We start from the raw sequence: 72,089 nt of genomic DNA on the forward strand, positions 1-72,089 counted from the left end.
CCACAAGAAAGACCAGAAACTTTTAAAATGCAATCAAAATAAAGAAAATGGTGAATGAACTAATTAACTTAAACACATAGCAGGAAATTAACTAAGATATAAACCTAATTAAATTAACTATGTGACTAACTCAAACAATAATCATGCTATTTAATCAGAAGAAACTAAACAAATCAATCAGGACCAGAGATCACACCTGGAAAAACAAAAAAAACTAGTGAAGACCAGATGGACGAACCTCAAACTCGGCCAAAACTTTGGCCAAACTTCAAATAAGGAAAGGAAGAAAAGAAAGAAAGAAGAGAGGGACACCAAGTGAAAAATGAAAATAGAAACGGACCCAAAAATGAGAGAAAACTCACCGGCTAAACTCGAAATGACACTTGATAACTTGATTCACACGAAACTGATGCCAATCGCTTTTCTCTATCAAGAAAGAACGAATGGCATCAATTTTGTAGTGAGTCAGCCTTCCAAATGTGAGAAGAGCCAATCCAGGTCGAGGCATGCCATCAGATTCGACCGAAAATGATTTTAGACTTTTTGGGTTCAAACTCAGATGTAAGATTCGCGAAGTTCTGGACATATTAAAGGGCAAAGGGTTATGGATTTGGTATGAGGGGGGTGAGAGGATTCTGGGGTGTTAATTTGGGGTGATTTAGGGGTGGCACCGCCGGGCGGATGCGGTGGAAAATAGGGCAGCGCTAGGGTTCGGAATTGTGGTCTCTGAGGTTGGGGTGAAGTGAGAGATGAGTTTGAGAGGGGGTAGGCTTTAGGACAGTTAAATATGGGGGAGGGGTTAGTTCTGATCCGTTGGATCTTGTTGATCCAACGGTTGAGATGGGAGGTAATGAAACAGCGTCGTTTGGTTAAGTGTAGAGGCGGACCGGGTTGGGGTATGTATTTGGGCTGAGTTCGAATGGATTTCAGAGAGGGGGGGGGGGAAGGGTTTGGGCTGGGGTAATTCAAATCAAACATGGCCCAAAAACCTTTGATCCATTCAATTCTTTCTCTTTCTTTTCAAGTTTCTTTTATTTTCAAGCCCTTTTTAATTAATTTCCTTTTCTTCTTTTCATTTCTTATTTCTTCAAAATTAAATTAAAAATTCTAAGTTAAATCCTAAAACCAAATTAACTTATCAAAAACACTAATTAAACCCAAATAATAATTATCACAATTAATTAAGATCCAAATTGAAGGGAAAACTACCAAAATTTAAAGATTAAAATTAAAGAGTGCAAATTAAACTATTTTTGTAATTTTTCCATTTTTATAAACAACTAATTTGCTAATTAATCTTAAAAATGCAAAGTCAAATCCTAAATGCAAATGCAACCTATATTTTGTATTTTCATAAATATGCACCAGCAAATGCAAGCAATTAACAAGAAAGTGCTACAAAAATCTACAAAATTGCAAACCAATGAAAAAGAATTATTTTGTTTTGAATTTATGGGAGTAGTTCATTTAGGGCAAAAATTACGTGCTCACACCTAGCAGACTCATCACCACGGTCTTTTTCTTTGGCGGTGGTAACTCATGGATAGCTTTGACTTTTGACGAATCCAACTCAATGCCCCGCCGGCTGACTATGAACCCCAACAGTTTCCTAGATGGAACACCAAATGCACACTTTGCAGGGTTGAGCTTGAGATTGTACCTGCGGAGCCTCTGGAAAAATTTTCTCAAATCTTTGACATGGTCAGACTGCTTCTTGGACTTTATGATCACATCATCCACGTAAACATCATTCTTCTTCTGTATCATGTCATGGAGTATGGTTGTCATTGCCCTCATGTAAGTTGCCCCAGCATTTTTCAAACTAAAAGGCATGACTCGGTAGCTATATGTTCCCCACGGCGTGATGAATATCGTCTTTTCCGCATCTTTCTCATCCATTAAAATCTGATGATAGCCCGCATAGCAGTCCACAAAAGATCCAATCTCATGCTTGGCACAATTATCGATCAAAATATGGATATTTGGCAGTGGGAAGTTGTTCTATGGACTTGCTTTGTTGAGATCACGGTAATCAACACAGACTCTGGTCTTACCATCTTTCTTTGGCACAGGCACAACATTGGCTAACCACGTGGGATACCGCGTGACTCGAATGACTTTTGCATCAAGCTGTTTGGTGACTTCTTCTTTGATCTTTACACTCATGTCGGTTTTAAACTTCCTTAATTTCTGCTTGACGAGAGGGAATGCTGGATCAATTGTCAATTTGTGGATCACCAGATCGGTACTCAAGCCTGGCATGTCATCATATGACCATGCAAAAATATCCTTGTACTCAAACAATGCTTTAATTATTTCTTCCCTGATTTGCGGTTCAAGATGGACACTTATCTTAGTTTCTCTGACATTATCTGGGTCCCCTAGATTGATTACTTCTATATCATTCAGATTAGGCTTGGGTTTTTCTTCAAAATGATCTAGTTCCTTACATGCTAGTAGTGATTGTTATTAGTGAAGATTATGATTAGGGATGGTGGTGGTGGGTGGTGATAGTTAATAATGGCAGGTGATGGTAGGTTATAACAATAGGCAATGCCGATTGTGGTTGTTAATGATGATGGGGTGGTCAGTTGTGGTAGTTGAGGTGGATGAGTGTTGATTGTGAGTGAGAATGATAGTGGTCAGAGTGGGGGGATAGTGGGTAGTGATGGTCGATAATGGTGGCGGCTATAATTGAGGATGATGGTGGCGTGGTGGTGGAGGAGGAGGAGGAGGTGGTGGTAGTAGTGTCATGGTGGTAGTTGATAATGGTAGGCGGTGACAGCAGTTAATAATGAATATGTGATAGCATCTTAATGAAATTAAGTCTATGTCATAGATCTTAATCTTATAGACCTATTCAAACTCATTAAGTGGTTGTGAAGTAAAAAACAAACACACTTAATGATTAAGATCTGAATAATTAAGATTCAAACTTTAAAAATAAACGTACTTAGGCCTCATTTGTTTTTTTTAAGATTAAGACTTCTAAATCTGAATACACATCTGAATATCAAGATGTGTATTAAGATTAAGGCATCTGAATCTGAATACACATCTGAATATATTAAGATGTGTATTAAGATCTGAATACTAAAAATTAAGACTGTTTGATTTTTAACATTTGAATGCATAAAATTTATCTTTATTTGAAAAATAATAAACATAAAATTCAAATAAAATACTAACCAATCTAATATTCTATCAATAAAATATATAATTTTTTAAATTATGATAGTTGTTAGTGGTGATGACTAACAGGTGAATGCCGACTAGAGGCGGTGATAGGTTTAGTTGATGATAGTGGTTCATGCTAGTAGCTAGTAGTGATTGATAGTGGTGGCGGTTATGATTGAGGATTGTGATGGTGGATGATAATAGTTAATAATGGTGGGTGGTGGTTTGTGATTGAGGAAGGTGGTAGGTAGGTTATAATGATGGGCGGTGCCGGTGTGGTTGTTAATAGTGATGTGGTGGTTGGTTGTGATAGTTGAGGTGGATAAGTGTTGACTGTGGGTGAGAATGATGGTGGTCAGAGTGGTGGGGATGGTAGATGGTGATGGTCGAAAATGGTGGCGTGGTGGTGGTGGTGGTTGAGTATAGTGGTGGTGGTGGCATGGTGGTAGTTGATAATGGTAGGTGGTGGCGGTAGTTAATAATGAGTATGTGATAGTATCTTAATGAAATTAAGTTTCTGTTATAGATCTTAATCATACAGACCTATTCAGACTCATTAAGTGGTTGTGAAGTAAAAATAAATAAATACACTTAATGATTAAGATCTGAATAATTAAGATTCAAACTTTAAAAATAAATGCACTTAATGTCTGATATATGAATAATTAAGATTAATATCTCCATTAAGTGCAAACAAACAAGATCTTAATCTGAATGATTAAGATTCAGATATCCATTAAATACAAACAAATGAGGTTTTGCCTTTCCCAGCAACGCAGAAATAACCTCAAATAATAGAATTTATGGTTTTAGAATATAAAAAGGGGATAAGTCATTAACAAGAGCCAATAAATTTGAGCAGTTCGATGATAATATTCAACCAATTAAGTGAGTGCTGAGATGATGTTATATTCCTCACCTATCCGTCTTTTTAGGTGTTCATTTGACACCATTATATTCATTAAATAAAAATAATTAGCTAGTGACTGAAGTGTCAGAACCTTGTAATACTCCATACAGATACTATTTTTATATTAATTAAATTAATCAGATTTGAAGCACTCAGACTAACATATCAAAGAAGAGTTACAACCTTCACGTTTAATTGCCGTTAAAAACTTTCGAACTTTTATTTCTCCTTTTAAGGAGGAATAAAAGAACATTTTTCTTTATTTAACATTTTATCTGGAGAGAATATATATCTTGATTCCACTTAAAAAGATGTACTATATACTTAACTTTTTTCGAAGACATTGTTTAATGATGCTCAACAAAGACAAATGCATCCTGCGGCCACTATTGCCTAGAATAATGATTTTTTTTATGTAAATGATGTTTACCCTAAAAATTGGATAACAATTAAATTTATAATGTGGTTTTAAGGACATATGATTTCACCTAATACCAATTGATGAATATGTGGATTAGCAATAGAAGTTAACAATAAGATAAAGCAAACCAGTATTGAAACGCAATTCAGCCCTCGAGCTAGAATGCCCTTGAACTGGTTGGTACCAAAGCAGTTAAGAAATAAGCAAGCTAGTGAACAAGAATATAAGCTAGAGAGAAAATATTATATTGCTTTGATATGTGTGAACAATGTGTCTTACAAATGATTAGAACATCCCTTTATATAGTAGAGGAATTCTACTTATGGTATAACTCTAATTACAGAAGAAAATCCCATAATTAGCTAATTAACTGTTCCTGATTTGATCCGTTCCGAGATTAATGACATGATCTTCGACCAGTCACGGATATCTCGCCTTTCAGTTATTGTGCTACCTCCGATTTTGCTCGACGTCTGTCTCATTTGGTCTCGATCGCCACTGGCCTCGATCTCGACAGGTACTTCGATTCCCGAACTCGGTACCTTCGATGCAACTCCCTAGTCTTGGTCAAATAGTAAAATCGGGTGGGCCCGGTTACACAGATAGTCCCCTCATTTTTTGGAGTGCAATGACAAGAAACGAATTGAACCTCCTATTTTTTTTTACCTTGACCTGTCATGACGTTATCCTCGTGACGTAAGCGGCGGAAGCGACCAAAACTTTCGCAGGTACGGTTCCCCAAGTCATTAATGAGTGGCAGCTGGTGGTCGGCCACTAGTGCCTTGGAACCGTCACCGTGAATCCCACAAATAGGCCCTTTTCTCATTGATTTTACTTTCACTTTCTTCTAGCTTTTATATCTATTAAGTTCTTCCTTTCTACAAAAACTTTAGGGCTTGTTGTTAATCCCCCCTCAAACACCAAGTCCTATTATCTTCTTTTCTCTTCAAACTCACACTAAAATGGCAAAAACGTCAAAAACTGTTCCTCAAAAGGAAAACACTTCATCATCGCAGTCCGCCAGCGACAAAACACCGGTGGAGTCGTGCCTGAGGAGTGTGTTCCCTGGGGGTGCATCCTTACTCGCGACCTTAAGATCGAGAAAACTTGGCCAGTCCCCGGTCAGTGCGAGCCAATGTCAAGGTATATATGCTCGATAATTGGGAGTTTTCTTAAGCAGGTAAAGAAAGACTACAACTGGGAAGGCAAAGAGGTGGTGATTCCGGCCCTTGAACAAGACATCACTACCCATGTGGAAGGATTTCTAAGTGTTTACACTTACCATCTCACGCTAGGTCCCCTTGATCCTGTCATCGTCGATTTTGCCGCAAATATCAAATTACCCTAGGTCAAATCCATCCCTCATTTTGGCGGATTATTATTCTGCTCCGATTCTTCGTGAACAAAGTCGAGGGGATGCCATTCACCCTCGACCACCTCATCAGGTTATACAGCCCCCGTCTCTATCGAGGTGAGTTAATAAAACTTCAGTGTCGGGATACCAAGGTGTTGTTATCAAGTATAGATAAGGACAAGGATCGAGGATGGATGGGCTGGCTCGTTCGAGTGAAGACTTTCGACCTAATCTCCGCCGAGAAGATGTCATTTCCCAAGAAATGGAATATGAAGCGTAAGTACAATCCCACTTTTAGCTTCCATGTATTGTTTTGTTTCCTTTGCTTTTTCTTATTGATATTCTTTTCCATGATGTATCGGTCTCTTAGAGCCCGGTGCAATTCCTAACCTCGAGAGCTGGTTTCGGGACCTAACCTCAACTTCTTCATACGCTGAGCGCTCATGGCACGATATATCAAGGAGTGGATTCATTGTCATTTTGTTTCACTTTGAAGAGGTATGACTTCCTAGTCGCAATCTTTATTGCTCCGGCGTGTGCCTTCACGAAGGAGTCTGCAAGCATGGCGAAGTAATTAATGAATTAGGTGGCAAATTGTTGTACCATATCATTGCCCCTTCGATAAAGTTTTTCCAAACTTTTTAAATAGAACGAATTCGATATCATCATCTTCTAAGTCATTCCCTTTTATTGCGCATGTATAAGAAGTGACATGCTCATTAGGGTCGATGGTTCCATTGTATTTGGGAATTTCTGGCATGCGAAATTTTTTTGGGATGGGCTTCAGAGCCGCACTTGGAGGGAAAGGCTTCTGCACAAACTTCTTCGAATCCAAACCGTTTAGAATCGGTGGTGCCCCCGGTATTTGGTCAACCCGGAAGTTGTAAGTTTCTATTTTTTATCATTAGCCTCAATTTTTTTCACCTGATTCAATCCGTTTAGTGAGCTCCTCGAGCATTTTCATAATGGTGGGGTCAGTCCCTGATTCATTGGCGTTCGATCTCTCCAGTATAGGTTCGGCTCAATGAACAACTTCTTGTGATGTTTCGAGCTCAATTCTGCTTGGTGCTCGATTCTAATTTTGGAGTTGTGATATCGTAGCTTGTTGAGTCTGCAATATCTCAAATATCATTCGAAGGTTAAATCCGCCTTCTTTATCACTTTGTGCGTTCTGATCGGCTGCTCGAGCATCTCTGCGGACGCTATTTTCAGGGTTGACGCCCTAATTACCATGAATGGCAGTATGGGAGCTGACATCGACTGGATCTATGGCCGGCAGTCCGTCGAGGTTGACTGGAGTTACTCCGTTTCGCGGGGCAGCTACGTTTTTGTTTTGCCATGAAGATCAAGGCCGTTGTCTCTATGAGTGGGTGCTACTTGTGAGTTTGGTATGTTGATTCTTAAATTAAAGACATTTACGAGAACAAGTATAAAGCAGTGTGTGTTATGAGAATTAATACCAGGCAATCACTATTATCCTTAGCTCCACGATGGGCGCCAAACTGTTTACCCTAAAAATTGGATAACAATTAAACTTATAATGTTATTTTAAGGACACGTGATTTCACCTAATACCAATTGATGAATATGTGGATTAGCAATAGAAGTTAACAATAAGATAAAATAAACCAGTGTTGAAACGCAATTCAGTCCTCGAGCTAGAATGCCCTCGAACTGGTCGGTACCAAAGCAGTTAAGAAATAAGCAAGCTGATGAACAAGAATATAAGCTAGAGAAAAAATATTATATTACTTTGATACGTGTGAACAATGTGTCTTACAAATGATTAGAGCCCTCCCCCCTTATATAGTAGATGAATTCTACTTATGGTATAAATCTAATTACAGAAAGAAATCACATGATTAGCTAATTAACCGTTCCTGATTTGATCAATTCCGAGATTAATGCTATGATCTTTGACTAGTCACAGATATCTCGCCTTTATTTTATTGTGCTATCACCGATTTTGCTCGACGTGTGTCTCATTTGGTCTTGATCGCCACTGGCCTCGATCTCGATAGGTACCTTGATTCCCGAACTTGATACCTTGTCCCCGTGCTTTGGTCTGATCCTCTACGGGGCCGACCTTCGATGCAACTCTCTGGTCTTGGTCAAATAGTAAAATTGGATGGGCCCAGTTTTAACTGTATACAGATAGTCCCCTCGTTTTTTGAAGTGCAATGACAAGAAATGAATTGAGCCTCCTATGTTTTTACCTTGACCTGTCATGACGTTATCCTCGTGACATAAGCGGCGGAAGCGACCAAAACGTCCCGTAGGTTTAGTTCCCCAAGTCATTAATGAGTGGCAGCTGGTGGTCAGCCACTAGTGTCTTGGAACCGTCACCGTGAATCCCACAAATAGGCCATTTTCTCATTGGTTTTACTTTCACTTTTTTCTAATCTCCAAAGCTTTTATATCTCTTAAGTTCTTCCTTTCTACAAAAACTTCAGGGCTTGTTGTTAATCCCCCCTCAAACACCAAGTCCTATTATCTTCTTTTCTCTTCAAACTCACACTAAAATGGCAAAAACGTCAAAAACTGTTCCTCAAAAGGAAAACACTTCATCATTGCGGTCGGCCAGCGACAAAACACCGGTGGAGCCACGCCCTGAGGAGTGTGTTCCCAGGGGGTGCATCCTTACTTGCGACCTTAAGATCGAGAAAATTTGGTCGGTATCCGGTCGGTGCGAGCCAATGTCAAGGTATATATGCTCGATAACTGGGAGTTTTCTTAAGCAGGTAAAGAAAGACTACAACTGGGAAGGCAAAGAGGTGATGATTCCGGCCCTCGAACAAGACATCACTACCCATGTGGAAGGATTTCTAAGTATTTACACTTACCATTTCACGCTAGGCCCCCTCGATCCTGTCATCATCGATTTTTGCCGCAAATATCAAATAACCCTAGGTCCAATCCATCCCTCATTTTGGCGGATTGTTATTCTGCTCCGATTCTTCATAAACAAAGTCGAGGGGATGCCTTTCACCCTCGACCACCTCATCAGGTTATACAGCCCCCGTCTCTATCGAGGTGGGTTAATAAAACTTTAGTGTCGGGATACCAAGGTGTTGTTCTCAAGTATAGCTAAGGACAAACATCGAGGATGGATGGGCTGGTTCGTTCGAGTGAAGAATTTCGACCTAATCTCGGCCGAGAAGATGCCATTCCCCAAAAAATGGAATATGAAGCGTAAGTACAATCCCACTTTTAGCTTCCATTTATTGTTTTGTTTCCTTCGTTTTTTCTTATTGATATCCTTTTCCATGATATATCGGTCTCTTGGAGCCCGGTGCAATTCCTAACCTCGAGAGCTGGTTTCGGGGCCTGACCTCGACTTCTTCGTATGCTGAGCGCTCATGGCACGATTTATCAAGGGGTCGATTCATTGTCATTTTGTTTCACTTTGAAGAGGTTCGACTTCCTAGTCGCAACCTTTATTGCACCGGCGTGTGCCTTCACGAAGGAGTCTGCAAGCATGGCGAAGTAATTAATGAATTGGGCGGCAAATTGTGGTACCATATCATTGCACCCTTCGATAAAGTTTCTCCAAACTTTTTAAATAGAACGGATTTGATCTCATCATCTTCTAAGTCATTCCCTTTAATTGCACATGTATACGAAGTGACATGCTCATTAGGGTCGATGGTTCCATTGTATTTGGGAATTTCTGGCTTGCGGAATTTTTTCGGGATGGGCTTCGGAGCCGCACTTGGAGGGAAAGGCTTATGCACGAACTTCTTTGAATACAAACCCTTTAGAATCGGTGGTGCCCCCGGTATTTGGTCAACCCGGAAGTTGTACGTTTCTACTTTTTTATCATTAGCCTCAATTTTTTTCACCTGATTCAATCCGTTTAGTGAGCTTCTCGAGCATTTTCATAATTGTGGGGTCATTCCACGATTCATTGGCGTTTGATGTCTCTAGTATAGGTTCGGCTCAATGAACAACTTCTTGTGATGTTTCGAGCTCAATTCTGCTTGGTGCTCGATTCTGATTTTGGAGTTATGCTATCACAGCTTGTTGAGTCTGCAACATCTCAAATATCATTCGAAGGTTAACTCCGCCTTCTTTACCGCTCTGTGCGTTCTGATCGGCTGCTCGAGCATCACTGCGGATGTTATTTTCAGGGTCGACGCCCTAAATCCCATGAATGGCAGTATAGGAGCTGACATCGACTGGGTCTACGGCCGGCGGTCCGTCGAGGTTGACTGGAGTTACTCCGTTTCCCGGGGCGGCTATGTTTTCGTTTCGCCATGAAGATCAAGGCCATTATCTGTATGAGTGGGTGCTACTTGAGAGTTTGGAATGTTGATTCCTGAAATCAAAGACACTTACGAGAACAAGTATAAAGCAGTGTGTGTTATGAGAATTAATACCAGGCAATCACTATTATCCTTAGCCCCACGGTGGGCGCCAAACTGTTTACCCTAAAAATTGGATAACAATTAAACTTATAATGTGATTTTAAGGACACGTGATTTCACCTAATACCAATTGATGAATATGTGTATTAGCAATAGAAGTTAACAATAAGATAAAATAAACCAGTGTTGAAACGCAATTCAGTCCTCGAGCTAGAATGCCCTCGAACTGGTTGGTACCAAAGCAGTTAAGAAATAAGCAAGCTGATGAACAAGAATATAAGCTAGAGAGAAAATATTATATTGCTTTGATACGTGTGAACAATGTGTCTTACAAATGATTAGAGCTCCCCCCCCCTATATAGTAAATGAATTCTACTTATGGTATAAATCTAATTACAGAAGGAAATCCCATGATTAGCTAATTAACCATTTCTGATTTGATCAGTTCCGAGATTAATGCTATGATCTTCGACTAGTCACATATATCTCGCCTTTCTTTTATTGTGCTATCTCCGATTTTTCTCGACATGTGTCTCATTTTGTCTCGATCGCCACTGGCCTCGATCTCGACAGGTACCTCAATTTCCGAACTCGATACCTTATCCCCGTGCTTTGGTCTAATCCACCACGGGGTCGACCTTCGATGCAACTCCCTGGTTTTGGTCAAATAATAAAATCGGATAGGCCTGATTTTAACCGTATACAAATGACATATACAATTTCTCTACCAATTAAAATACCAGTCCAGAAGGAAATTTAGAAGGTTTTTACTTCTAAATTTTTCTTCTGGGTAAATGCTACGAGAAAAATGATTAAGGATCCTATGATAATTAAACATAAATTATAGTAGTACTATTTAAGTTCATTTTTAATTAGGCTTGGATGAGAAATCTCTTGAACCGGTTTCCTACCTTTTATAGTGGAAAGGCGACAAAGAGGGTGTTTGGATGGGCTTAAAAGCTGGTCAAATCAGCTTTTAAGCCACTTTTTATTATATAGTGTTTGGCAAAACAAAAACTGCTTAAAAAAGTTAAAATGTGCTTAAAAAAAGCCAAAAGCAACAAGTTAGTTGATCCCAACTTTTCCGATTTTGGCTTAAAAGCCATTTTGGTTTGACCAATAAAATTACTCTTTTGTTCATTATAACTTTTCATAATATCAAACTTATCCTCAGTCAAGGAAACCCCAAAACATTTTCTTCTCCTATTTTCTTCAACTATGAAGGACCCGTTCCTCTTCTTTCATCTTCCTTTCTACTTCATCTTTCATTTTCTGCACTTTCCTCAAGTATCATTTTCTGATCCACTTGCGTTACTTTCTACAAATTCTACTTGACTATATAGTATCTTTCTTCTACTTTATAAAAATTATCTAAAGTAATCACATAAATTAAAATTAAATTAAAATATAAATTATTTTTTATTTGCATTAATTTATAATTAAATATATTATAGTAATCAGCTCCTTTATAATATTAACAGCTTTAAGGATATTTGTGTCTTTTTAATAGAAAAAAGTGCTTACCAGCACTTGTTTACCAAACACTTTAACAATTTTTTGTAAGTTTCAGCACTTTTATCCAAACAGGTAATTGCTTACTTATAAAACAAGCTCCAACACTTAAAAGCTGCTTTTAAGCCTTTGTGCTTAGAAGCCACTTTTTTTAAGCCAATCCAAACGGGCTCAAAATAATAGACCTAAGATCTAGTTCGTCCTTTTGATGAGTTAGTTAGAAACTTAGAATTATTGAAAAAAATGGAAGAAAAGTTGGGAACACCAGTTAATTGCAGAGAAATGAGGGCAGTAGGCCATCTCCAACCTTGCCCCCATCCGCCATAATGAGGGAAATATTTGGGGGAATTTAGCTCCAACCCTCCCCCATTTTTGTCCCCAAAATGGGGGATGAATAGTGTTCCCTCAAATATGGGGGTACACTATTCATCTCCCCTATTAATATTCATCACTTTTTTATTATTATTTTATTATTTATTCTTTTAATTTATCTCTTTATATATACCTAATTATGTTTATGTAACGTCTTTATAATATTAATATTATATCTTAACTTTGGTGTATAATTTTGATAAATTAATTTTCGTGCATTTATTATTTTTATGTAGAAATGACAGTAGATGAAAATCAACGATTTCAAGAATTTTTATTTCGACATAGAAGAATTAAGGACAAAGATGCTCATTTTGCACTTCGTAATGCATTAATACATCATTTATGGGAGAATACTAGAGGTTGAAGTTGAATATTTATCTAGTATTTCGAATGAATTTTATCGTTATGTAATATGTATTTAATTAATCTTGTATCGCAATGATTTCACTTTTATTTGAATTATTGGTTAATTTATAATAATTGCTTACAAATTATATTATTTAAAATTTTATGGAATTGTTTTAATTTTGGAAATTACAAATTAATAAAAATAAAAGATGGAATTTGTTTAATGGAAATTAAAAAATGAAATTGAAATGAAAGATAATAATATAATATAGAAGAGAAAGAAGAATATAAAAATGTTTGGAGAAAAAAATGGGGGAATGGTTGGAGTAAGTTGTCCCCAAAATGGGAAAATTCCATTTTGAGGACTAAAAATGGGGTAAAGGTTGGAGATGCCCTTACCATGTTTGGAGAAACACCCCAAAATAATGTTGCACTGTGGGTCGGTCCCGAACCGGACCGGACCGGGCCCGCGGTCTTAACGGGCCTGGTGGGCCGGTCCTGGTGGTCTCTTAAAGCCCGTGGCGGGCTGGTCTTGTTTGGTAAGCCCACGAGCCCGGGACCGTTTAGCCCGGGACCGGCTGGCGGGCCTGGTCCGGGCCCAGCGGGCCTAACGACTATAATTTAAAAAAAAAATTAAAAAAAAAACAGCGCAACGGCCATATTTAAAAAGTAGCCGTTTGGGGCTTTTTTTGACCGTTTGGTAGTTTAGAAAATGGTCATTTGGCCCCCAAACTTTATTTTAACCCCAAACTTTATATAATTACACTTTTTCCCATTTCTCAACTATAAATACCCCCTCATTCTTTCATTTTTATTCACCAATTCATCAATATCTCTCAATCTCTCTACTACAATTACTTAATCTATTGTTGAAATTTCGTGAAAAATTGTGAAGTTGTTGAATTGAAGTTTTCAAGTGTTCAACGATTTTCAATTTTCAAGAAGTTGTTCGGCAATCCGGTAAACTCGTTTCAACTCTTACGTTTTAAGAATATATTTTTGTGTGGTTTAGATTGCATAATTATAATTAATATGGCATTTTCTTTGAAAAAAATGTTTGGTAAAGGAAAAGATAAAACCGGTGAAAGTAGTGGCCAACCAACTACCCTTCCCCCGGCTCCCCGACCTAGAAAAGATAAGCAAGTTGAAAGTAGTCGCCAACCTAGACGTCCTCCTCCTTCTTTAATTCTTGATAGTGATCACCCTTGTTTTCAATTTACCGATAGTGAATTTTACCATAATGTTGCACCGGGTGAAAGATTAGATGATGAAATTATGAATGCTCTTTATCCTAATGAAACCATCTTAGAAAATAATGAGGAAAATGAGGATGATGATGAAACCCAAGCACCGGATTTAGATGATACACCTACTAGTCCTCTTAATAACCCAACTGATGCACCGGTCGACCCACCTGTAGAAACTCCTACTTTTAATAGAGAACCTGCTAAACGCCTAGAAACATCATTAGTTTGGAATTTTTTTACTCAAGTAAGAGAACAAAATAAGGCTAAGTGTAAAACTTGTGGGAAATTAATGTCGCATAAATATACTGGAGACCGTAGCGGCACAGGTAGTTTGACTAGGCACATAAAAACACACCCTAGAGATAAGGCTAGATTTTTTCAAATGAAAGCGCAGCTAGAGGGGACAAGTGTAGATTCTGCGGTTAACCCTAGTACAGGTTCAAATCTAGTTCAACCAGGAATTAACACTGTCACCGGAGGTATTTTATATTACGATCCAAATAGAGATCGTGAAGAATTAGCAAAGATGATTACTGTTATGTGCTTACCTTATACTTTTGCTTCTAATCCTAATTGGGTTCATTATATTAGAAGAGTTTTTAATCCTACTTATAAAGGTTGGCCTCGCGCAACAGTTAAGAGTGATATTTATAAATTCAAACATGAATATGAACAATATTTGCGGTATTTATTTACTCATATACCTAATCGGATTTCTATTACTACTGATATTGGTAGAAGTGGTAATGATTGTGATTATCTAACTGTTACAAGTCATTGGATAGATGAGGAATGGATAATGCAAAAACGCATAATTGCATATAGAATAATTAATTCGCGTCACACAGGTAAGTTTATAGCTAACACTGTTGCAGATATTTGTAGATATTTTTGCTTTAGCGATAAAATAATGGCAATTTCAATGGATAATGCTTCTAGTAACACCAGTGCTATAGGCATGCTTACAACAACACTAAATCCTGCATTTACTAATATTTTCCATGTTAGATGTATTTGTCATATTTATCATTTAATTGTCGGTGATGGTATGCGAATATTAAACATAGAAATTGAAAAGGTTAGAATGGCTCTTAATTGGCTTTTTTATTCAAACCGTAGAAGTAGACTTAGAGAGTATTTTAAAAAATGTGATGAATATGGCCTTAGAGAAAGAAAGGTTCCTAAACCTTGCCCGACTAGATGGAATTGTATGTACGAAAGTTTAGTAGTTGCATATGAATATAGAAACCCAATTAATGCAACGTTTAATTCTCGGGTAGGTGGTGAGGATGATGATGAAATGCTTACTACTCAAGATTGGACGAATGTTAAAATTCTTTTAGATTTTTTAGAACATTTTCAAATTGCTACAAATGCATTTTCTGGGCAATATTATCCTACTATTTCAAACTGTTTAGTTTATATTGCAGCACTATCTGATTTGTTTGTTGAATTTGGTGAGGGTGGGGACATTTATGAACTTGCTATAAATGAAATGAAACAAAAGTTTAAAAAATATTTTTTTCCTATCCCTCCTATTTATGGTCTTGCTGCAATGCTAAATCCTACAATGAAATTGGGAGGTCCTCATTTTTGGTATTCAAATATTTATAAGGCTTTAGATCTTTCAAATGAGGAAATTGCTACACTTGCAGATGCAAAAGCTTCAATTAAAATTAATGCTCAAACAGTTTATAATGCAAATCACGTGCTTACAGCTGCCCCTCTTTGCCCGGAGACACGAAGGGTTTTCGTGCAAAGATAAAGCGAGCGATTTTTGCCCATCCGAGTACTCCGTTGAAGCATTTTTTGAAAAAGATTTGACCGAACCTTTGCTTCAAAGGTTTCCTACATATCCTGGGCTAAACAGGAATCAGGTCAATGTAGTTCGGGAAGTTTTTGGTAGCTGGGACTACCGTGGGACTGCGATGTTACTGCTGTTGCATGTTGTTATCACTGCTTACCGATCTCCTTGTTACACCGTGCTTAAAAGAAAACAAGAAGCTAGGCTAGACTAAAATTTGTTCTTGTTTCCTTGCTTTCTTGTCGGCTTGTGTTTCCTCCGGTGCTTTTCTTTTGATGCTTTTCTTCCTTTTGACACATGCACTTGAATTTGTGCTGGGACCTCTTGTTGCAACCTTCTGCTTCCTGGTGCTGGGGATTTTATTGTTTACTGCTTGGGATTCCTATTGTAACCTTCCGCCTTCTGGTGGGGTTACTGATTCCAAAATCTGTAATACAAGACTAAAAGGTTGCTTCAATGCAAAATTATGAAATGTATGCCCGCATTATACTGGTGGGCGACCTAGAGCTGAAAGTATTCCCACATTTTACTGGTGGGCGACCTAGAACTGAAATGTATTCCCGCATTTTACTGGTGGGCGACCTAGAACAGAAAGTATTCCCGCATTTTACTGGTGGGCGACCTAGAACTGAAATGTATTCCCGCATTATACTGGTGGGCGACCTAGAACTTAAAAGTATTCCCGCATTCTACTGGTGGGCGACCTAGAACTGAAATGTATTCCCGCATTTTACTGGTGGGCGACCTAGAACAGAAAGTATTCCCGCATTTTACTGGTGGGCGACCTAGAACTGAAATGTATTCCCGCATTTTACTGGTGGGCGACCTAGAACAGAAATGTATTCCCGCATTTTACTGGTGGGCGACCTAGAACTGAAATGTATTCCCGCATTTTACTGGTGGGCGACCTAGAACATAAAGTATTCCCGCATTTTACTGGTGGGCGACCTAGAACATAAAGTATTCCCGCATTTTACTGGTGGGCGACCTAGAACAGAAAGTATTCCCGCATTTTACTGGTGGGCGACCTAGAACTGAAATGTATTCCCGCATTTTACTGGTGGGCGACCTAGAACAGAAAGTATTCCCGCATTATACTGGTGGGCGACCTAGAACTTAAAAGTATTCCCGCATTTTACTGGTGGGCGACCTAGAACTGAAATGTATTCCCGCATTTTACTGGTGGGCGACCTAGAACAGAAAGTATTCCCGCATTTTACTGGTGGGCGACCTAGAACTGAAATGTATTCCCGCATTTTACTGGTGGGCGACCTAGAACAGAAATGTATTCCCGCATTTTACTGGTGGGCGACCTAGAACTTAAAAGTATTCCCGCATTTTACTGGTGGGCGACCTAGAACTGAAATGTATTCCCGCATTTTACTGGTGGGCGACCTAGAACTGAAATGTATTCCCGCATTTTACTGGTGGGCGACCTAGAACAGAAAGTATTCCCGCATTTTACTGGTGGGCGACCTAGAACTGAAATGTATTCCCGCATTTTACTGGTGGGCGACCTAGAACAGAAAGTATTCCCGCATTATACTGGTGGGCGACCTAGAACTTAAAAGTATTCCCGCATTTTACTGGTGGGCGACCTAGAACTGAAATGTATTCCCGCATTTTACTGGTGGGCGACCTAGAACAGAAAGTATTCCCGCATTATACTGGTGGGCGACCTAGAACTTAAAAGTATTCCCGCATTCTACTGGTGGGCGACCTAGAACTGAAATGTATTCCCGCATTTTACTGGTGGGCGACCTAGAACAGAAAGTATTCCCGCATTTTACTGGTGGGCGACCTAGAACTGAAATGTATTCCCGCATTTTACTGGTGGGCGACCTAGAACTGAAATGTATTCCCGCATTCTACTGGTGGGCGACCTAGAACTGAAATGTATTCCCGCATTTTACTGGTGGGCGACCTAGAACTGAAAGTATTCCCGCATTATACTGGTGGGCGACCTAGAACTTAAAAGTATTCCCGCATTCTACTGGTGGGCGACCTAGAACTGAAATGTATTCCCGCATTTTACTGGTGGGCGACCTAGAACTGAAATGTATTCCCGCATTTTACTGGTGGGCGACCTAGAACTGAAATGTATTCCCGCATTCTACTGGTGGGCGACCTAGAACTGAAATGTATTCCCGCATTTTACTGGTGGGCGACCTAGAACTGAAATGTATTCCCGCATTTTACTGGTGGGCGACCTAGAACTGAAATGTATTCCCGCATTTTACTGGTGGGCGACCTAGAACAGAAAGTATTCCCGCATTATACTGGTGGGCGACCTAGAACTTAAAAGTATTCCCGCATTCTACTGGTGGGCGACCTAGAACTGAAATGTATTCCCGCATTTTACTGGTGGGCGACCTAGAACTGAAATGTATTCCCGCATTTTACTGGTGGGCGACCTAGAACTGAAATGTATTCCCGCATTCTACTGGTGGGCGACCTAGAACTGAAAGTAAAAGGACAGAAATGTATGCCTCTATTATATGGGCGGGCTCCCAACTTCAATGCTAACTTAGGAGGAAATGCGTCTCCTATGGGTAAACTAAACTTGGGAGGAAATGCGTCTCCTATGGGTAAAAGTAAATTTAGGAGGAAATACGTCTCCTATGGGTAAACTAAACTTAGGAGGAAATGCGTCTCCTATGGGTAAACTAAACTTAGGAGGAAATGCGTCTCCTATGGGTAAAACTAAACTTAGGAGGAAATGCGTCTCCTATGGGTAAAACTAAACTTAGGAGGAAATGCGTCTCCTGTGGGTAAAACTAAACTTAGGAGGAAATGCGTCTCCTGTGGGTAAAAGTAAATTTAGGAGGAAATGCGTCTCCTATGGGTAAACTAAACTTAGGAGGAAATGCGTCTCCTATGGGTAAACTAAACTTAGGAGGAAATGCGTCTCCTATGGGTAAAAGTAAATTTAGGAGGAAATGCGTCTCCTATGGGTAAACTAAACTTAGGAGGAAATGCGTCTCCTATGGGTAAACTAAACTTAGGAGGAAATGCGTCTCCTATGGGTAAACTAAACTTAGGAGGAAATGCGTCTCCTATGGGTAAAACTAAACTTAGGAGGAAATGCGTCTCCTATGGGTGAAACTAACTTAGGAAGTGCGTCTCCTATTGGCAGAACTAGACTTAGGAAGTGCGTCTCCTATTGGCAAAGGCGTGGAATGTATTCCCTTGTTATACAGGTGGGCGCCTAAAATATGCAATGGACAGACAAGAAAAGTATTCCTTTCGTTATTCAGGTGGGCGCCTGGCTTCAACAACAACTTTGAAAATAAAATCCTATTCGAGGGCGGATGAACCCAAAATATCCTATTCGAGGGCGGATGAACCCAAAATATCCTATTCGAGGGCGGATGAACCCAAAATATCCTATTCGAGGGCGGATGAACCCAAAATATCCTATTCGAGGGCGGATGAACCCAAAATATCCTATTCGAGGGCGGATGAACCCAAAATATCCTATTCGAGGGCGGATGAACCCAAAATATCCTATTCGAGGGCGGATGAACCCAAAATATCCTATTTGAGGGCGGATGAACCAAAAATATCCTATTCGAGGGCGGATGAACCCAAAATATCCTATTCGAGGGCGGATGAACCCAAAATATCCTTAAGACTTGAAAATGTCTTACCTCGAATACTTGCTGGGGATAACACTGTTGGGGAATTATTTACTTACCTGTTGGGGGGTAAAATGTTATCAGCTGGGGATAACGCTGTCGAGGATAACACCGTTGGGGGATTCTGATTCTTTCAGAACTAGTGCTTCACTGAGCTCAAGTTTCATCCCTTTGCTGGGGAACAACTTCCTCCATAGAAACTTATTATGTTGGGGGCAACACTGGTTCTAAGACCACTTCCCTTGAGACTGGTGTTATCTTTATTCTTCCCCGCATGGGTACCTGACTTCCAGAAAATTTTCTAAGCGGAAGGAAAATTTTCTGCCCCAGTTTGATAATATCCCTTGCGGCATGCATTTCTGGCATCAATGCCATTTCCTTTACCTGTTTCAAATCAAACAAAATTTGTTAGTTTAAAACATGGTGGTTGGTTGTGATACCCCTACTGGGATGGCTTTTCCCTTTCTCCTTCCTTGCTCTGCGTTCCACAGCTTGTTGGGGATGATATTATGTGCTGGGGATAATCCCTTCCTGCTGGGGATATCCGTCTTCTTTTGTGACATAGCTCGGAAGCTGGCATTTCCCCGACCTTTTAGTCCTAGTATGAATTTCCCAAATCATGCTCATTGCTCTCCTTGATTTGCCCACGGGTTTTGGCCTTGAGGTTTATAACTTTGGTTTTGGCAAGGATATCCCTTTTGACACTCGTCAATCCTTTTGTCAATTCCCTTTTGCTGGGGATATTTTCTTGACACTGGCCTCGCGCTTGTTCCTCGCTGACTACACCATTTGGATGCACTAGTCAGATCTCATTTTGTATAATTGGGAAGCTGATGACATATTTTGAAGTCATTTCATACTTGTTCTGACCGGACAGACTCTATTGGGGAAAATTTTTTATGAAAGGAGAAAGATAAAAGAAACAAAATAAAAGACAAAGGAAACGATGACTCTTTTACAAAAGAAACTATAAATAAAAACCTATCAAACGAAAACAACGACTCTAATGGTCATGACATGCACATGTGGCCTATCCTCTGCCGTCAATCGTCTTTCAAGACCTTCAATTGGCAATTCTCCATCTGATTCCTAATCTTATTCGACTTGTAGTGCCCGAAGGGTTTTCACTATCAAGCCTCTCTCATTTTGGTTTTTCTCTCAGCTTTCATCGCCTTATGGTGTCCGTGAAGATTTTCACCGATAAGACTCTCTCATTTGTATCACTTTCCCGCTGGGGATTTGGAGTGTTGCCGGTATGACTCTCTCTGCTGGAGATTAGAGTCCTTTCTGTTGTGGAAAAGAGTGTTATGTTCGCCGGTAAGACTCTCATTTGTCTGACTTGGCATCTTTTGCAGACTGATCAGAAGGTCTTTCTTTGGACCGTAATGTGGGTTTTTTGGATAGGCTTAGAAAGAAAGGGTATTAAAGGCTCAAAACAAAATAAATTGGAGGTTTAAAATTACAACATTCGGAACCAATTTTGCTTACCACAAGCGCAACCCTTGCCCCAGTTTCTTGCTTGGGGATTATTTATTAATTTTTTTTTATTTTTATTTATTACACCATGCATACCATGCACATTATGCACACTATGCACCCTATGACCGAGCTGTGAAGCGCCTACGTATCTTCTTTGAGGAATCAGGTCAAACGTAGTTCCCAATTCCTCTTTTCATTCCGACTTTTTTTTTTGTTATCATTTTTCTTTTTTTTTTCTTTTTGTTGTTTTCTTTTCTTCTTTTTTTTTCTTTCTTTTTTCTTCTCTTTTTTTTTCATGTTTTCATGCCATGCTCGCGTTTTCTAGTCGTTTTTACTGATTCCGAACGAGGGGTATGAAAGAAAAATAAGTAAGGCTAAAAAGGAGTAACGAAGGATAAAGTGTTTAGGTAGCAGAACAAAATGCCTTCGTCATTCCAGTCTTCAAAACATGCCAAATGCAAACAACAGAACAAACAATAGATTTATAGTCTCTTCCGACGGTGCTGGGCTTGACAATTATGTTAAACATATGTTTGTTCATTTGTCACTTCTAAAGCACCGTTGGGCGACACTCTCATTCTCTTTTATTATGAACGACCCTCATGCCAATTTAGGCGAATCTTTATTTAACGGTTTTCTTTGTGTTTGCCCCAGTTCCACATGACTCGGGCTCCAAATAATCTCAAACCGTTCTTATTTCCTTTAAATGCTTTGATCACCTTCTCAGGGTTTTATGATTAACTTTTAAGACTAGGCCCAAACTGGGTGCGCATGTCATGTCCCTAGAATCGGCATTGAACAAAAATGATAAAAGGACTAAACAAAAAGATGACTGGAAATAATAAAAGACCGGATTTTGTATTAGACTACCGGTGAAATGGTTTAAATAACAAAACAAACAAAACAATCCAGAACAAAATCCTAAAACAAACTGGACAAGACAACATCCGACTTATAACCCTAATAATCCGAACAACAGAAATGACAACAAAATGAGCCACCACAAGCTTCTCTCTTGCTGACCAAGGAACAAAACGTCCTCCCACTTTATCAAAATTGGCATTTTAGCCACTGAGCTTTGCATCAATACTGCCGAGACCATTACCAGCTTCAATCTCATCAACCTCCGTCGGCAAGTTCTCGAGGGGGTTCGAGTGCTCCATGTCACTGTTATTAATCACAACCCGCCCTTCTCGGATCATTTTCTCTACTTCCCTTCTCCAACTATGACAGCTCTCAATGTTGTGCCCTATGACATTGGAGTGGTAGGCGCATCGCGCTGCCGGATCAAAGCTCCTTGCAAGTGGATTTGGAGTACATGCGGGGAGTGGTTCAATCGAGCCAGCATGCCTTAGCCTTTCAAACAGACTGGCATAAGATACCCCGATAGGGGTGAGAGCCTTTTCTCGTTTCAGCAACCTCTTCATTCTTGCATGTTGACAGGGCCGGAAACCTGATCCAGATGGCTTTTGGTAGGCTTGTATGGGTGGGTAAGCATTTCGTGGAGTCGGGTACCTGGGAAGTGAGGTATGGCTTTTGAGGTCACGGGGAAAGAAGTGGTGTTGGGGAGCGGAGAAACATTGAAGAGTGATGGAGCTACTCGGATAGCTGGGAAAGCTGCCATAAATGGGTTGGGATGGAGAGTATGGAGAATCTTCCATTATGGTGTTGGGTGCTTGGGAAATGACCGAGTTCAAGAGGCTTGGCGGTGGAGGGGGTGGTGCTTTTCCCGTTATCCATGCCTGATACATGTCTGCCACATGCTGTCTCAGCATTTTCACTTCTTCTACCAACCTGTTGTTCTGTTCGACCAATTGTTGTTGGTCATCAGTACCGATCCACTCGGTTCTGCGGTTCGGAGCCATTGTCCTTTGATTTTGCTTTGCAGGGAGGAGTTACCACAACCAACCACTTTCTATATATGGACACATCAAAGGGAAGCCATCACGTTAGTGTTAGGGCATTGGACAGACAATCATGTATCAGAGATACAATGTACCTAAGCAGTTAGACAATTGTGCCCCCCTGAAAATCTTCCACACTCTCTTTTATTTATTTATTATTATATTTTTTTATATTTTTTTATTTTGGTGGTGGTCGAATCTTATGGAGATTGCCTACGTATCATGACCCCGCATGAATCAGACCGAGCGTAGTTCGGACCCAATAAAAGATAAACAATGCTAAACATTTTTTTTTCAATTTTCATGTTAAAACAAACTGAGTTTCAAAGGTTTGAAGATGACCTACAAGCTGGAAAATCAAACAACCCACATATTCTAATTAAAAGATTTACAAATGGCCAATTTCTTTCCCCGTTTGACAAATGCAACCAAACGGTTATTTTTGCAAATGTGGCCCCTTCCAACTTTCACATGAATTTGAGGCCGGGGAGGATTATTTTATGACACTTTACACACTTGTCCATTCTTTTACGAAAATAACCTTTCGACAACTGACAGATACTCTAAGGTTATTTCGGCAAGAACGGTTCAAGACGCGGCCGAAGTTGGCTCGGGTTATTTTGACTAAAAAAAATCCAAACGGTATTCACCTGACCGCTGACTCTTTTTTTTTCTTTTCAAATTATACTAAAAACCTGATGTTGCAAACACGGCCCTTCAGCGCCTCGGGGACGAAGATTTATAGGGCTGTGTGGGTCAACTAGACCAAAATCCTAAACAGGACCCAAAAAAGTGGCTATTTATGCAAAGTCAGCCTTCCGGCGTCCCTCTCGGGAACATTCGGCTATTTTTGACAAAACAGCATCACCCGACTTATTTATGACTCTTTTTATCATTTTTCGAATTAGAAAAGTCAATATTGCAAACACGGCCTTTCAACGCCTCGGGGACGAAGATTTTTAAGGCTGTGTGGGTCAACTGGTCAAAATCTTAAAAATGACCCAAAGGTGGCTGTTTATGCAAAGTCAGCCTCCCGGCGTCCCTTTCGGGAACATTCGGCTATGTCTTCATAAAACAGCGTCACCTGACTTCTCTATGACAAAATTAAAATTTTGACATGTTTTTTTTTTTTGGCTATTTTAGCAAAAGGGAAGGTTGGACACCAATAGACTTATTTATGACAAAATAAAAAATTTTGACACGTTTTTTATTTATTTTTTTGGCTTTTGACTATTTTAGCAAAAAGGGGGTTGGACCCGATGAGGGTTGCCTACGTATCTCACATCCGGTGAGAATCAAACCCGCGTAGTTCGGGCCTCGCGAATAAGTAAATAAACTAATATATTATTTTTTTTAATTGGAACTGTGAAAGAACTGCTTCAAAAGAAGAAAGGAAGTATATATATATATATATTTTTTGATTGATTTCTTTTTGAAAGAAAGACTTGTAAAAATTCCTTTTCTTTTGATTTGAACTTTTAGAATTTCAAAAGTAAAAGGAAGTTTTTTTTTTTTTTTTTTTGAATTTTCATTTGTTTTTTTTTCTTATTCTAAAGAAAAAAAAGAAAATATTTTTGGAATTTTACTTTTGATAAAAGAAATGCTTCTAAAAAATATTTTTTGAATTTTGAATTTTCTTTTCAATTTTGAAAGAAGTATCAAAATATTTTCGGATTTTTTTTTTTTAAAAAAAACATTTTTATTATTTTTGTTTTATCAACAATGGAAAATAAAGATATTTATATTATTTTTTGCAAGACATATCTTTTTTGGAATTTTACTTTGAATTTTCTTGGCAAGACAAATACTCTTTGCAACAAATAAAGATATATATATTTTTTGGAAATAAAAAAAAACTTTTCAGATATATATATTTGCGACAAATAATGAAAGATTTTTTTTTTTTTGCATTTTCATAAGCAAATAAATAATAAAAAAACATTTTAAAAAGAAGACTCTTTTTCATTTTCATTTTCATGGCAAGACAAACTATATATTTTTTTCTATTTTTATTTTTTGAAAAACAAAACAGAACAACGACTCTTTTTTTTCTTTTCTTAGCTTTTAATAAAACAAACTAATAAGACATATTTTTTTTTCTCAAAAATTTCAGCAGAGTTTTGACAGTATTTGGGCATTTGTTTTCTTTTCAAAATAAACAATCAATTCCCTAACCGCTATTTCTATTTTTTTTCAAAATATTATTCCTGATATTCACAAGTCAGTCAACACACAAGTCCGTATCAAATTAATGCGCAAGTAGTAACAAGTAAGATGCATCAGGATGGTCATTTTCATTTTTGGTGCACCTGTCCTAGACAGACCCAACCCCTGTGTTGAGCCTCCAAAGTCAGATGCACGTGATGCAAACAAACGTTCCTACTAGGGATCCGGCATGTGGCTTTGTTATACTAGGTTCAGAACCTGGGTGTTTGTTCTAGACCTGGCTTACCCGAGCGGACAGCTCGAGCCGAGGGGGGGTAGCGTACCGGGAATACAGAAGCTTCACCGGCTTAGCAACTTGTCCGAACCTCGTTCTAAATTGGGATTTTACACTATACAGAAAAGAAGTCGTACGAAGTACACCCTTCTTCATGATTTAGAAGACTCAGAGAGGAGATGGGTTTCGGCACAGTTTATACACAGTTCACGTAATATCAAAGCGGTAAAAGCAACATTTAGCACATTAGGCTCAAACATGTAAAAATCAGATAAAACCAAATATAACAATTTATATGAGCTCGAATTTCTAACCCTGAACCGCTGGTTCTGGGTTAAATCCCCAGCAGAGTCGCCAGAGCTGTCGCACCTCCTTTTTCCGACCCCGCGAAGGGCGTAGGAGTTTTTTCCAATTAAAGGACAGTCGAAACGGGATTTGTTTATTTATTTCAGAGTCGCCACTTGGGAGATTTAGGGTGTCCCAAGTCACCAGTTTAATCCCGAATCGAGGAAAAGAATGACTCCATATTACAGTCCGCGAACCAGAAATCCGGATAAGGAATTCTGTTAACCCGGGAGAAGGTGTTAGGCATTCCCGAGTTCCGTGGTTCTAGCACGGTCGCTCAATTGTCATATTTGGCTTATTTATCTGATTTTAATACAATTATGAACCGATGTGCCAATTTTAACTCTTTACCACTTTATTATTATTATTATTTTAAAAAAAAATTGTGAACATCGTTTAAAAACATGTCTTTGGATTGGGACACATAAAATGCATCCACGATCCGGAACGTATTTTTATTCAATGTTTTGGGATTTGGATTTGGGTCGCATAAATGCATACCCGTGTTTAAGAATGTATTATTATTATATCGCGCCTAAAGCAATTAGCGATTTATTACTTTGGGGTAGAGCCGTGAAATTTGCTAAAACGACTCCTCCTTAATTCTAAGCAATTAAATGTACATTTATTGAGGGCCCCGCAATCTATACATTTTATTAAGCGAGGCTCATCTCATTTATTTTCCTAAATGAATAAATCTTAAAGCGACTACATTTTGCTATTTAAAATTAGTCTCTAAAATGAATAAAGAAAATCCTAATTAATTAGATTTTTTTATTATTATTATTTAAGAAAACATGACACGCTAATTGCTTGATTCATACAAATATTGATGAAAAAGGGATTTTATTTTTAATTTCGAAAATTATAAATTAAATAAAAATTCAACAACTAATATTCAAAATAAACAAATATAGCTAGATTAAAACTTAGCATTGTTATTTTTTTTAAAAAAATATTATTGAGATTAATTATTCACAATCATTTGAAACTAAATTTAACCATAATTACTAAAGCTTATTAGAAAGTTTATTAGGCTTAAACGTTCTTCTAACCTTGATTAAGCTCAAGTCATGCCTTAATGCCTAATTTACGAAGTTTTAATTTAAATTCATGTCTTAGCTAAATTTAGCTAGTTATTCATGATTAACCTACTGTTGATAATCTTGAAACCTTCATAACTAGTGAATTAACCTGTTTTGCCGAACTGATTCATTAAAGACTAACTTATGTTATTTTTTCTTATTCCAGTTATTATTTAGTAATTCATGAAATAGCTTAAATACAATCAACAAAAGGAACAAAGAAATAAAAACGAAATTAAAACTTCAAATTTTCATTCTTCATATGTATTCACGCTTCATATTTCGGATTACAATAAACAGCTTTTCAGTTGTGTACCTGATATTGGAAGCAAAAGAAAATGAATATGAGAATCAGCAACAGCAGTAAAATCAGTACAACACAGCAACAATAGCCCAGCAACAGTAACAACCCAGTAACAGACCGGTGGAGTAGTAATCCAAAAAAAAACAAAAGCTTCCAGCTTTTATGAAACAACAATTAATTCTGATTTCAAACAACAAAAGAAAACAGAATATTTTTTTTAGTTTTTTTTTATATTTGAAAGCTTAAATATTTTTCGGAATTTTCTATCTCTTAAATGTTCAGCCCTTTTCTCTCTCTTATTTTCAGATTTGTTTCTCTCTCCCGTTTTTTTTTTTTCTGTATTTCTCCTCCCTTTTGTGTTCAAGACTTCACATATATATATCCCATCCCATAAATCAATTAAAATCAATCCCTTTCTCTACCAAACCCATTATCTTCCCACTCATCCCCATTACATTAAATAAATATATCACACCACCCCATTATATTTTGTCCCCCATGCTTTATTTAAAATAATACAAGATTCCCCTTTAATTTAAATCTTGTCCCCCCTTTATATTAAATAATCATATCACAACCCACCCCATTTCATTTTGTCCCCCATGCTTCAAATAAACAATTACAAAATGTACAATTCCTAAACTACCCCTTCCGATCTTACTGAAATTACCAAACTACCCCTGAACGTATTACAAATTTACCAAACTACCCATCAGCTATAACACATCAATTAATCAAACTTAACCAAAATATAGACAATATGATCAATTTCTAACAATGTTCAAACAACAATATGAACACGGATGAACATCATAACAACAATATCACATGAACATGATTTTAACAACATTTCAACAACAAATCACATGAACACAAATTGAACAACCAAGAACAACTAAAATTTGATTGAACAATATTTTAGCAACAAACAATCCTATTTTCGGATTCAACAACAACAACAAACAAAGTATGAAGATTTCTAAATTCAATCATATTGAACTTAAAATCAACTCTAACAACATTACAACAAACAATTTTTATATTAAACTTTAAACAAGATTATGATAACAATTCAAGCAATAATCATAAATGGTAAACAAGAAATCAAACTATACAAAATTCGGATTCAAGATCATCCAAACAAAGTATGAACATGAATGAATCTATTTTAAGACAACAAACATGACGGATTAAACGATTAAAGCAATATATTCCTTTAATACAACTAAATTCTTTAAACAAATAACAAGATCGACGAAGAAACAATTATGAACTTAAACTTGAACTTAACAATATTAACAATTTCTAACAATACATAAACACATGAAACAAATTGAAGAAATAGTTGATTAAATTTCAATTTGAATCTAACAAACATCAAACTAACAAATACTTACTTAAACAATAATACAAACATGAAATAAACATGAAAACAACTAATTAAACTTCTATTTTGAAATCTGAAAATTAATTTTAACAAAGCACATGAACATGAACAAACTAGAAAAATAATTTCAACGATGAACAACGAACAAAACAAGAATTGAATTCTTTAACGATTTTGGATCCGGAAAATATCAAACAAAAATATGGACAAAAATAAAACTCAAAAACAACTAACCGGAGATGAATCAACGACGAACTTTGATTGTAAACAAATCTGTCCGAGAACGAATCTCGCACCAAGATAACTTGACGTCGAAGACGACTACGAACGGACGACCAAAGAAGGTGGTCGTTTGGCATCGTTTAAAACGAAGAATGGCAGCCCGCCACAAGCAGAAGGCAGCAGCAACAACACTGCTGGAGCAGCAGCACGAAACAGTAGCAGCAGCGGTGTCGGAGAAGATGCAACGGCAGCCATGGGAGCTCGAGTTCGAGCTCGATGAAGCTCGTCCATGGCTGGACGCGGCGGGCAGCAGTTGTGGTGGTTTGTTTGGACGACACAGCAGCAACATGAAGGATGAAAAACGCAGCAGCAGCAGTGTTGGAGAAGAAGAAAACGCAACAGCAGGAGGAGAAAGCAACTACGGGCAACAATGGTGGCGTAGAAGTTGCTCGACGAACTTGAAAAACGCAGCCATGGCAGCGAGGGGATGTCGTGGGGGTGAGAGTGGTTGTGTTGTGTGTGTGTTGACGTGAGGGGGGCAGGGGTGTGAGGGGGGAAGGTCTGCCATGGGAGGAAGGGATGTGAGCTTGAGGAAGAAGAAGAAGATAGGAGAGAGGGGGGGGGATGGTTTAGATTTTTAGGGTTTTCTTCTCCTATTTTTTTTGTTTTGTTTTTGTTTTGTAAAAATGAAAGACAAATGGGGTTTGAGTCTTTTGGGTTATGGACTGGGTCGACCCAGTTCGAAATGGACTGGGTCGTAGGGAAGATTGGGCCAATTTTTGGGCCTGTGGCTTGAAATTGAAGAAGAGGCCTAATTCCGACTTTCTTTATATTTTTGCTTTCTTTTCTTCTTTTATTTCTCTAAAACTAAATTATAAAAATACTTAAACTATTATTAAGAATTAAATTAAGTTATAAAAGCGCAAATTAACTCCCAATAACAATTAACGCACAATTAAGTATTAATTAAGCATAAAATTGTATATTTGGACATTAAATGCTAAAAATGCAAACGATCCTTATTTTTGTAATTTTTTAATTTTTGTAAAACAAATTTAATTACTAACAACTATAGAATTAAATCCTACATGCAAAATGCGACATATTTTTGTATTTTTTATTAATTTATCAAATAAACACGCACAAACAAATACAAATAATTATTCAAAATATCACAAAATATCACAAAATTGCACACCAAAGAAAAATCATTTTATTTTTGGATTTTTTGGGAGTAATTCTCATATAGGGCAAAAATCACGTGCTTACACATGCTAGGCCAACTATTCCAACCCCTACTTCGTCTAGCTCACAATCGTCTAAAAGAGTTGCGGGCTTAAAAGCTCTTAAATCTTGGACGGAGTTCAGGGGTTCTCAAGGTGATAATTATGATGAAACTTCACATCTAAATGAGCTTCAAGTTTATTTGTCTCAGGGACTTGAAAAGGAGAATCCAGACGACTCTTTTGATCTTTTGGAATGGTGGAAGGTAAGGGAAAAACATTTTCCGGTTCTTGCAAGGATGGCTCGGGATATTTTATCAATTCAAGCTTCAACTGTTGCATCAGAGAGCGCTTTCAGTCAAGCAAGACTGCAAATAGGTGATCATAGAGCGTCTATGAGGGATAGCTTGGAAAAATCAGTACTGTTTAGAGATTGGATCCGCTCGGAAAGAAGAAACTTTGGAATTGCAGAAGCACAACCGGCGATAGATGAAGCTTATGAAGAAATGATAGCGGAACTTGCGGAGGATTCGGCTTCGCCCGGAAGTGGTGATGAACAAGCTTCTTTTCCACCACCACCAACGCAACCTCCTCCGAACCTTGAAGGATTTATGAGATTTGTTAGAGATAATACATAGACTAATATGTAACTTGTATTTTGGCACATCTTCCTTAGTTTTTTTCCTTCTAATGGTGGTATTAGTACCTTGTTGTGCTCATTCCATTGGGGGAAGGATGACTAAGAAAGATATGCCATTTTTGGTAATAAAATTTATTGCTTCTACCCTTGAATATCTTTTCGCAATATTTCTTTGTCTTTACTTAGAATTATTTATAAGCTACAATATATACATAAGATACAATATATATACTACAAGAAAATATATAAGAGAATATATATACATAAGATACAATATATATACTACAAGAAAATATATTATGCGAATATATATACATAAGATACAATATATATACTACAAGAAAATATATTATGCGAATATATATACATAAGATACAATATATATACTACAAGAAAATATATAAGAGAATATATATATACATAAGATACAATATATATACTACAAGAAAATATATAAGAGAATATATATACATAAGATACAATATATATACTACAAGACAATATATTATGCGAATATATATACATAAGATACAATATATATACTACAAGAAAATATATAAGAGAATATATATACATAAGATACAATATATATACTACAAGACAATATATTATGCGAATATATATACATAAGATACAATATATATACTACAAGACAATATATTATGCGAATATATATAAATAAGATACAATATATATACTACAAGAAAATATATAAGAGAATATATATACATAAGATACAATATATATACTACAAGAAAATATATTATGTGAATATATATACATAAGATACAATATATATACTACAAGACAATATATTATGCATGACAATTTAGTCTTTTACTATTGTTTTGTTATTTTTCTTTTTCGTCAAGCACATTAATAATTAGATCTACATATATACTACATATATATTTTTAATATAGCCATGATACTACAAGAAATTGCCTTAAAAAAAACCCCCGCTAGGCCCGCGAAGCCCACGATCCCGACCCGTTAAGCCCAGGACTATGTGGACTTAGGCCCGTTACAGGCCGGTTTCACCCGTTGAGCCCACGAAGCCCGAAACCGCCAGAGCCCAGGCCCACGAAGCCCGACCCGTTTGGCCCACGACGGCCCGGACCCGGCCCAGAATACTAACACTACCCCAAAATAGTAGAACTCTTTTGATGCACTTGGCAGTCGTAACAATTCATGCCATATCGGTAACTGTAGTGTCAGTCTAACATGTGGAATTAGGCCCCAATCATTTACTTGTCATGTGCTAGCACCCTATTATATGATTTGATTGTATTAATTTGCTTTCTGAATTTCTTAATGTTTTGCGGAATTTGAACTTTAAAAAAAATAGCTCCGATTAGGGGTGTTTATAAAAATCCGAAAATCCGAATCAAATCGAAAACCAAATCAAACCGATCAAAAAAATCGATACTTTTTGGTTTGGTTTGATTTTGGTTTTGAAATATAAAAACCGATCAAATTTGGTTTGGTTTTGGTTTTAATTAAAAAAATCGAACCAAACCGAATATATGAGTAACTATTTTAAATTTATTATTACACCTATATATATATGTATACTTTTATACAAAGTTTTAAAAAATTTATATTAAATATTAATCGTTTGCACTTTTAGTACAGTTCTTTACCTTTACATTCTAGTTTAATTAGTATTTTTCTTTTGTTAAGTGTAAGAATCTATGTTATATTAAAAATAATATATTTTTAATTGAGTCCTTAAATTATTCATCACTATTTGATTCAATTATCATCAATATATCTTGGTAAATAGTAGATTTCTCAAAGGGCAATTGATTTGATAGTGTTACGTTGAAAATGTGGTCGCCGAAATGTGTGTTTGGTAGTGTATGTCTTATATTTAAGAAAAACCCGACATAAACCGAATCGAGAAAAAACCGACTTAATTGGTTTGGTTTGGTTCTAATATTTGAAAAACCAACTTACTTGGTTTGATTTCTTTTTAGGGAAAAATCGATCCAAACCGAACCATGAACACCCCTAGCTCCAATTGTAACATAGAGTTCATGAGTTTGTGGTCAAATATTTTATTTTATTGTGTGTATGCATACGCACACATCATCTCGAACATCCTATTACTCATGGAATATTCACAAAGATATTTGATTAGATACTTTTTGACAATTAAAATCAAATACTTCAAGAAGATCCATAACATCCTTTAATGGAAATATCACTTCATGGAGATCAAATACATTCCAATGAAGTCTGCATCATCATACGTTCGAGAAATACGTTGTTTAAGCTCTCGAATCACGGAGAACAATCCAAAAAGAAAAATCAATGGAGCAAACAGAATTGTACATACAAAAATTCAAAAATAAAATTAATTTTTTTACAACAACGATAACATAACCAATGCAACCTTGTTGAGTGAGTAAGGCCCGATCGAGCTTATGTGCTTGCCAGGTCTTTCACCATCTGCTTTTCCTCGAGAATGTGAGACTGCTCACCTTCAGTAATCGTATTGTCCGCTCTTTTCATTGATTATACAGCTTTCTCTAAACAAGGAATTTCTAGGGAGTCCTCCTATTCGGCTAAAGGCGCAATAGCTTTTTCTCACGGACACATTCGCGCTTGCTCTTAAGAACCCTATTTTCATCGTGCTTTTATTAGAGGTAGAAAACGTGCGTTTACCATCAAACTTATTGGGTTTCATTCTTTATTTTGAATAATAATTAGCTTTCTTTAAAAGGTTTCTTTGTCATAACTCATAATGGGAAATTGTCATTTTCAATCTGAGTTAGAGTGTGAGACCTAAAAATCGTGCTTATCCATTAATATCTACAAATATTATCGTATTGGTTCCTCGAGTCACTAAGGGGTCGTTTGGTAGGAGGTATAACAATAGTGCTAAATAGAGTGTATTAGTAATGCTGGTATTAGTAATACTGACATTAGTTATGCTGATATTAGTTATGCTGAGATTATTTTTTATCCGCTGTTTGGTTTGATGTATTAAAATATTGCATAATTTTTTAAAAATTCGGTGTTTACAAAAGTACCCTCCATAATTTTTAACTTTAACTATAAAAATTAACTTTATAGATAAAAATTAACCGTGCTTTTCCATGGCCAAAGCGTAAAGAGGAAATTTGTTTGCTAATAATATGGGGAAAGGCTTTTATTAGGGATTTGAGGGGGGCAATTAGGTCTTTCCCCATGTTTATGCAAGCATTAAAAACCCTTGCATTACTAATGTTATGGTTTCTTATGCATTGCTTATACATAACATAGTACCAAGTATAATGTATAACTAATACAAGTATACCAAATAAGGTATTAGTAATGCACAGAGCTAATGCTTGCATTATTTTTTCTAATACCTCTTACCAAACGACCCCTAAGCTTTAATACTATCATAGATGATGGGGTAGTAACTTTAATTAGTTTAGTTGGCCTTTCGTTCGATTCCTATTGAGTTTGGATTTTTGTCGTCGTTTCCTGTGTCTTACATGACGAATATGGTCTGTTTTGTGGTGGGTGAATTGATATATATTCATCTATTTACAAAAAAATAAAAAACCAATTGAGTTAGAGGTGACATAGGACCAAATACTTTTGCACGCAAATTTTCTTAAACATTAATTATAAAACATATTTGCTAAGCTCTTTGGTACTTTATAGAAGAAACTATATTCTACACTTCTCTTTTCCTCAATTGGTGTATTAATTTTTTTACCCTTTCCAACTCAGAAGAAACTATAGCTTTCAGTCACTTCTAAAATATACTAATAACTAACTTTTTTTGTCAATCCTCCCAGATACTTTATAGACTATTATCAAATCAGCGATATCCATATTGAAGATTTTTGTTTGTAAATTAAACGCTAATTAAATGTCTACTAGAAATATAACTTTTATAAGCTTGCTATTTTTACAATCCTGGGAAAAAAAAGTGCGACGAAAATTGAAGAACATTAAAGGTGTGTTGGGTACGAAATAAAACATTATATTTTTCAATTTTCTCATGTTTGATTGGCTTATATATTTTGAAAAATATTTTCCTTATGAACTCATTTTCCTCCAATTGGAGGAAAATGTTTTCCTTATGAAAATAAAGGAAAATATTTTCCAAAACTCGTTCTCAACCTTCCCCATCCTCACCAATCCACCCCACGTTCCCCACCCCCTCTCTCCAAAAAATTTTTTTTTTTTTTTCAAATTTCGAATTTCTGTTTTTTCATTTTCTGTACCACCCACCACCCAACCACTACCCCCTCCCCCACATAATTTATTTTTTTTGTAATTTTAAATTTCTATTTTTTCGTTTTTCTGCACCACCAATCCCGCCAACCCCCTCCATTCCCCAGGACACAAATTTTTTTTACTTTTTTTTAATTTCAAATTTCTGTTTTTTTCGTTTTTCTGCCCGTCCCCTCCCCCCTCCCTGAAAAAAAATATTTTTTAAATATATTTTTCAGTTTTAATTTTTTATTTATCGGTTCAAAATTTTACAAGTTCCAAAGTTATGAGTTCGGAGGTTTATGTGTCTGGAAGTTTACGGGTTTAGAAATTATAAAGTTTAGGGGTTCGAAATTCCGCGATTTCGAAAGTTTAACGGTTCAAAAGTTTATGAAATTTGTGGGTTCGGAAGGTTGTTGGTTTGAAAGTTTATGGCTTCATGTTTATTATATCTAAATTATTTATGAATACTCTTAAGAAGTCATTTTCTTTAATTTGGGTATCAAACACCGAAAAATGAACAAGATAACTACTTATTTTCCAAGAAAACATTTTTCGTTATACAAACACACCCTAGAGAGTCAAAATTTTATAAGTTTGACCAATTTTGGTGGTGTTCTCTTTCAAGACAACAATTTAATGGCTTAAAATGCACCATCTAAACCAAGTATATATTGTCAATCGTCCAATTAGATACTAAAATATGAAATAGAAAAACCCACGTACATGCTATTTGTACTAAATAAATGCAAGATATATGTCATGTTGCTAAGATAAGACTCATTGTTAAGTACTCCTTAGTTTGTGTGATTAATTCGGATTTCGAGAGTCAAATAATTTTTTTTATTACAAAATTTTATATGCTTTTTAAATATTTTAATTGTTAGTTATTTTATTTTTTATATTTAAATTCGGGATCAAAATTATAAAGTCTGACTCTAGAAATCTATGGAGTATATAAAATAAGATGGAGGGAGTAATAAAGCGAATGTTAAGTAATAGATCGAACAGAAAAAGAATTTGAAAGGAACAAAGCGCTAAATAACACAACGGAGCGGCATACGGAGAGCGGGAATACCCTTTTATAGAAAAGGCAAAAACCGTTTCGCGTGCGAAGAGAAATTACACGTGCGCAAACGGCCGTTATCAATGTCGGTTTCTTCCAATGAAACCCCGTCACTTTGTTGCTCTGCCGTTTCTGGTCCCACCCACCGCCACCACCCACATCTTTTCCGCTAAATGTAGTCGAATTTTTTATTATTATCAGCCACTAATCAATCCAACAGGAAAAAGAAAAGAAAAGAGAAAAAGCAATTATCGCTCCATCTTTCCTACTACAGTATTTCTCTGTCTCTCTCAGACATCAGAATAAATACTCAAAAGAGTGACTGAGAGAAAAAGAAAACAGCTGTCTGTCTCTGAGATTCGAGGGGGCCTCATACAAATGTAAATATACAAAGGAAAAGGTCCTGACCAACAACACTTGTCTACTGAACTTGTTAAATAGTTGCTGCCGTTTCTGCTTAACATTAAGGATTGAAGTTTTCGTTTTGATGGGTTTGTAACAACTTCACTCCTGTGGATTTTTCATTTCGCAAAAATCAGTAAGTTACTTTCCTTTTTATATTGATGTTTTTGGGTTCTGATTTTTTCTGCTCTAATTTTGTTTCCAGTCAATTTTATATGTCTTTCTTTATTAATTTGATGAAGTTTGCTGATTCCGCAAGTTTTCAGTTTTACTATTGGCATTGAGTATGAGCTTTATATTAATTGAGATTTGAGAATAAGGTGCTTAGCTGGTGGGCTTGGACCTAGAAGTTTCGCTTGATTTTTTCCGTTTCATGGGATTGCTATTAGGTTTATTTGGTGCTTTCTAGATAAAATATATATTTTTTAAAAAAATTGTGAATGTATGAGTTTTCACTGTTTATCTTACGAGTCCTCAAAGATGATTTTTTTTCTATTCTAACTGTGGACGATATAATCAAATGTTCATAATTATCAAGGCAGGCTACTATTGGCTTGAATTAAAATATTTGCAACAAAATTGAATGAAGTTTATCGTTATTTGGATGTTTCGTAAGTTGTGAGAACTTTCCAAATATAAGAATTAACCTACAATAGCCGCCGCTTAAACTAAAAATAGCCGGAAGGTGTATAATATATACATGTATAAACGTATATAACTAGTGTATGTATCCGGCTAGAAAAAGTAAATAGTGAATCCGGCTAGCTATTTGTGTAAAGATCCGGTTCAAATACTTGTACAAACTACAAAGAGGGAAAGTGCATAAACCAGACCTTATGTCTTAATTCATAATGTATGTTAATAAATGCATTGTCTTTTCTGTGACTTATATGTGTTCATTGTGAATTGTTGGATTAAATGACTCTAAACCAACATGAAGGAATTATGTTGCCTGACTTGATGAATAATTGATAATCCAATGCAAGAAAGTTGTTACACTGGAATAAAAAAGAGGCAAATGGGGAGGAGAAAAATTATCCGCTCGAGTTTGTTAGTGTGAGGAATATATTTGCAAAAGTAGTGAAAAACTTCCCATGGAAGCGTCCTGCATCACATGTTTGGAAAGAATTTCCGATAACAAAATGGTTGCGACGGTTACAAATCTAATAACAAAACTCATGAAAGGTGGTTATGGTTTTCCATTCTTTCTTTCCTAATGAATCCAAACTTATTGATGGTGGTAATCCTTTTTCCCTTCTCTCTTCCCACGGAATCCTACTAATTAGATGTCCTAAAGGAGTAAAAACATGCGGTTTCTCCGCCCTTCCTTTTTGTAGTGCCATTGCTTTCGGCTATACATAGGTTTTGAACTAACAGGTACTCCAATAGTAATTTCTTAGCTCGTTCACAATTGTTTTGGTTATAATGTTGCATCGACTTTCACCTATTTTTCTTTGTTAGAAGCACCATAAATCTTTTGATTTGACTTCCATGCTTTTCTGTTGATCTCTTATCATTGAAAGAATACTATATGCTTGCTCTGTCTAGTGTTTGGAGACAACCAAGTTGTACGGTTCTGTTAATTAATGTTTTCATTCTATTGAAAGATTCTGTTGTAGTAGCTGTAATATTCTTATTTGAATACCTATAAAATTAAATTCTTATTTGATTATTTGGCATGATTTTTAAGGAAGGAGATGGGCTTTGCTTTTGCAGGCTAGGAGTGGTTTTTGCCGACCCCTGTGCATATCAGGCACCATGTTGGAGCGATCATATCTTGTTTCAAGGGACTTGCCTTATGCGCGTGAGCAAGAGAGCAAGTGGATATACTATGCTTTCCATGTTATTGAACACTCAAATGGAAAGCGTCCTTTGGAGGATGTAGCAGACATTGGTTTGAGAAAGTCATCAAAGCTGCTTGATGCCCTAGAGAAGGAGGAAACCATGCAGTGTCTTCATGATCTTTCGCTCTCTCAAGAGGAACAATCAGATAAGCAGCATGATAGTGGCACTCATTCTGATTCAAGTTCTTTAATCCACCAAATTGGGCGAGACCTTTCAATAAATTGCCTGCTTCATTGCTCAAGGTCAGATTATGGGTCTATTTCTTCATTGAACCAGAGTTTTAGGTCATTAATTCAGAGTGGAGAACTTTATAGGCTCAGGAGACAGATGGGTATCATAGAACATTGGGTTTATTTCTCTTGCAACCTCCTTGAATGGGAGGCTTTTGATCCCATTCGTCGTAGGTGGATGCATTTACCAACAATGACTTCAAATGAATGCTTCATGTGTTCTGACAAGGAATCACTGGCAGTTGGTACTGAACTTCTCGTCTTTGGCAAGGAAATAGAGTACCATGTCATCTACAAATACAGCATCCTCACAAACTCATGGTCGTCGGGGATGAAGACAAACACACCTAGGTGCCTCTTTGGCTCTGCAAGCCTTGGGGAAATTGCAATTGTAGCAGGAGGGTGTGACTCGAGGGGAAATATACTAAGCTCGGCGGAGCTTTATAATTCTGAAACAGGAACATGGGAGACTCTCCCAAGCATGAATAAACCAAGAAAATTGTGTTCAGGTGTATTCATGGATGGGAAGTTCTACGTAATTGGTGGGGTTGGTGTTGGCAATTCAACCGTGCTTACTTGTGGCGAAGTGTATGATTTGAAAGCAAGGTCTTGGATTGAGGTACCTGATATGTACCCAGCACGTAATAGAGGGGCTGGAGCTAATGATGCTCTTGCAGCAGCTAAGGCACCTCCACTCTTAGCAGTTGTAAAGAATGAGTTATACGCTGCTTATTACGCTGAAAATGAACTCTGGAAATATGATAAGGGAAGAAACTTATGGATTACTGTAGGAAGACTGCCCGAGCATGCGACTTCTATGAATGGTTGGGGGCTTGCATTTAGGGCATGTGGAGATCAGCTCATAGTTATTGGAGGACCTAGGGCATTGAATGGGGGATTCATTGAGATTAATTCTTGGGAACCTACGGAAGGCGCACCAAACTGGAATTTATTGGGCAGAAAACATTCAGGAAATTTTGTCTATAATTGTGCAGTGATGGGTTGCTGAGGTGTCTTATTTTGATGGGAGTATCGAAGTCTGTATGATCTCCTCTCTGCATTTAGATCCTCAAAGTCACCTGTTTACTTTTTTATCTTCTGTTGTCATTTTGTATCATTATCAATTGGTTAACCTGAGAAATTCATAATGTGTAGAAGTGACATAGACCAATAAGTTGAAGCAGTGACAAGGTTCTAGTTTGCCATGAAGATTTGGAAAATTTTACTGAAAACATAATTGAAACTGCGTTGTATGATAACCTGAATTTCATTTATATTTTTATTATTATTTTTTTACGGCAAAATACATAAGTTACCCCTTGAACTAAGGACCAAATCTCTCGCACACATTTTTTGCGGACAAAAATCACCTTACACACTTAACCTTTCTAAAATGTGTCTAATACACACCTCTTTAGCTATGTGCCATGCGCGTGTTAGTTACACAAGAGAAGCGAGTGAGTGCTAAAAATTGTGTCTGAATCTTTATACGGATGCCACGTGGCCATTTTTAAATTTTTTTGGAGTTATTTTCATTTTCCTATTCCCCAATCTGCCTTAGCCGATGACATTTTTGCACTCCACAATTCACCTGCACACAGAATATCCACTAAGTTTTAATTCACTGTCATGTTCACAGATTCACCATCCACAATTTACAATAATCAAGAAGCTCGTACACACATATTTTTCATATATTTCTTCACCTGAACAATGCAAATTTCCTATGGAAACAGTCTCGTCCACTTCTCTTTACCCATTTGACATTGCAGTAGTCTATTTTCCATTTTCACATCACCCATTTGACATAAATAACTCCAGTGTGTTTCCTTTTTCATTTCTTTTTTTTTTGTTGGAATCTAATTAGTGATGAATTTTGTGGGTGAAATGAAAGAACAATTTTGCAATGGTGGTTTCTCGGGGATTAGAGGTGTATGTGAGAATTAAAAAAAATGGGGAGAAGAGGGGTTTGTGGCTGCTGGTTTGTGTCCTATGTTTTGAAAAATGGGGCTCTTGATATAGGGAAGGGGAAGCATTGTGGTGGGGGGCTGAAGATTATTATAAGATGTAATTAGGAGAAATTTATGATTTTTGTTGAGGGAGGTGACTGAGGGAGAAGATGACAATGTTGCCGATGAGGGTTCCGGCGAGTTATTTTCTTTTTCTTTTTCTTTCTGTTTTGAAAAAGGACGGTTTTTCATTTTCTTTTTCTTTGTTTAAGTTAATTACACGTGTCATATCATTACTGGTGCGTCGTATACACTTGTTAAAAAAAAGTGGTCAAACACAGAAGAGGCGTGTATTAGACACATTTTAGAAAGGTTAAGTGTGCAAGGTGATTTTTATCCGCAAAAAATGTGTACTAGGGATTTGGTCCTTAGTTCAAGGGGTAACTTATGTATTTTGCCTTTTTTTTTTTACCTTACTATTATGCTGCCTGCGATATGCCATAGTGGTTCTTTGCTTCTGTCCCCAAAAGGTATCTATAGTGTTAGAGCTGTAACTTTGATATCTTATCCTGCTTTCTTGCCTACAGAGTCTATAACTTATATAAGTTTTTGCATATCTTCTGAAAGCTCTATTTGCATTTTCATATTGGAATTGAAAACAGAAATACCATGTTGGATGTAATTTTATGTGCTTCTATAGTTGGTCGATTCTGTCTATGCTTCTCTGTTTAGTAGGAGGAAGTTCATATTCAATATCTATATGATGGCAGTGTCAAATAATTGCTTAAAACTAATATCTAAGTGTCATTTAACTGTGGGAATAAGTGAGTATATTAAGCTACTGATACTACTCATGTGACACTAGCTGTCATCTCCAACATCTTCTGTGTCGCTATCGTTACATGTCAGTGGTTCGTAAAGTCTTTTTGTGAAGGAAAAAAAGATGTACTTAGGAAAGAGAGGGAAAGTGTAAGAGCAAAGCCACCTAGGAATTGGATTTGAGTGTAATTGGGTGTAATTACACAGTTTGACATATTTGTTTAGCCAGGTAATTACTTAACCAGCATAGATTTGCGTGTAATTGGAGGGGTGTAATTACACTCTCCAATTCTCAAGGGGAAGTGAGAATTGGTGGTAATTACACTATGTAATTACAAGGTTGCTTTTCATTTCTTTCCCTTTTATTTTTATTTTCTTTTTCTTTATAACTTTTTATTTCTATTTTTTTTAATTTTTTAATTTTATTTTTACTTTTTTTTTGAAATTTTAAAATATATTTTCTTTGTACATTATTTATGTTTTATTTCTCTACCTTTACTTTATGTTATTCCATGAAATTGCTTATATTTTATTTAATATTTATTTTATTATTTTATTTTTTGAAATTACACCTCCTAATATTAGAAATAATGAGTCATTAACAAACTTGGTATCTAATAAGTGATGCAATTAAAGTGGAATTTCGTTGTGAATGTGGTTATAAACTTATTATGTCTCCCAATCTTAAGCTGTATTGGAACCTATTATTATTATGTTGGAATTAGACATATGTTAAACTATTTTTAATTATTATATTTTAAAATTGTGTTATATTCATGGTTCCAATTTGCTTGTTTTAGTAGTATTGGCTCATATTGCATGTTGTTCATTTGAATAACGTTATGACATTATATTTATAAATATTAATTTATTTTATCAAACATGAATTCCATGATATTTTACAAAACATATGTTTTTAGTTTTTGTAAGTAACTAAATTAAATACTATTTATTTAGAATATATATAATAATTATTTTTACAATATTAGTTATAAATATATGATTACTAATTAATGTATATTCACGAAAAATATACATCTTAAATACAAAATATAATATCATTTATACTTTAAAAATTTATAGGCATATATTTATTATATTAACTTATAAGTTTTGATAATTACTTCATTTAAATTTTTATCTAATTGTGTAATTATACTTGTGCAACCAAATAGTAAATTTGTAATTACACTGTAATTACACTATGACAAATAAATAGGTCGTCATAATTACACAACTATGTAATTACTAGGCTGATAGTAATTACACCAATTCCAATTACCTGGTGGCTTTCCAAACAGACCTAAAGGAAACTTCACTGTTTCAGGAGTTCAGGTCATACATAGTATAAAACACCCTCTGCCAATTCACTGCCTCCTCTAACAGCGAAGACATGATGGATACAGATTTTTGTCGTTCAAGTACACCATTCCGTTAACTAGAAAAAATCCCATTTGTTTCTTACACTACCTTTTAGGAGTACTCATTTTGGGCGTCTCCTAAAACTAGTGTCCCTACCCATTAACAGTCTTTTTCCAATAAGGGAAATGTTGAAATCTTTGTCCAGTTAGTTTATGTTCTTGGAATCTTTGTACAGTCTAGTTTTTTACAGTAAACATTTTGGAATCAAGACCTACAATATAGTTGCAATGTTAATACTATCCTTGGTTCAATTTAAGGACCAGGGGAAACAAAAGCAGGACTTTGTGAATTCTTAGAAAGCTAGTATTAAACCCCTTCTTCATTTTGTTGATACAGTGGAAAATGTATTGGAAAACATAATTTCTATCCTATGTGTTCCATTCCTAATGATTTAAAGGGAAGGGAAGAAGGGAAAACTAGTTTGTTCTAAGACAGTTTTAATAGTGACTTGTACGGCTAACGAACAAATCAGCACTTAAATTTTATGAAACTTCTAACTGGGGGCAAATGAGTTTTGCCAATCGAAATTCAGAAGTCTGGGAAATTCGTGATCACCTTAGTGCAGCATTCAAATATTCAACGTTGTAGATTTTTTACCTTATGACCAAAATTCACTAAAAAGAGAAAGATAGGAGGTGAAAAAAAAATGCAGAAAAATAGCAAATTTATTATGAAGTGCAAGCAAATATTTAGAGTGTCCAATACAATTTTTTCAAGTTAAAAAAGAAGTGGAAACGCTATGAAAAGCAGGACAATAAAGAGAAAAAAGAAGAAGATACAAGTGATTAGGCAAGGGTGACCATTTTAAATAGTTAAATATTACATGAAAGATAAAAGAATATCATCGTGAGAAGAAGTAAAAAATTACAAAACAAGTGCAAAAGATATAACATCTCTTATTCCCGCAGCTGTCCTCGCAACTCTCTTCTGTACATCCATTATGTTTTACAAAATAGTCAAGAAATGTGAAAGCTACAAAAACAAACCTAAGAATATTTACCCTCGTGATACAACAAGAACACGGAGTTTGCTTATCAACTATTGGAAGTGTTAACAAAGTTACTTTTTTCATATTTTGTATATTTAAAAAGTTATTTAACTATCGGAAATAAAGTACTCCAATAAAATTACTTTCTTTAACAAAAAAATGACTTTACTATTGTTATATCACTTCAAATATACTCTTAATGAAAAGTGTATTTTCATTTATAATTTAAGGACCAAATTTGTTCCTTTTTTATAAAGATTAAGGACTCTTTTTGTTCAAAGACATAAATGAAGGACAAAATTGTAAAAAAACAGAATTATCTGAGTTTTTTTTTCTTTCTTCCTCAAAAGCCAAAACCCCAGAGGGACATCCTCGTCGTTCTTCTGTTCTCCGACGATTAGGGTGCGGAAATAATCAGCAAAACATCTTCTTTGCCTAATTGTGCTCCATTTGACTTCAACTTCTTGAGTATGTCCTTTGGCCTGCTGTAATTCGAGGATTCTCTGTAGGCTTGTTGCAAAAATTAGCAGAATAAAGATATTAATTGCACTCAAAATTGCGAGTTGATTCTTTTTCATAAACCATATGATCCGAATACATCAACGATGGACTCGATAATTCGAACTCTACCTCCACCCTCGTCGCTGTCACCGTCAGTCGTTTCTTTCCTCAACGCCAAACTCAACACAAGAGAAGACCTTGATCAGGCCCCGGGTCTTGTTTCGGAGCTCCGAAGTCAGTGTCATGCCCTCGATCAAAGCCTTTCGGATCTCAACACGCAGCTCCGGAACTATCTCATCAACTACGCCTCCCATTCGGATCGAACTGGTGCTCTTCTCCGTGATATAAATTCCAAATTGGGAGATCTTCAGTCTGCTTCTTGCTCTGCAGCTTCTTCATCAGGTATAAACTGCATTTTGTACATACACTTGCCAGTTATAATCCTTATATGTATTAACTTATAGAAATCCGTGATTTTTGAAATCTTTGCGAAGATGGAGGATCGGGGAAGGTACTGGGGGAGGAGCTACCGGCTTTGGCTAAGGAGGTTGCTAGGGTTGACACAGTGCGAACGTATGCAGGTGAGTTCACATGGCAAAATTATCTTTTCTAATCTCTATGTTTTCTTTCGGCTTGAACTTTTCCTTTTTTAGTTTTGTCAGTTATTTAGAACGAGGGAAAAAGATAGATAAGAAGGTATCCAGAAGATACAATGAATAAGTAAATTCAGAGTTCAGTAAGGAAGAAATATATTGCAATCTGTTGTGAAATGAAGTAACAATGTCAGTTTTGGTTCTTTTGTCTAATTAGGCTTACAGTCACCAAATTTTACCACATACTAAATGACTGATTCAAGACCTTTTTGCGATCTTCTATTTCTAGGCTATGATCAGAGTAAAACGAGCTTATGTTACCAAATCTCTATGCGTTATTGCTGTGACAAAAACACTGAGACACATTTAATATAGCGGAGTATTAAGTGGTCTGTTGAGTGCCAAAGGGCAAAAAAATGTGTAAGGCAATTTCATATTGGTCTCATTGTAGGGAAAAGAAAAGCACCTTTGAATTCAAGGCAAATACTTGGACATAGGTCTGTTAAAAACTAAATGCTAGCAACTCTTTACGTTGCAGAAGATCTATAAAGAAGCTTTATTTGGTGTTTATGTGTGAGAACAGCGAGATATTGCTCATGTTTGTTTCAAGTTTCTACATCGTCCTTCCTAAAGGGGATATAGGAGAACTTCTTTGGAATATGTGAGTTATTTTTGTTGTTCCTTCTACGCTTGGAGAGTTTTCTGCTGTCTAAATTAGAGGGTTTTGGTTAAAAGATAAAGCTCTGTTAGCCATATTATTTCTTATTGAGTTTTTTGTGAACCTAGTTGCAAATTGCAAGTTTTTAGTGGATTCATTCATGGTCCCAAGATGAAAAGCTTACATTCAAATATGAAATGGAGGACATCTTCAAGTTTAGCACATATATTTTGGTCGGTCAAGTTTCACTCATATCTTAAATTAAACAGTATTTAGAAAAGCTCCCGCATTTAAACTCTAGTTCCATTGATATACAATGCATCCAGCTAATTGAGGTTGACATATATTTAGTGGCATTTTGAACGTTTAACTTTTTCTTGCGGAGACAATTAACATTGTGACCTTTGTTGCCATATGCCGAATGGGCCTTGGATTCCTTGTAAGCTTTTCTTGTTTTTGTAATTTATTGAGTTCCTTTTTGTTTATGTTGTGCAATCTGTTCCTTCATAGAGGTGGGAATTCGGTTAGATGGATGTAACAATCTTACTGAATTTAGCATGATGGAAATTGTAGAGGAGCTCTAGTATTAGGGAACCAAAATTATTGGAATTAAAATTGGCCCGAAAAGAGATACATATTTAGTGAGGATTCATATGCCGATCCCAACTAGTGTGAGATTAGGGCGTAGTTATTGTTGATTTGGGGCGAACTTTCCTTTCAGAGACATGGTTACTTATAGATCATGGGGGCAACCCATCCATGTTTGTTTGTCTCTTATCTGCATCATCATCAATATCAGTTGTTTTGAGCCTAATAGTCTAATACATGGTGATGATCTATTACTCCATTTTGATTTGGAAATATTTCATTCTAACCACCGTATCCATTGTAATTTCCAGAGACAGCACTGAAGCTTGATACTTTGGTTGGTGACATTGAAGATGCGGTCTCCTCCGCCGTGAAGAGAACTTTGAGGAGAGAACCATCTACAAAAAGTTCAGAAGTTAGTGTCCTCTTGGAATGGAAGTAAAATTTCTGTGGCCATTCTGTTTATATCCTTCTCTAATTTTTTATGTTTTTCAGGAGATGCGAGGCCGTGCTATCAGAACACTGAAGTTAACTGAAGACACACTAAGATTCGTAGCAAAAACATATCCTCAGTGGACACGTCTTGTGTTAGCAGTTGATCATAGAGTTGATCGCTCTCTAGCCATTTTAAGACCTCAGGCCATTGCAGATCACAGATCCCTTCTCACTTCCCTTGGCTGGCCGCCACCTCTGTCCACTTTAAATTCCTCGGGCACAGAGTCAAAGCAGTCAGCTGATGTCCAGAACCCACTTTTCACAATGAAAGGGGACCTTAAACAACTATATTGTGAAAGTTTTCTAGCATTGTGCAGTCTACAGGAACTGCAGCGCCAAAGAAAATATCGCCAACTTGAGGGACAGAATCGAGAAATTGCTTTGCACCAGCCACTTTGGGCCATTGAAGAGCTTGTCAATCCTATATCAATTGCATCTCAGCACCACTTCTCCAAGTGGGTTGATAAGCCTGAGTACATCTTTGCCCTTGTATACAAGGTGACCCGAGATTATGTTGATTCTATGGATGAGTTGCTGCAGCCACTGGTTGATGAAGCAATGCTGTCGGGTTACAGTTGCAGAGAAGAATGGATCTCAGCTATGGTTACTTCTTTATCGACGTACTTGGCCAAAGAAATATTTCCAGTGTATGTTAGTCAGCTGGATGAAGAGAGCACAAGCGGAACACAATCACAGGCTAGGATATCCTGGCTCCATCTTATAGATCTGATGATAGCATTTGATAAGCGAATCCAGTCTCTTGCTTCACACTCGGGTATCTTGCTTTCTTTGCAGGAAGATGGAAAACTAGAGAAACTTTCATCATTTTCGGTGTTCTGTGACAGGCCTGATTGGCTTGACTTGTGGGCTGATATAGAGCTTACTGATGCATTTGATAAATTGAAACCTGAGATTGAGAATGAAAGAAGTTGGTCGATGGAAGTTCATGGAGTTGCTGTTCTATCAGCCCAAGAAGACAACAAGTCTCCAGCGATTGCTGGTGCATTTCATCAGCGGTTATCGGCTGTTATTGATCGTTGTCGATCACTGCCTAGCATAACGTTGAGATCAAGATTTTTGAAATTGACAGGTCCACCAATTATACACAAGTTTTTGGGTAGTCTGCTTTTCAGGTGCCAAGAAGCCGAAGGATTAACTGCCTTGACAGATGATGATGCTTTGATGAAAGTTGCAAAGTCTGTAAATGCTGCACGCTATTTTGAGTCTATTTTAAATGAATGGTGTGAGGATATCTTCTTTCTTGAGATGGGGCTGAACCAGGTTACTCAATTGGACACATCTACTGATGGAAATGACTTTTGTTCAGAGGAATCATCTGGCAATGGAATTCTTTATGAAGAAATTAAGAAGCTGGAAGAATTTAGAACTGGCTGGGTCGAGAAGTTGTCTGTGGTAGTTTTGAGGGGATTCGGTGTTTGCTGCCGAGATTATCTAAAGAACAAGAAGCAATGGCAGGAAAAAGGTGAAGAAGGGTGGATGGTATCCCAATCTTTTGTTGGGGCACTAGATTATCTGCAAGGAAAGATGTCAGTACTTGAAAAAGCTTTGAATAGAATGGACTTTGTTGGGGTCTGGAGAAGTTTGGCCCCTGGGCTGGACAAATTGATTTTTAATGGTATTTTAATGACCAACGCTAAATTTTCTGACGGAGGAGTTGAGAGGCTTAGCAATGATTTAACAGTTTTATTCGGGGTGTTCGGAGCTTGGTGTTTAAGACCTGAGGGTTTCTTCCCCAAGCTGAGTGAAGGTCTAAAGATATTGAAAATGGGAAAGAAGCAGCTCCAGAATTGTTTGGCGGGAGGTGAAATATGGTTGAAAGAGAACGGGATAAGGCATTTGACAGCAATCGAGTCAGAAAAAGTAGCAAAGAATAGGATATAAATCTTGTTCCCTGTATAAGCTCTAGTTTTTGAAGTATTGCAGGAGAGGTTTACCAAATTTAGCACAGAATCATGGGAAGGAGTGCTCGGTTTTGATGTAGTCATTCTCACAGTTATAGTTATGCTCACATTTTCTTCAGTGAACTGTATTTTAAAGGAAGAATTATATTTCAGCAGCAAAATCGCAGGGAAAGGAACTGTTTATTGCTACGAACTTTGTATCATCCTGATGAACTTTCTTTCTTGGAAAATATATTCTTTTTTGACCACCTTTTAGACAGCAAAACAACGGTCACTTTGCTTCTTTTGACAGCAAAACATTAAAACTTTTGGGGAACTTAAATAAAATCGCGAAAAATTTATAAATGGCCAGTTTTATGTCTGGTCAATCAAATTTAGCCACATAATCAAAGGTCAACGATATTTAGCCGGTAAGTTAGAACGGTAACAATTTGTTGACTAAAATACTCCTATTTTGTTTATTAAATTTACGCGACTTACCTCATATTCTTCTTTAGCATAATCTTGCGGCGTCAATCTGCAAATCGAAGTAAGCTCTCTCAATTATTTTTTCGATTATTTGAATTTCTGTAGTTTGATTTTCTTCTACGATCACAGATTTAATTGTGATACTCTATGATTCTTCTCTTTGTAATTCAAACCAGAAAATTCAAAGTATCAGTAAAATAATTGAGTGAATTAAGTTTTTAAATTATTCTTGTGATTCTTCGAATTTTCTGGTTTAATTTTAATGCTTTAATTTGTGTTAATGTCTAATTTTCTCAATGCGTTAATCTGTGCTTAATTGTATTATATATCTTCTTTTCTGTAATTTAGATCGTAACTAATAAAATCTACATTGTTCAAAACTACAAAAAATAATATAAAATTCCGCAAAACATAACGCCAGCATAATTTGCTGGACGTTTCTAAATTAATATCTAAAGCTGAGATACTTCCAGTTTATTATACTGGAAATATCTCATAAAATGGTTTTACAGTGATTGATTCTAAAAATGAACAAAACACAAGTATAATACGCCGTAGCTCTTTGTATTAGTATGCAAAACTCATAAAACTCCAATGTATTATACTGGAAGTATCTTTCATTCAAACTACTATAAAAAATTACTAAAAAAATGGTATAGAAAAAAATACCAGTATAAAATACTGCACTTTTCTTAATTTAATATATAAAACTCAAAAATTTCCAGTAGATTATATTGAAAATATCTGTAATTCAGACCAGTAGATTATATTGTGAATAAAATGCTAAATTTTTATATCGTGCAGAATATAAATCGTGCAGAACATAATATAAAATCGTGCAGAACATAATGCCAGTATAATTTGCTGGACCTTTCTAAATTAATATCTAAAGCTGAGAAACTTCCAGCTTATTATACTGGAAGTATCTCATAAAATAGTTTTACAGTGGTTGATTCCAAAAATTAAGAAAACACAAGTATAATACGCTGGAGCTTTTTGTATTAATATGTAAAACTCATAAAACTCCAACGTATTATACAGGAAGTATCTTTGGTACAAAAGATAACGCCAGTATAAAAAACTCAAATTCTTCCAGCTTATTATACTGGAAGTATCTGTGATTCAAATAAGAAGAATACATCTAAATTTTTAAGATTCCCATAATTTCTTGATTAAAATGATAGACTTTTATGATTATATATGTGAAATCAATAAAGTCTGCAGCATAAAATGGTACAAAATATAACGCCAGTATAATATGCTAGAGATTTTTGAATAAATATCAAAATCTCAGATTCTTCCAGCTTCTTATACTGGAATTATCTTTGATTCAAATAAGAACACACATTCACATAATTTCTTGAAAAAAAAACACAAGTATAATATACTGGAGCTTTATGAATTAATATGAAAAAGTCATAAAACTCCAATGTATTATACTGGAAGTATCCAAACTACTATAAAAAATTATAAATAAAATGGTATAGAACAAATCTGGACGCTTGTTAATTTAATATGTAAAACTTAGACAATTCCAGTATATTATACTTGAAGTATCTGTGACTCAAACCTAAAGTGTTGAATAATAAGCTAAAATTTTATGATTACATATTTGAATGATACAAACTCTGCAACATATAATACTGGGAGGGATCTTTAATTAAACACCAGAAAAATAATGAATACGTCATGACCCAAAATCCACTAAGGGTCGTGATGGCACCGGCCACTGCTGTCAGGCAAGACAACCAAAATACTTGTTTAAGTTCTCGTTTTAAATTTTTTGAAAAACTATGGTTTTTCCTTCAATTTTACTAGTAAAAGACAATCCTTACAATGTAAATAAAAGAATGTTTGGAAGTAAATACAAGATACCCAATAATCATCCCAGAACCCGGTGTCACAAGTGCATGAGCATTTACTAAGAAGGAAATAAAATACAGTAACTGTCCGGAATACAAAGTGGATAGATATGAAAATACAGTACAATACTCTGAAGGGGACTCTGCTGGCTGCGAGTCATCTCGAGAAGTGCAACTCACCTAAGTCTCCATATCAACCATATTGCTACGCCCATTAGGCCGCTAAAGATGCATGTGCCCGTGCAACAAAAATGTACAACAAGTGTAGTATGAGTACGAAAACAACATGTACCCAACGAGTATCCTGTCTAATCTTGAAGAAGTAGAGACGAGAGGTCGACTTCGACACTTACTAGTGGTCTAATGATGATATAGTGAAAATGTGAGGGGATCATGGATTTTATAAAAACAAACAATTATAATTCATGAAGCCAAATAGCAGGTAAAACAACTTCCCAAATAATAATGGATTTCCAAAGACTTGCTTTTCGTTATCTTTATCAATTTATCTCCGGCCAGGAAAGACAAATATCAACATTTATAAATCTCAAACAGCAATACAAGCATGCGGATATCATTCCGAGGTCGTACGACCCGATCCAATATAAATGTAAAATGTGCACTGTCGAGGGTCGAACAACGGAAACCATAGATTCATCTATTACCCCGCTCGTGAATCATACATGCGATGCGATCAAATATAAATAAACAATCACCCTGCTCGCGAATCATACATGCTACACAGGTACACATAGAAACACGTATTCAAACAGTCCATCAGGACATTCATCAAGGAGACAATTATTCAAGGAAGTGTCAATTTCTATTTTACAAGTCAAAAAAATAAAGTTAACTCTTTTAGAAAATCATTTATCACTTCGATGCAATTAAAGCAATTTAAACTGTCAATAAAGTTACAATTATTACAAGTAAAGCATGCTTTTGGGTCCTAGACTACCCGGACTTAAGAATAATAGTAGCTACGCACGGACTCTCGTCACTTCGTGCATATGTAGCCCCCACAAATAAAAGCACATATCCAATTAATTCACCTATGGGGACAATTCCCTCTTACAAGGTTAGAAAGGAGACTCACCTCGCTCCGAAATCCAATAACCGGCTTCCAAGCCCCTTCTAACGACTCAAACCAATGCCCCAACGGTCCAAAACTAGCCAAATAACGGGAAAACCAATGAAAATACACCCTAATACTCATAACAATTCAATTTATATAAAATCCCAACTTTGCTCGAAAAGTTGGCAAAATGCCCTCGGGCCCACGTGTCCGGATTCCGAAATTTTTAGAAGATAAAGTTTACCCACAACCTCACGAACTCAAATATATAATTGGCTCTCAATTTCATGTCCAAAATCGTGGTCAAAATCCAACAATACAAATTTCCTATATTTTCTTCAAAATCCCAAAATTTCTACTAATTCACATGATTTTTCATGTTAAAATTTAGATATAATCCAAGTAATTAAATTGCAATAGGTGGGAATCACCTACCTTGACATGGATGATGAAAATGAAGCTCCAAAATCGCTCCTAGGTCGGCTCCCATGGAGGAAATAAGATGAAATAAGCCAAACCCATTTCTTTACACTTATACACTGCCCGGACGACTCTTCTTCGCGTTCGCGAGACCCCCATCGCGTTCGCGAAGAAGAAAATTCCCAAAAACCATTTTCCAAACTCTTCTCAGACAGCCTCTAGTATAATGGCCATAACTTTTTTTTTACACAAATTCAAATGCTAAATGGTTTAAATTTCTGAAAACTAGATACAAAGGGTTACAACTTTTATTTTTGGATCATCTCCAAATTCCTTATAGATTGTGAGATATGAGCTTCCGAAGTCAGACCTGCATAACAGAGATTTTCTTCTTCGCGAACGCGAGAACATCTTCTCGAACGCGAAGAAGAAAATCCCCGAAGCCCAATCCTACTTCGCGAACGCGAGAGCATCCTCGGAACGCGAAGAACAACACCAGACACCAGCACCAACTATAGCAAAACAACCCGAAATGATCCGAAACCACCCCGAAACGCACCCGAGGCCCCCGGGACCCCATCCAATTACACCAACCAGTCCCATAACATAACACGGACCTGCTCTAGGCCTCAAATCACATCAAACAACAACGAAATCATGAATCGCACTCCAATTCAAGCTTAATGAACTTTAAAATTTCAAACTTCTACATTCGATGTCGAAACCTATCAAATCACGTCTGATTGACCTCAAATTTTGCACACAAGTCATATTTGACATTACAGACCTACTTCAACTTCCGAAATTAGATTCCGACTTTGATATCAAAAAGTCCACTTCCGGTCAAACTCCTCAAAACCTTCAAATTTCTATCTTTAGCTAAATGACTTCAAAATAACCCACGGACCTCCGAATTCACTTCCGATCACGCTCCCAACACCAGAATCACCATACGGAGCTATTCCCAGACTCGGAATCCCAAACAAACATTGTTAACACTTAAATGCGCTTCAACCCAAACTTATAAAATTCTTCCAAAAATGCTAACTTCCAAAATAAGTGTTGAAACGTTCCCTGGTCTTCCAAAAACCCGATTTGGACATACGCCCAAGTCCGAAATCATCATACAAACCTGGTGGAACCTTCGAATCCCGATTCTGAGGTCGGTTTACTCAAAAATCCAATCTTAGTCAATTCTTTCAACTTAAAGCTTTCGAAATAAGAATTCTCTTTCCAAATCAACTCCGAACTTCCAGAAATTCAATTCCGACCATGCGTACAAGTCATAATACTTGAAGTGAAGCTACTCACGGCCTCAAACTACTGAACAACGCGCTAGAGCTCAAAATGACCGGTCGGGTCGTTACAAAATAAAATGGTTCAAAAGATAACCTCAGTATAATAAGCTGGAATTTGCTTAATTAATATCAAAAACTCAGATAATTCCAGCTTATTATACTGGAGTTATATTTTTTTTTGCACCCCAGACCCTACTTGTGGGATTTTACTGGGTTGTTGTTGTTTTTATATTTTTAGCAGTATAACTTCTAAATATCTAATTATTTGGGTTCATTAAATACAAGATGCATACAAATTTCTTGCTTATCGCTTTCGATGGCAAATGGACAGCAGATTACAAGTACTTAGATCATAAAACGAAGCTTCTCCTTATAAGTGATGGGACTTCATTTGAAGAATTCATGAGTAAAATTTTTCAAGTTATTGCGTTCGACAACAACAAGTTTGAAGCAAAAGTATGACTTAATATCAATCTAGGTACTGCTAAGGGAATACAGGTGATAAAAGATGAAGATCTTTCCTCGTGTATGGTGCTTTTAAAAAATGATCCATACTATAAAGGTTCCAAATTTGTTGTTGAAATATCAGAAATACCAGATCAACAACCAGAAGGTAATGCAATAATGGAGATTGATAATCAACAATTATTGCACAGAACCACATATGTTCCGGAAGAGCAACTGATCCTGATATCTCAAATAGCAGAAGAGCAGAAGATGCCAATTTATGACATTACAATAGAAAATGAAATTGTAATTCATGTGGAAGATCAACACATTGAATCACTAGACACTTTTGAAGGAAGAAAAAGGAAAGCAAAAGGAAAGGCAAAAGAATCCCCATCAATAATACTAAAGGAAAACGCATCATTGGATGATGCAAAACTCGGGTCTATTTTTCAAGACAAAAATGCTATAATTAGATGTTTTTGCTTAACAGCTATAAAGGAGCACTTTGAGTTCTATGTTGACAGGTCAAGTAACACGAGATACTCTTTGGTATGTACTGATGAAAAGTGTGGTTGGACTGTTTGAGGTTCAAGAATTAAGGAATCAGCACTTTTTAAAATAGTTAAATTTCAGAGAACATATGAATGCTCGGTTGACATTTGAAAATCACATCAAAGACAAGCAACTTAAAATGTGATTAGAGATTACATGATTGACAACTTAAGAGACATATCTACTAAAGCCTAAGTTTGTCATTTCAGAAATGAAAAGAACACATGGACTAGATGTTGGTTATGGAAAAGCATGACATGCTATTCAAAAAGGGATATCTTTATTAAGAGGAACAACTGAACAAAATTAAGAGCATCTGCCATCATATTTGTATATGATTGAATAAAAAAATCCAGGATCATATACTAATATTGAGAGAGATGCAAAAAACAGATAAATTTCTTATGTTTGTGGCCACAAATCTACTAATATCCTTTAGTATTCAGCTTGTCATATGGTATAACTAAATGTTATTTACTTTTAAATGTAACAGGTTTGTTTACATATTTTTTTATATATGGGGCGTCAATTTCTGAGTGGAAGTATTGTAGACCACTTATTGTTGTTGATGGAACATTTCTAAAAAAATAAATATAGAGGTGTTCTATTAGTGGCTGTTACAAAAGATGCAAATAACCAGATGTGACGACCCGGCCAATCGTCTCATGAGTTACTGCTTCATTTCCCCCATTTCTGCTTTTTATTGCTTCGTCTATCAATTCTATATGTTATCGGGTGGTTGGCTCGTGTTCGGAAAGGATTTGGTAAGGTTTGAGACACTTAGTCTCTTTTGAGGAAGCTTAAGTTGGAAAAGTCAACTGGATGTTGGCTTATGTGTTAAAGGGCTTGTATGGGGAGTTTTGATGGTTCGAATAGCTTCAGGGGATGATTTGGGAACTAGGAGCATTATCGGAATGAGTTTTGGAGGTTCGGAGTAGATTTAGGCTTGAATTGGCGAAGTTGGAATTTTGGCGTTTTCCGGTTGATAAGTGAGATTTTGATATAGGGGTCAGAATGGAATTCTGAGAGTTGCAGTAGTTCTGTTGTGTCATTTGGGATGTGTGTGCAAAATTTCAAGTCATTCGGACATGGTTTGGTATATTTTTTGATTAAAAGCGTAATTCAGAAGATTTTGGAAACTTAGGCTTGAATCCGATGTGTTTTGGTTGATTCGATGTTGTTTGAGGTATTTTGAAAATTGGTATAAGTTTGAATGGTGGTATATGACATATTTGTGCTTTTGGTTGAGGTCCTGGGGGCCTCAGGGTGATTTTGGATGGTTGACGGAAAGAATGGAAGTTTGAAATGGCACCTGAAGTTGGAATCTGCTATCATAACCGCATCTGCGGTTGGGAGGCCGCAGGTGCGACCCCCCAGATGTGGAAAGGAGTCGCAGAAGCGGAAGAATGTGAGGTCGGCAGGAACCACAAAAGCGGTTATGGGACCGCACCTGCGACGGCGCATGTGCGAAAGGTTCATCGCAGATGCGGACGCTGAGGAATAAGTGAAAAACCGCAGAAGCGGTTCGTGGACCGCAAAAACGGAACCGTAGAAGCGGTTAAAAGGCTGCAAGTGCGGAATCCTTAGACCAGAAGGTATAAAATATATCCTTCGCGAAGTTTTGGCGATGTTCTCCATTTTTTAAGACGGGAAACGAGCTAGGGCAGTGAATTCAAGGGTAAATCGAAGAGAATTAGTTGGGTAAGTTCCCTAAGCTTCATTACTTGAGTTTATGATCATTTTTCCATTGGTTAATCAGTATTAGTGGATATTAAGGGTTAAAATTGGGGGAAACTAGGGCTTGGTATTGGAGACCTAGACTTGAGGATTTGAGGGGCAATTTGTGGTCGGATTTTGGGACTTTTGACATGTATGAACTCGTGGGGGAGATAAGGAATCTACTGATGTAAATTTTATCGAATTCTAAGATGTGGGCCCGGGGGTCGGGTTTTGGTAATTTCGGGATTTGTGTTAAATTGATTATTTTTGCACGGGCTTCGTTCCCTTAGCGTATTTTAACGTCGTGATTCTGATTTTGGATAGATTCGACGCGAGTTGAGGCCGATTTGATACCCCGGATTGCACATCATTGTGCTATATTGAGGTGACGCACATGCTAGAGGACGAGCGTGGGGTCGTTCACTGTTGGAGATTGTGACTTATTCCATCCCGAATGATTGTTTTACCGCGTATTTGACTGGAAACTGTTCGTTATCATCATGTTTTGGGCTAAAAGCCATATTTGGGCCTCGTGCCAACTATTTGAACCCTTAGGGAATTTTTACTAATATTTCCTCACTGTTTTGTCTTTATACTTGTACTCAGTAATGCTATATTCTACTGTTTTCATAACTCAGCCATGTTTACTCTGCTTTAACACTTAAAATGATGTTTCAAATGATATTTTGGGCTGAGAATCATGTTTTACTGTTTCCCGAGTGGCTTGTGAGATTCTGACTGAGTAAGGCTGATGGCCTATGTTGTGAGGAAACACTAATTATAATTATGAGACCGAGGGCCTGAGATTTGCCATGAGGTGGCTTGTTGATATGAGGCCGAGAGCCTAGTGATGATGCCATAAGATGACTTGATATTGCTCTTCGGCCGTAAGGGGCCCCTCCAGGAGTCTGCACACCCCTAGTGAGTGTGTGTACCCATTGTGATGTAAGATATAGCCCGAGGGGCTGGTATTGTTCCATGTGTTGCCTGAGGGGCTGTTTCTGTTGGTATTGTGCCTGAGAGGCGGTTCTTTGTATGTTTATCTTTCCTAATTGCCTGTCTTTTACTTGCTTAACTATTTAAAAGGCATTCAAAAGAAGTTTAAACTGAACTAAAATGACTTTACATATTTTCACTGCTTCTTTATAGCCTGTTGAAGTGACTTTACGTGATTTCTTATTACTCAATCTGCATTATTATTATTACTTACTGAGTTGGAGTACTCACTTTACTCCCTTCACCCCGTATGCAGATTCAGGCACATCAGGTCCTGCTTGCGAGGGTTGAGAGTTGTCCAGCAGATTCCAGAGATTCACTAGGTAGCTGCCCGGCGATTCGCAGCCCAATGCTTCTCCCTCTATCTTATTTTCTTCTGTTTTAGTTATGTAATAGGGGAGTAGACTGTTTCAGACTTGTAGTATTATTATAGATGCTCATGACTGGTGACACCCCGATGTCGGGCTATGTCTATTCCGCAACTGTGTTATTCCACTTTATTTTGGGATCATTATCATGATTAAGACTTAATTTGTATTACTTATGTCACACCTCCTTTTTCCGCCTCCCGCAAGGGGCGTAAGGAGTTTTCTCCAATTAAAGGACAGTCGAAACGGGATTTGTTTGTTTGTTTCAGAGTCGCCACCTGGGAATTTTAAGGCGTCCCAAGTCACAGGTTTTAATCCCTGAATCGAGGAGAATATGACTCTGTTTGTTATTCTGCAAACCAGAAATCCTGAGTAAGGAATTCTGTTAATTCGGGAGAAGGTGTTAGGCATTCCCGAATCCCGTGGTTCTAGCACGGTCGCTTAACCATTTTTATATTTGGCTTAATTATCTTGATTTACTAAATACCTTTTTTCTTGTTGCCCAATTTTATTACCGCTTTTGTTTAGATTGTTTACAATTATATAAACGAATCACGCGTACGTATATTCGTATTATATACCTTTTATAATTGTAGAGAATCGTGCCATGCATACGTGTACACAAAAAGGTTGATAATATTTTTATATTTTTATTATAAAAAAATTTATTTGATATTCGAAATTATGCTTAAAACAAAATTAAGAACATTCGCCTTTCTTAAATAGTGGACCGCACATCTCGGGTTTTATGAAATTAATTTAATATCCTCCGACGAATCTTTTTTATTAAAATTTTGGCTCAAAGTTGCGCGAACGCATAATCCGAACTGCCTTAAAAAATGTAATTTAGGCCACGCGAACGTATCCCTAATTTCACAAAATATTCTTGATAAAATTCTCTACAAATTGTTTATTGCATCCACTTATTTTTATATGAAAGCCATAGAGAAACACTGATTTAGACGTCTCTAAATTTTCTTGAAAAGAATTCAAAAGTTATTATGTGTTGACCGCAAGTCTTATTTTACGCGTATGAATTATATACCTCAAAACTATTCAAATTTTAAAGAATTAATGATATGAAAAAGAAACAAACAACATGTAACTAAAAAAAACTACCATTTTTATCGTGGATACAACATTAATATATCCAAAAATCGAATCGCATATAAAACTGGAAAAGAATTAATTTGATAAACAAATTAATAGCTTCTGAAGAATTTTCATTGTTATATTTAATGCGAACTCTATTTCTACATATCCTTGACATAAAATGTTGCAATTCGTGCTTATAAATCCCATATCCTTCTCATATACTTGTTTTTAGTCCAAAGTTATAATTGTTTGGTTAATTTGTTTACAATGGTAGATAAGAATCAAGTTGATAAGAAAGAGAACTATTATACAAATTGATTCAATAAAATTGCATCACATGCAATATAGTTGTACGTCTGAACCATTCCTAATATTCTAACCTCGTAACGAATTATATCAACTCACCTTTCACTTATGGTTATACATGTAACTGTTATCATGCCATGTACGAACAACATACAACTTACATCAATCTAGTTTTAAATAAAATCGGACTTTTGTGACAAAATATGCTAGTAATGTAGTTTCTTGATAGTTCCATACTATTCCATACTTAGCCAACAATATCATAAGATTTAATTAATGGCTAGCTTTCTGCCATGTTCCCTATCTTATAATTTGAATATAGCTATACTTAATGAAATTCTGAAATAAATAACATTATTACAAAGCTTATGCGAATTTCAAAGGGATGATTAACTAACAGTTCTCACATCAAATGTAAGCTACTATATTAATCAACTGAAACAAAACTGAAATTTAAACTAATAGATTTAAACGAGTAAAAGACATAATTATAATTCCGAACTTCATTTATTTGGCAATGTTGAAGCTTTCCACAACATGAGTCTAAAATATATACCTGATATTGGAAGCAAAAGAAAATGAAGATGAAAATCAGCAGCAGTAATAACAGTACAGCACAAGCAACAACAGCCCAGCAACAGTAACAACCCAGGAAAAGAGTTTGCAAACCAGTAGAGCAGTAATCCCAAAAACAAAAGCTTCAAGCTTTGAATGAAACAACAACAATTAATACTGATTTCAAACAAAGAAAGCAGAAGATTTTTTTTAGTTTTTATTTTTATTTTGAAAGCTTAAATATTTTTTGGAATTTTTCTTTCTCTTAAATGTTCAGCCCTTTTTTCTCTCTATTTCTGTATTCTCTCTTTTCTGTTCTGTTCTTTTCAGATTCGTTTCTCTTATCTGTCTATTTTTCTCTATCTCCCTTCTCTAAATCAGTTTCAAGACCTCTATATATATCTCATCCCATAAATCTTTTAATCAATTAAAATCAACCCATTTTCTCTACCAAACCCATTATCTTCCCACTCATCCCCATTACATTAAATAAATATATCACACCACCCCATTATATTTTGTCCCCCATGCCTAACATAAACAAATACAAGATTCCCCCACACTAAAATTTGTCTTGTCCCCCCTTTATATTAAATAACTATATCACAACCCACCCCATTTCATTTTGTCCCCCATGCTTCACATAAAAAATTACAAAATGTACAATTCCTAAACTACCCCTCCGACCTTATTGAAATTACCAAACTACCCCTGAACGTACTGCAAATTACCAAACTACCCCATCAGCTATAACAAATCAATTAATCACACTCAACCAAAATATAGCCAATATGACCAATTTCTACATAAATTCAAACAACAAATCTCATGAACATGATCTCTTCAACATTTCAACAACAAATCACATGAACATGATTTCTTCAACATTTCAACAATAAATCACATGAACACAAATTGAACAACAAAGAACGACTAAAATTTGATTGAACAATATTTTTAGCAACAAACAAACCAATTTTCAGATTCAACAACAATAACAACCAAGTATATTTAGATTTCTAAATTCAATCATATTGAACTTAAAATTAACTCTAACAATATTACAACCAACAATTCCTATATTAAACTTAGACAAGATTATGAGACAAATTCAAGAAATAATCACAAATGATAAACAAGAAATCAAACTATACAAATTTCGGATTCAAGATCATCCAAACAAAGTATGAACATGAATGAATCTATTTTTTTAAAACAACAAACATGACGGATTTAAATGACTCAAACAACATTAATAATTTCTGGAAAATATATAACAACATGAAACAAATTGAAGAAATAATCAATTAAATTTCAATTTGAATCTAACAAACATTAAACTAACAAATATTTATCTAAACAATAATACAAACATGAAATAAACATGAAAAAAAACAACTAATTAAACTTCCATTTGAAATCTGAAAATTAATTTAACAAAGCACATGAACATGAACAAAACCAAAAATCAAATATCTACCGATTTTAGATTCGAGAAATATCAAAACGAAACACGGACAAAAAATAAAACTCAAAACCAACTAACTGGAGATGAATCAACGACGAACTCGATTGTAAACAAAACTCGAACCAAGACTGACTGCTAACGATCTAGCGGATCTTGACTTCAACGACAAACCCATCTTCCTTTTTAATCTTGACGAACTCAAAACGACAAACGACGACCTTGACGGATTGATCTTGAAGAACGATGAGACAGCAGCAGCATTTGGATGCCCCACTGTGTGTGTGTGTGTGTGTTGTCGTTCATGGTTGGAGGTCACAGACTAGGTAGTAGTCATGGACTGGCTTGGAGTAATGACAAAGAAAACGAAGACGAGGAAGCAGCAAGGATGGAGTGGGGCTCGACGCAGCAGCAATGGACTGGTTTGGGATCGTTCATGGTGGTTTTATAGAGGCAATGAAGCAGAAGCTCGCTGGAAGTCGACTGGGCAGTATCGACGTTCATGGAACGAGGGAGAAGATGATGGGGGTTTGACAGTGGTGGGGGCAGTGGGGTTTCCGCCATTGGAGGGAAGCCATGGCGGCTTGGGACGAAGAGACGGAGCAGCAGCAATGGCGGAGCTGGGCGTGAGGCTGCTCCAGTGATCGTGAGGATGTGAGCGCTGCTCCAGTGGTCACTTGGTTTTGACGACGAGGCGGGGTTGTTGGTTGTCGAAGACGAAGCAGCGACGGGGTTGGAGAAGGTTGCTGGTTCGGTCGAGTTCGGAGGTCGTTTGGTTGAAACAGAAGCAGCAGCGACATGGACGTCGAGGACGGGAGTGGTCGTCGACGAAGAAGGGGTTAGCCATGGAGGTGAAGAGTTGAGGGCAGCCATGGCTGATGCTTTGGAGTTTTGGAGGAGAAGAAGCAACAGTGGGGGGGCGAATGGCTTTTTTTTTAGTTTTTTAGGGTTTTTTGTCTTGTTTTTTCCTTTTTTGTTTTGTGTTAGGACAAAAAATGAAGAAGGGGTGTTGGGTTAATGGGTTAGTGGGGCGGACCGGGTTGCAGTTCGAAATGGAGTGGGTCGTTTGGGAAGATTAGGCCATTTTTTGGGCCTGTGGCTTGAAATCGAAGAAAAGGCCCAATTCCGACTTTCTTTATATTTTCGCTCTCTTTTCTTCTTTTATTTCTCTAAAACTAAATTATAAAAATACTTAACTTATTATTAAGAACTAAATTAAGTTATAAAAGCACAAATTAACTCCCAATAACAATTAACGCACAATTAAGTAATAATTAAGCATAAAATTGTATATTTGGATATTAAATGCTAAAAATGCAAACGATGCCTATTTTTGTAAATTTTTAATTTTTTGTAAAACAAACTTAATTACTAACAATTGTAGAATTAAATCCTACATGCAAAATGCGACATATTTTTGTATTTTTAATAATTTAACAAATAAATATGCACAGACAAACATACAAATAATTACACAAAAATACCACAAAATTGCACACCAAGGAAAATTATTTTATTTTTGAATTTTTTGGGAGTAATTCTCATATTGGGCAAAAATCACGTGCTTACAGCTGCCCCTCTTTGCCCGAAGACACGAAGGGTTTTCGTGCAAAGATAAAACGAGCGATTTTTGCCCATCCGAGTACTCCGTGTGAAGCATTTTTTTGAAAAAGATTTGACCGAACCTTTGCTTCAAAGGTTTCCTACATATCCTGGGCTAAACAGGAATCAGGTCAATGTAGTTCGGGAAGTTTTGGTAGCTGGGACTACCGTGGGACTGCAATGTTACTGTTGTTGCATGCTATTACTACTGCTTACCGATCTCCTTGTTACACCGTGCTTAAAAGAAAACAAGAAGCTAGGCTAGACTGCAATTTGTTTTTGTTGCCTTGCTTTCTTGTCTGCTTGCATTTTTTTTCCGGTGCTTTTCTTCTGATGCTTTTCTTCCTTTCGACACATGCACTTGAGCTTTTTGCTGGGACCTCTTATTGCAACCTTCTGCTTCCCAGTGTTGGGGATTTTTATTGTTTCCTGCTGGGGATTCCTGTTGTAACCCTCTGTTTTATTGTCCTCTGACTTGATCTTGAAATGTATGCCTCTGTTGTATGGGCGGGCTCCCAACTTCAATACTTGAAAATTAAAGACTGAAATGTATGCCTCTGTTATCTGGGCGGGCTCCCAACTTCAACGCTTGAAATGTAAAGACTGAAATGTATGCCTCTGTTATCTGGGCGGGCTCCCAACTTCAATGCTTGAAATGTAAAGACTGAAATGTATGCCTCTGTTATCTGGGCGGGCTTCCAACTTCAAATAAACAACTTTTGAAATAAACGTCATTCCTCTCTTCAGGCGGGCTCCTGACTTCAACAACAACTTCTAAAATAAAATGCCTTTCCTCTCTTCAGGCGGGCTCCTGATTTCAACAACAACTTTGAAAATAATCGTCATTCCTCTCTTCAGGCGGGCTCCTGACTTCAACAACAACTTCTAAAATAAAATGTCTTTCCTCTCTTCAGGCGGGCTCCTGATTTCAACAACAACTTTGAAAATAATCGTCATTCCTCTCTTCAGGCGGGCTTCTGACTTCAACCAATAAATCGCTATTCTATTCTTCAGGGGGCTCCTGACTTCAACAACTTTTCAAAAAATGTCATTCCTTTCTTTGGATGGCGAGATTTCAACAACCCTTTTTTAAAAACGCCTTTCCTTTCTTTAGGCGGGCTCCTGACTTCAACCAATAAATCGCCATTCTGTTCTTCAGGGGGGCACCTGACTTCAACCAATAAATCGCCATTCTATTCTTCAGGGGGGCTCCTGACTTCAACAACTTTTCAAAAAATGCCATTCCTTTCTTTGGATGGCGAGATTTCAACAACCCTTTTTTAAAAACGCCTTTCCTTTCTTCAGGCGGGCTCCTGATTTCAACCAATAAATCGCCATTCTGTTCTTCAGGGGGGCTCCTGACTTCAACCAATAAATTGCCATTCTATTCTTCAGGGGGCTCCTGACTTCAACAACTTTTCAAAAATGTCATTCCTTTCTTTGGATGGCGAGATTTCAACAACCCCTTTTTTAAAAATGCCTTTCCTTTCTTCAGGCGGACTCCTGACTTCAACCAATAAATCGCCATTCTGTTCTTCAGGGGGGCTCCTGACTTGAACCAATAAATCGCCATTCTATTCTTCAGGGGGCTCCTGACGTCAACCAATACATCACCATTCTGTTCTTCAGGGGGCTCCTGACTTCAACCAATAAATCGCCATTCTATTCTTCAGGGGGCTCCTGACTTCAACAACTTTTCAAAAATGCCATTCCTTTCTTTGGATGGCGAGATTTCAACAACCCCTTTTTAAAAACGCCTTTCCTTTCTTCAGGCGGGCTCCTGACTTCAAACAATGAATCACCATTCTGTTCTTCAGGGGGCTCCTGATTTCAACCAATAAATCGCCATTCTATTCTTCAGGGGGCTCCTGACTTCAACCAATACATCGCCATTCTGTTCTTCAAGGGGGCTCCTGACTTCAACCGATAAATCGCCATTCTGTTCTTCAGGGGGCTCCTGACTTCAACAACTTTTCAAAAAATGCCATCCCTTTCTTTGGATGGCGAGATTTCAACAACCCTTTTTTAAAAATGCCTTTCCTTTCTTCAGGCGGGCTCCTGACTTCAACCAATAAATCGCCATTCTGTTCTTCAGGGGGGCTCCTGACTTCAACCAATAAATCGTCATTCTATTCTTCAGGGGGCTCCTGACTTCAACCAATAAATTGTCATTCTGTTCTTCAGCGGGGTTCCTGACTTCAACTAATAAATCGCCATTCTATTCTTCAGGGGGCTCCTGACTTCAACAACTTTTCAAAAAATGTCATTCCTTTCTTTGGATGGCGAGATTTCAACAACCTTTTTTTTTAAAACACCTTTTCTTTCTTCAGGCGGGCTCCTGATTTCAACCAATAAATCGCCATTCTATTCTTCAGGGGCTCCTGACTTCAACCAATAAATCGCCATTCTATTCTTCAGGGGGCTCCTGACTTCAACAACTTTTCAAAAATGTCATTCCTTTCCTTGGATGGCGAGATTTCAACAACCCCTTTTTTAAAAACGCCTTTCCTTTCTTCAGGCGGGCTCCTGACTTCAACCAATAAATCGTTATTCTGTTCTTCAGGGGGCTCCTGACTTCAACCAATAAATCGCCATTCTATTCTTCAGGGGGTCTCCTGACTTCAACCAATAAATCGCCATTCTATTCTTCAGGGGGCTCCTGACTTCAACAACTTTTCAAAAATGCCATTCCTTTCTTTGGATGGCGAGATTTCAACAACCCCTTTTTTAAAAATGCCTTTCCTTTCTTCAGGCGGGCTCCTGACTTCAAACAATAAATCGCCATTCTATTCTTCAGGGGAGATCCTGATTTCAACCAATAAATCACCATTCTATTCTTCAGGGGGGCTCCTGACTTCAACCAATAAATCGCCATTCTGTTCTTCAAGGGGGCTCCTGACTTCAACCGATAAATCGCCATTCTGTTCTTCAGGGGGCTCCTGACTTCAACAACTTTTCAAAAAATGTCATTCCTTTCTTTGGATGGCGAGATTTTAACAACCCTTTTTTTTAAAAACGCCTTTCCTTTCTTCAGGCGGGCTCCTGATTTCAACAACAACTTTTAAAACAAACGCCATTCTTCTCTTTAGGCGAGCTCCTGATTTTGGCAACAATTTTTTTTTTAAATAAACGTCATTCCTCTCTTCAGGCGGGCTCCTGATTTCAACAACTTTGGAAATAAAATGCCATTCCTTTCTTTAGGTTGGCGAGATTTAAATAACTTTAAAAATAAAATCATATTCGAGGGCGGACGAACCCAGAATATCCTATTCGAGGGCGGACGAACCCGAAATATCCTATTCGAGGGCGGACGAACCCGAACTATCCTATTCGAGGGCGGACGAACCCGAACTATCCTATTCGAGGGCGGACGAACCCGAAATATCCTATTCGAGGGCGGACGAACCCGAAATATCCTATTCGAGGGCGGACTAACCCGAAATATCCTATTCGAGGGCGGACGAACCCGAAATATCCTATTCGAGGGCGGACGAACCCGAAATATCCTATTCGAGGGCGGACGAACCCGAAATATCCTATTCGAGGGCGGACGAACCCGAAATATCCTATGCGAGGGCGGACGAACCCGAAATATCCTATGCGAGGGCGGACGAACCCGAAATATCCTATGCGAGGGCGGACGAACCCGAAATATCCTATGCGAGGGCGGACGAACCCGAAATATCCTATTCGAGGGCGAACGAACCCGAAATATCCTATTCGAGGGCGGACGAACCCGAAATATCCTATTCGAGGGCGGACGAACCCGAAATATCCTATTCGAGGGCGGACGAACCCGAAATATCCTATTCGAGGGCGGACGAACCCGAAATATCCTATTCGAGGGCGGACGAACCCGAAATATCCTATTCGAGGGCGGACGAACCCGAAATATCCTATTCGAGGGCGGACGAACCCGAAATATCCTATTCGAGGGCGGACGAACCCGAAATATCCTATTCGAGGGCGGACGAACCCGAAATATCCTATTCGAGGGCGGACGAACCCATTTTCAAAATCTTGGAATTGTCTTACCTCCGACTGTTTTTCTTCGAATCGTGTTGTCTTGCTATTTCTTAAAACTTGAATTGATTTCCTCGTTCCTTCGAGAAAATTTTCGACAATGGCAGAAAATCTTCTGCCCCAGATTTGGTGCTTTTCCTTGTTCTCCAGGTGGACGCCTGACTTCTGATATTTCAACTGTTCTTCCTTGTTCTCCAGGTGGATTTCTGATTGCTGATACTTCAATTGTTCTTCCTTGTTCTCCAGGTGGACGCCTGACTGCTAATACTTCCATTTCTCTTCCTTGTTCTCCAGGTGGACGCCTGACTACTAATACTTCCCTTGTTCTTCCTTGTTCTCCAGGTGGACGCCTGATTGCTAATACTTCAACTGTTCTTCCTTGTTCTCCAGGTGGACGCCTGACTTTTAACGCTTCAACTGCTCTTCCTTGTTCTCCAGGTGGACGCCTGATTGCTAACTTCAACTGCTCATCCTTGTTCTCCAGGTGGACGCCTGATTGCTAACTTCCATCGCTCTTCCTTGTTCTCCAGGTGGACGCCTGATTGCTGGGGATAATACCACTGGGGGAGTCTCCTTTCTTCCCCTCCTTCAAATTCAATTTTTTGTTGTTGTTTTTTTTCTCTTAACACTGCTGAGATAAAAGTGTTATTTTCTTGGGATAACGTTGTTGAGGATAACGCTGCTGGGGAATTTTATCCATTCAAATTGATGCTTCATTCTTCTGGAAGCTGCTGGGGATGATAATGGCTTTTGCTTTTTCTAAACACCAATTTCATCTCCTTGGTTCTGTCTGTTGGGGATCAACTTCCTCCATTGGAAGCTTATTATGTTGGGGGCAACCCTGGTTCAAAGACCACTTCTTTGGTGCTATCTTTATTCCTCCCCAAATGGGTACCTGATTTCCAGAAAATTTTCTAAATGAAAAGAAAATTTTTCTGCCCCAGTTTGACAATCTTTATCATGCATTTCCGTTATAAATGCTATTTCTTTTACCTGTTTCAAATCAAACAAAATTTGTTAGTTTAAAACGCGGTGGTTGGTTGTGATACTCCTACTGGGATGGCTTTTCCCTTTCTCCTTCCTTGCTCTGCGTCCCACAAATTGTTGGGGATGATATTATTTGCTGGGGATAATCCTTTTCTGCTGGGGATATCCCTCTTCTTTCGTGGCATGGCTCGGAAACTTGCATTTTCCCATCCTTTTAGTCTCATATAAATTTCCCAAATCATGCTCATTGCTCTCCTTGATTTGTACACGGGCCTTGGCCTTGAGGTTTTAATAACCTTTGATTTTGGCAAGGATATCCCTCTTGACACTCGTTGATCCTTTTGTCAATCTCCTTTTGCTGAAGATATCTTTCTTGATACTGGCCTCGCGCTTGTTCCTTGCTGACTATACCATTTGTATGTACTAGTTAGATCTTATCTTGGAAAGCTGATGGCCTATTTTGAAGTCATTTTCCACTGGTTCTGACCAAACAGACTCTACTGGGGAAATTTCTATGAAAGGAAAAGATAAAAGGAAACAGAATAAAAGACAACGGAAAAAGATGACTCTTTAACAAAAGAAACTATAAATAAAAACCTATCAAACGCAAACACCGACTCTAATGGTCATGACATGCATATGTGGCCTATCCTCCGTCATCAATCGTCTTTCGAGATCTTCCCTTGACTATCCCCCATCTGATTCCAATCTTATTCGACTTGTAGTGCCCGAAGGGTTTTCACTATCAAGCCTCTCTCATTTTGGTTTTTCTCTCAGCTTTCATCACCTTATGGTGTCCGTGAAGATTTTCACCGATAAGACTCTCTCATTTGTATCACTTTCCAGCTGGAGATTTGGAGTGTTGCCGGTATGACTCTCTCTGCTGGAGATTAGAGTCCTTTCTGCTGTGGAACAGAATGTTATGTTCGCCGGTAAGACTCTCATTTGTCTGACTTGACATCTTTTGCAGACTGGTCAGAAGGTCTTTCTTTGGACCGTAATGTGGGTTTTTGGACAGGCTAGAAAGAAAGGGTATTAAAAGCTCAAAAACAAAATAAATTTGGGGTTTAAAATTACAACTTTCGGAACCAATTTTGCTTACCACAAGCGCAACCCTTGCCCCAGTTTCTTGCTTGGGGATTATTTATTTATAATTAATTTTTTTAAAATTTTTATTACACCATGCACACTGTGACCATTGTGGCCATTATGCACCCTATGACCGAGCCGTGAAGTGCCTACGTATCCTCTTTGAGGAATCAGGTCAAACGTAGTTCCCAATTCCTCTTTTTCTTCTGACTTTCTTTTGTTTTTTTGTTATCATTTTTCTCCTCTTATTTTTTTTCGTTTTTTGTTGATTTTTTTTTCTTTACCTTCCAGGCTCGTATTTCCTAGTCATTGCTATTGATTCCGAACGAGGGGTATGAAAGAAAATAAATAAGGCTCAAAATGGGTAACAAAGGATAAAGTGTTTAGGTAGCAGAACAAAATGCCTTCGTCATTCCAGCCTTTAAAACATGCCAAGTGCAAACAACGTAATTGAACATAGATTTATAGTCTCTTCCGATGGTGCTGGACTTTGACAATTATGTTAAACATTTGCTTTTTCATTTGTCATTTCTAGAGCACCGTTGGGCGACACTCTCACTCTCATGAACGACCCTCATGCCAATTTGGCGAATCTTGCAATTAACGGTTTTCTTTATGTTTTACTTGCCCCAGTTCCACATGACTCGGGCTTCAAATAATCTCAAACCGTTCTTATTTCATTTAAATGCTTTGATCACCTTCCCAGGGTTTTATGATTAACTTTTAAGATTAGGCCCAAATTGTGTGCGCATGTCATGTCCCTAGAATCGGCATTGAACAAAAATGACAAAAGGACTAAACAAAAAGATGGCTGGAAATAATAAAAGACCGGCTTTTGTATTAGACTACCGGCGAAATGGTTTGAATAATAAAACAAACAAAACAACCAGAATAAAATCTTAACACAACCTCAACGAGACTTAAACAAACTGATATGACAAAAATGGAAAGATAAGAAGGTTTGACACAAGACAATATTCGGATTACAACCCTAAGAATAATCCGGATAACAGAAATGACAACAAAATAAGACACCACCAGCTTCTCTTTTGCTAACCAAGGAACGGAGCGTCCTCCCACTTTATCAAAATTGGCATCTTTAGCCACTGAGCTTCGCATCAATACTGCTAAGACCATTATCAGCTTTAATATCATCAACCTTAGTCAACAATCCCCCAATAGGATTCGAGTGCTTCTGTCATCAGGCCTGATCCCCGCAGAGTGTGTATCACGAGGTGCAAGTAAAGGATTCTGCGCTATATTCTGGGTGTCATTGTCTACCACAAACCAACCACCTTAACTTTCTTTGCTATTCAAAACGAAACAGGTTAGAATGGACTCAGCCGGTCCTCATTATTAACATCTTTTCCTCTTTTTTTTTTCTTTTTTTTTCGATTTGTTTTTCTTCATTTTTTCTTTTTTTTTCGATTTTTTTTTCTTCATTTTTTCTTCATAAAAACCTGGTGTTGCAAGCACGGCCCTTCAGCGCCTCGGGGACGAAGATTTTTTAAAGGCTGTGTGGGTCAATTGGACCAAAATCCTAAACATGACCCAAAAAGGTGGCTGTTTGTGCAAAGTCAGCCTTCCGGCGTCCCTTTCGGGAACATTCGGCTATGTCTTGATAAAACAGCGTCACCCCACTTCTTTATGACAAAATTAAAATTTGACATAATATATTTTTTGGCTATTATTTTTTAGCAAAAGGGGAGGTTGGACACCGCCCGACTTATTTAAGACAAAATTAAAATTTTGACACGTTTTTTATTTTTATTTTTTATTGGTTTTTGGCTATTTTAGCAACAAAAAAAAGGGGGTTGGACCCGATGAGGGTTGCCTACGTATCTCACATCCGGTGAGAATCAAACCCGCGTAGTTCGGGTAAAATAACCGAACTATTTTAAAACAGATTTTTTTTCTTTTTCAGCAACAAATAACAAAAACACTTTCCAAGCATGACTCTTTCATTTTCATTTTGGCATTTTCGGAAAAATAAAAAAACTATTTTAAAAATAAGACCTTTTTTTTCATTGTCATTTTTCAGAGGAAGACAAACTATTTTCCTTTTTTATTTTTTTTGAAAAATAAGACAGAACAACGATTTTTTTTCTTTCTATTTTTCTTTGCTTTTAATAAAACAAACTGATAAAACATTTTTTTTCATTTTCTCAAAATTTCGGCAGAGTTTTGACAGTTATTTGGGCATAGTTTTTTTTTCAAAAATAAACAATCAATTCCCTAACCGCTATTTCTTTTTTTTTTCAATTTTAAAATATTATTCCTGATATTCAAAAGTCAGTCAGCACACAAGTCAGAATCAAATAAATGCGCAAGTAGGAGCAAGTAAGATGCATCAGGATGGTCATTTTCATTTTTGGTGCACCTGTCCTAGACAGGCCCAACCCCTGTGTTGAGCCTCCAAAGTCAAATGCACGTGATGCAAACAAACGTTCCTACTAGGGATCCGGTATGAAGCTAAGTTATTCTAAGTAAAAAACTTGAGGCATATTGTTCTAGCCCTGGCCTACCCAAGTGGACAACTTGAGCCGAAGTGGGGGCAACGTACCGGGAGCACGAAAGTCTGCCCGGCCTAGTTACTTGTCCCAAGTTCGTCTTATTTGGTATGACTTCTAACAGAAAGGTGGGCCACGCGCACGTGTACACCATAAATTCAGAAGACTCAGAAAGAAGAAGGGTTTCGTAGCAGTTTTATATACACAATTCAGATAATATTAAAGCGGTAAAAAGCAACATTTAGCACATTAAGCATAAACATGTAAAAATCAGATAAAGCCAGATATAACAATTTATATAAGCTCGAATTTCTAACCCTGAACCAGTGATTCTTGGTTTGTCCCCAGCAGAGTCGCCAGAGCTGTCACACCTCCTTTTTCCGCCCCCGCGAGGAGCGTAGGGAGTTTTCTCCAATTAAAGGACAGTCGAAACGGGATTTGTTTGTTTGTTTCAGAGTCGCCACCTGGGAATTTTAAGGCGTCCCAAGTCACCGGTTTTAATCCCTGAATCGAGGAGAATATGACTCTGTTTGTTATTCTGCGAACCAGAAATCCTGAGTAAGGAATTCTGTTAATTCGGGAGAAGGTGTTAGGCATTCCCGAATTCCGTGGTTCTAGCACGGTCGCTTAACCATTTTTATATTTGGCTTAATTATCTTGATTTACTAAATACCTTTTTTCTTGTTGCCCGATTTTATTACCGCTTTTGTTTAGATTGTTTACAATTATATAAACGAATCACGCGTACGTATATTCGTATTATATACCTTTTATAATTGTAGAGAATCGTGCCACGCATACGTGTACACAAAAAGGTTGATAATATTTTTATATTTTTATTATAAAAAAATTTATTTGATATTCGAAATTGTGCTTAAAATAAAATTAAGAACATTCGCCTTTCTTAAATAGTGGACCGCACATCTCGGGTTTTATGAAATTAATTTAATATCCTCCGACGAATCTTTTTTATTAAAATTTTGGCTCAAAGTTGCGCGAACGCATAATCCGAACTGCCTTAAAAATGTAATTTAGGCCACGCGAACGTATCCCTAATTTCACAAAATATTCTTGATAAAATTCTCTACAAATTATTTATTGCATCCACTTATTTTTATATGAAAGCCATAGAGAAACACTGATTTAGACGTCTCTAAATTTTCTTGAAAAGAATTCAAAAGTTATTATGTGTTGACCGCAAGTCTTATTTTACGCGTATGAATTATATACCTCAAAACTATTCAAATTTTAAAGAATTAATGATATGAAAAAGAAACAAACAACATGTAACTAAAAAAAACTACCATTTTTATCGTGGATACAACATTAATATATCCAAAAATCGAATCGCATATAAAACTGGAAAAGAAT

General features: G+C 37.1%; 2 protein-coding genes across 2 annotated transcripts; both read left to right on the forward strand.

Annotated features, from left to right (window-relative positions):
• The first annotated feature begins 35,665 nt into the window (after positions 1-35,665).
• On the forward strand, positions 35,666-39,202 carry LOC104218364 (F-box/kelch-repeat protein At1g74510-like). The gene is made up of 2 exons (XM_009768841.2): positions 35,666-36,004; positions 37,585-39,202. Exon 2 carries the CDS (start codon positions 37,627-37,629, stop codon positions 38,950-38,952), a length of 1,326 nt encoding a protein of 441 aa, XP_009767143.1. The 5' UTR covers positions 35,666-36,004; positions 37,585-37,626; the 3' UTR covers positions 38,953-39,202.
• Positions 39,203-43,465: 4,263 nt separating this feature from the next.
• LOC104218363 (RINT1-like protein MAG2) lies at positions 43,466-48,126 on the forward strand. Its single transcript, XM_009768840.2, has 4 exons — positions 43,466-44,024; positions 44,117-44,203; positions 45,773-45,876; positions 45,957-48,126. The coding sequence occupies exons 1-4, from the start codon at positions 43,727-43,729 to the stop codon at positions 47,856-47,858; spliced, it is 2,391 nt and encodes a 796-aa protein (XP_009767142.1). The 5' UTR covers positions 43,466-43,726; the 3' UTR covers positions 47,859-48,126.
• The last annotated feature ends 23,963 nt before the right edge of the window (positions 48,127-72,089 follow it).

Source organism: Nicotiana sylvestris, chromosome 3 (assembly GCF_000393655.2).
Source record: "Nicotiana sylvestris chromosome 3, ASM39365v2, whole genome shotgun sequence".
NCBI classification, from domain to species: Eukaryota; Viridiplantae; Streptophyta; class Magnoliopsida; order Solanales; family Solanaceae; genus Nicotiana; species Nicotiana sylvestris.

What these genes read in the sequence shown, in the direction of transcription:
- LOC104218364 (XM_009768841.2), top strand. Translation starts at nt 37,627, where the DNA reads ATGTTGGAGCGATCATATCTTGTTTCAAGGGACTTGCCTTATGCGCGT.
- LOC104218363 (XM_009768840.2), top strand. Translation starts at nt 43,727, where the DNA reads ATGGACTCGATAATTCGAACTCTACCTCCACCCTCGTCGCTGTCACCG. An exon ending in CACAGTGCGAACGTATGCAG is followed by an intron (nt 44,204 to 45,772) that starts GTGAGTTCACAT and finishes TGTAATTTCCAG; the next exon opens with AGACAGCACTGAAGCTTGAT. An exon ending in CATCTACAAAAAGTTCAGAA is followed by an intron (nt 45,877 to 45,956) that starts GTTAGTGTCCTC and finishes TATGTTTTTCAG; the next exon opens with GAGATGCGAGGCCGTGCTAT.